The sequence below is a fragment of the Lolium perenne genome, chromosome 4 (genome assembly GCF_019359855.2).
Source record: "Lolium perenne isolate Kyuss_39 chromosome 4, Kyuss_2.0, whole genome shotgun sequence".
Lineage (NCBI taxonomy): Eukaryota > Viridiplantae > Streptophyta > Magnoliopsida > Poales > Poaceae > Lolium > Lolium perenne.
Genome location: NC_067247.2, coordinates 342,478,072 through 342,550,160, shown reverse-complemented (window position 1 = coordinate 342,550,160; position 72,089 = coordinate 342,478,072). Strand labels below are relative to the sequence as shown.

The 72,089-nt window shown below is 44.3% G+C and overlaps 1 protein-coding gene and 1 long non-coding RNA gene across 5 annotated transcripts; one reads left to right on the top strand and one right to left on the bottom strand.

Annotated features, from left to right (window-relative positions):
* The first annotated feature begins 27,625 nt into the window (after positions 1-27,625).
* LOC139830261 (uncharacterized) lies at positions 27,626-30,719 on the top strand. Its single transcript, XM_071818270.1, has 11 exons — positions 27,626-28,114; positions 28,200-28,334; positions 28,417-28,659; positions 28,751-29,318; positions 29,469-29,550; positions 29,592-29,682; positions 29,774-29,842; positions 30,056-30,184; positions 30,259-30,374; positions 30,449-30,524; positions 30,603-30,719. The coding sequence occupies exons 1-11, from the start codon at positions 27,626-27,628 to the stop codon at positions 30,717-30,719; spliced, it is 2,115 nt and encodes a 704-aa protein (XP_071674371.1).
* Positions 30,720-35,652: 4,933 nt separating this feature from the next.
* Positions 35,653-61,362, bottom strand: LOC139830700 (uncharacterized). Of its 4 annotated transcripts, none has more exons than XR_011743934.1 (6): positions 60,390-61,362; positions 59,003-59,087; positions 56,011-57,675; positions 55,800-55,920; positions 54,413-54,497; positions 52,850-53,085 (listed from the first exon to the last, which is right to left on the bottom strand). It is a non-coding gene; the product is annotated as an uncharacterized lncRNA (long non-coding RNA). The 4 variants fall into 4 exon arrangements; XR_011743933.1 differs by having other exon boundaries at positions 55,800-57,675; positions 60,390-60,510; positions 60,601-61,355; XR_011743932.1 differs by lacking the exon at positions 52,850-53,085 and adding an exon at positions 35,653-36,153 and having other exon boundaries at positions 55,800-57,675; positions 60,390-61,360.
* Positions 61,363-72,089: the final 10,727 nt, after the last annotated feature.

Here is a 72,089-nt window from a genome sequence, read left to right as displayed (position 1 = left end):
TTGACCAAGATTCAAATGGGCATAAAAAATTAGAAAAAATCAAAAGAATGAAAAACCAAAGCACATAGCCTTCTTATGTCATATAGTAAGTATTCAAATTGATAAACATGGTCTAGGCATATTCAAACCAGAAAAATCATGTATCTACCCCTAACCCTAAACTCTGTCTTATGAAGTCAAGCATGAACAGAAGTGGTTTTTAGTTTCAAACATGGTAAATTCAAGAACCTCCCAAAAGCTTCATTTTAGGGTTTCTAAGAGAAGGATCCAGACTTACCTTTTCATTTTCACATGTTAAACTTGTTTAAATCTTGCTCAAACCTAGGATTTACCAAGATTCAAATGGGCATAGAAATCAAAAAATGAAATACCAATGCACATAGTCCTCTTATGTCATATAGTAAGCATTCAAGTTGATAAACAAGGTCTAGACATATTCAAACCAAACAAATCATGTATCTACCCCTTATCGACCCTAAAATTCGTCTTATGAAGTCAAGCATGAAGAGAAGTGGTTTTGGGTTTCAAACATGGAAATTTCAAAAACCTCCCAAAAGCTTCATTTTAGAGCGACTAAACGATCGTTGCTTATCTTTTCATTTTCATGTTTTAAACTTATTTAAATCTTGGTCAAACCTAGGATTTGACCAAGATTCAAATGGGCATAAAAATTCAGACAAAAAATCTAAAGAATGAAAAACCAAAGCACATAGCCTTCTTAATTATGTCATATAGTAAACATTTAAGTTGATAAACAAGGTCTAGACATATTCAAACCAGAAAAATCATGTATCTACCCCTAACCCTAAACTCTGTCTTAGGAAGTCCAGCATGAAGAAAAGTGGTTTTGGGTTTCAAACATGCATGTAAATTTCAAGAACCTCCCAAAAGCTTCATTTTAGAGTGACTACGAAGGATCCATGCTTACACCTTTTCATTTTCATGTTTTAAACTTGTTTAAATCCTGGTCAAACTTGGGATTTGACCAAGATTCAAATGGGCATAAAATTCAAAAAATAAATAGATAAATGAAAAACCAAAGCACATAGTCTTCTTATGTCATATAGTAAGCATTCAAGTTGATAAACAAGGTCTAGACATATTGAAACCAGACAAATCATGTATGTACCCCTATCCCTAAACTATGTCTTATGAAGTCTAGCATGAAAGAAGTGGTTTTGGGTTTCAAACATGGAAATTTCAAAAACCTCCCAAAAGCTTCATTTTTGATTGACTAAGGAGGATCCATGCTTAGTTATTCATTTTCATGTTTTAAACTTGTTTAAATCTAGGTCAAACCTAAGATTTGACCAAGATTCAAATAGACATAAAAAATCAACTGTTTACAACAGCACACAAAATAAACATGAAATTACATCTAAATCCCTAACGTTTACATGGAGGACCCCTGGCCGAAAGCAAGAAATGCGATCGGGTCTTGAATCTTGATGCGTCTTCTCTTGACAAAGAAGATCGCTGGGAGTTTGCGTATGTACAGCACGTCACTTGTGCTCACTGAAGTGTGGGACCTGACGCATGGGCAACACACGTAAGTGACATGGATTCAAGGGTAGGAAAGCCAAGAGAAAAAAAAAACGAGAATTTGGACAAAAATAACCCAATCTTGCTAGTATGTTGAAAGTTTGTTTTTCCCAATCTTTTTGACTTTGGGTTATTTCTGTCTATTTTGCCGAAAAAACGAGGACAGAGACTAGAGACGAGTTGAGGATTTCTGGTGTCAGACTGGAAACAGTGATGCATCTAGCTTCAGAGTAAATCAGATTAAGACTTCCTGAGCAACACTAGTCTGACGTAAGTACAGTGTATACAGACAAGACAGGGACCCGACATTGCTACCCACGTCCCTCGGCGCCCCTTTAAAGAAATCATACTCCGTACCAGAATCTCGAATCGTAGGAATTAGTCTGACACGATTTCTGATTGTTTAATTCATAGGATAGAATTTTCAGAATTCATTGACAATACATTTTTATATAAAAACAAAAAATCCTTCATTGTGTAACCGTATGTTATTATTTCTTTTGGTTTTCACACGTAATCAAACATTATTGGATCCAAATACCGTTGTTTCTCAATCCTATATATTTGGAGATGATCATCACTCTCTAATCATACAATTTTCATATTCCCGCACTTTGAAAATCTTGCGAATAATCAAAGCAGCCAAAATTTATAGTGTGTATTGTATATGTTTATGGCATGCTTAGTTTCATCGAATATTGTTTGGTTGCATCGCGGGGAAACCACATGAATTTAGATTAATTGTTGCATGTTTGTTTGTGGTGTGACCAAGTGCTTTTGCAACGAAACAACCCCCCCACCATGCACGCATTGTTTGGGTCGCATGCATGATGTGTACAAAATGTTAAAATAGAAATAATGCAAGAATTGAATATGATTGCATGTTGAATTAATCCTATATGAAAGAAATCACACAAATTTGAATTCCATGTTTTTGGTTGTAGTGCTACACAAAAAACACGTGAATTAGTATGAATTATCATGTATTCAAGAATCTAAGGAGCCACTGAGATTTGAATCCCACAAAATTTCTATGAATTTCTTCGAACCAAACAAGCCCAACAAGATTCCTAAGGAATATAATACAATGAATCAAACGGCTTCCGTTGTTGGAATATTTCCTTAGGACATCAATCCTATAGACACTATATGATCCAGTTTCAGCGACAATCTGGTCGGTGTAGGCTCGAGGAGGCCAATTGTATATATATGTTTGGACCCGGTTGGTTGAGTGATCATGCTCGTGACATCTAGCCTGAAAGGTAAAATTCGGGCAAGGCCAACGTGACGCCACAATACTTTTGAAATATTCAAAAGCGCGTAATATTTGTGAAATTTTAATAATAGCTACTACTTATGTGATTTTTTTCGCTCATACGCTTATTGGGGGGTAGGCTAACCCTAATGGCCTCCTCAAGATCCCTACCTCTACCAAGGTTTCCCGAGTTCATCCACCTCGACGGGTTTCTTGCCACTTTCGACCATGTTGTGGGCCTCATTTCGGGTTCCCGTACCACGACCAGTCCTTATCAGGAGTCCCGAACCCGATGCCATAATATTTGTTTGAAAAAATTCAAGACCGCACAATATTTGTTGAAATAAATGAATACATATTTTTAAATAGCTAAATAAAAGAAGTATGAATTTTGAAAAATCTATTTTTTCTAAAACATTAATTGGAGCATTGACATGTTGAACCCACTTGTCGATTTTGCTATCAACATGACTAACTAGCTGATTAGATAACCAAGTGGTGCAACTTGCAACATTTTAGACCACCACATGGTGGAAACTGCAAAAAAAAATGTCCAAGTGGTGGTTTGTGCAACATATAGAGCAGTACAGTATATGGTAGTACAAGATGAATGTGCACTACCGTGGGCCCGTGGTAATATATCATGATGATGGCAAAGGATCTTTTCTCTGCTGAAACTGTCCAGAGCTGATTTGATGAGACAAAATACAGCTCCACGGTGTGCAAGGACAGCTATACAATACATTAGCTTCTTCTCGGGTCACACGCCTTCACGACAGGTGCAGTAAGTGCAGCAGAGACCAGAGAGAGAAGGCACGCCCGTAGTACTCGTATATTGATTTCAATTCAAATTGTTTTTTTGCCTGCCTCTCCGTCTTCTTCATCTCCATCTTCTCTGGTGACCCCGCCTACACCAGCAGCCCCTGCACCACCGCCGCCATGCCTTTTTCGGATCATCTCGAGCCACCTGTTTAATGGTACTAGTAGGAGTTGTGGACTTTTATCCATATCGCTCTACCAGCTGCCGCTCGCACTGTCCTCCAATACCTCATACCCAAACGCCAGCGTCCCACTCTCACACCCCCACACCCACTTGACCGCATCCTTCCAATGGCGAGATCGATCAATGAGAGTGGCAGTTCTTGGGTGTTTGCTGATGGCCCCTTTGAAGAAATCGCATCCCGATGCGATGTCATCACCGCCGCGAGCCTCGTCGGTTCATGCAAGTTTTATCATGATTCAGCAACACAAAGTGTAACTCTGCCTGCATCTCAGCCGTTTGGCTTGCCCTGTGTTCTTCATACTCACCAAACTCAGGTACCCTCCGCGCACAATCCCTTCTCCCGCGTCGTCAAGTTCAAGCAGCAGGGTGTGATACGCGTTCAACACGCGTCCGTTGGGAACCCCAAGAGGAAGGTGTGATGCGTACAGCGGCAAGTTTCCCTCAGTATGAAACCAAGGTTATCGAACCAGTAGGAGCCAAGAAGCACATTGAAGGTTGATGGCGGCGGGATGTAGTGCGGTGCAACACCAGGGATTCCGGCGCCAACGTGGAACCTGCACAACACAACCAAAGTACTTTGCCCCAACGAAACAGTGAGGTAGTCAATCTCACCGGCTTGCTGTAACAAAGGATTAACCGTATTGTGTGGAAGATGATTGTTTGCAGAAAACAGTAGAACAAGTATTGCAGTAGATTGTATTTCAGTAAAGAGAATTGGACCGGGGTCCACAGTTCACTAGAGGTGTCTCTCCCATAAGATAAACATCATGTTGGGTGAACAAATTACAGTTGGGCAATTGACAAATAAAGAGGGCATGACCATGCACATACATATCATGATGAGTATAGTGAGATTTAATTGGGCATTACGACAAAGTACATAGACCGCCATCCAACTGCATCTATGCCTAAAAAGTCCACCTTCAGGTTATCATCCGAACCCCCTCCAGTATTAAGGTGCAAAGCAACAGACAATTGCATTAAGTATGGTGCGTAATGTAATCAACAACTACATCCTTAGACATAGCATCAATGTTTTATCCCTAGTGGCAACAGCACAACACAACCTTAGAACTTTCATCACATCGTCCCGGTGTCAATGCAGGCATGAACCCACTATCGAGCATAAATACTCCCTCTTGGAGTTACAAGCATCTACTTGGCCAGAGCATCTACTAGTAACGGAGAGCATGCAAGATCATAAACAACACATAGATATAACTTTGATAATCAACATAACAAGTATTTTCTATTCATTGGATCCCAACAAACGCAACATATAGAATTACAGATAGATGATCTTGATCATGTTAGGCAGCTCACAAGATCCAACAATGATAGCACAATGGGGAGAAGACAACCATCTAGCTACTGCTATGGACCCATAGTCCAGGGGTAGACTACTCACACATCACTCCGGAGGTGACCATGGCGGCGTAGAGTCCTCCGGGAGATGATTCCCTTCTCCGGCAGGGTGCCGGAGGTGATCTCCTGGATCCCCCGAGATGGGATCGGCGGCGGCGGCGTCTCTGGAAGGTTTTCCGTATCGTGGCTCTCGGTACTGGGGTTTTCGCAACGGAGGCTATAAGTAGGCGGAAGGGCAGGTCAGGGGGCCACACGAGGGGCCCAGATGACAGGGCCGCGCGGCCAGGGCAGGGGCCGCGCCGCCCTGTAGTCTGGCCGCCTCGTGGCCCCACTTCGTCTCCTCTTCGGTCTTCTGGAAGCTTCGTGGCAAAATAGGACCCTGGGCGTTGATTTCGTCCAATTCCGAGAATATTTCGTTACTAGGATTTCTGAAACCAAAAACAGCAGAAAACAGAATCGGCACTTCGGCATCTTGTTAATAGGTTAGTTCCAGAAAATGCACGAATATGACATAAAGTGTGCATAAAACATGTAGATAACATCAATAATGTGGCATGGAACATAAGAAATTATCGATACGTCGGAGACGTATCAGCATCCCCAAGCTTAGTTCTGCTCGTCCCGAGCAGGTAAAACGATAACACAGATAATTTCTGGAGTGACATGCCATCATAATCTTGATCATACTATTTGTAAAGCATATGTAGTGAATGCAGCGATCAAAACAATGTATATGACATGAGTAAACAAGTGAATCATAAAGCAAAGACTTTTCATGAATAGCACTTCAAGACAAGCATCAATAAGTCTTGCATAAGAGTTAACTCATAAAGCAATTAATTCGAAGTAAAGGCATTGAAGCAACACAAAAGAAGATTAAGTTTCAGCGGTTGCTTTCAACTTGTAACATGTATATCTCATGGATATTTGTCAACATAGAGTAATATAATAAGTGCAATAAGCAAGTATGTAGGAATCAATGCACAGTTCACACAAGTGTTTGCTTCTTGAGGTGGAGAGAAATAGGTGAACTGACTCAACATTGAAAGTAAAAGAATGGTCCTCCATAGAGGAAAAGCATCGATTGCTATATTTGTGCTAGAGCTTTGATTTTGAAAACATGAAACAATTTTGTCAACGGTAGTAATAAAGCATATGTATCATGTAAATTATATCTTACAAGTTGCAAGCCTCATGCATAGTGTACTAATAGTGCCCGCACCTTGTCCTAATTAGCTTGGACTACCGGATCATCACAATGCACATGTTTTTACCAAGTGTCACAAAGGGGTACCTCTATGCCGCCTGTACAAAGGTCTAAGGAGAAAGCTCGCATTGGATTTGTCGCTATTGATTATTCTTCAACTTAGACATCCATACCGGGACAACATAGACAACAGATAATGGACTCCTCTTTTATGCATAAGCATGTAACAACAATTAATAATTTTCTCATTTGAGATTGAGGATATATGTCCAAAACTGAAACTTCCACCATGGATCATGGCTTTAGTTAGCGGCCCAATGTTCTTCTCTAACAATATGCATGCTTAACCATAAGGTGGTAGATCTCTCTTACTTCAGACAAGACGGACATGCATAGCAACTCACATGAAATTCAACAAAGAGTAGTTGATGGCGTCCCCAGTGAACATGGTTATCGCACAACAAGCAACTTAATAAGAGATAAAGTGCATAATTAGATATTCAATACCATAATAGTTTTTAAGCTATTTGTCCCATGAGCTATATATTGCAAAGGTGAATGATGGAATTTTAAAGGTAGCACTCAAGCAATTTACTTTGGAATGGCGGAAAATACCATGTAGTAGGTAGGTATGGTGGACACAAATGGCATAGTGGTTGGCTCAAGTATTTTGGATGCATGAGAAGTATTCCCTCTCGATACAAGGTTTAGGCTAGCAAGGCTTATTTGAAACAAACACAAGGATGAACCGGTGCAGCAAAACTCACATAAAAGACATATTGAAAACATTATAAGACTCTACACCGTCTTCCTTGTTGTTCAAACTCAATACTAGAAATTATCTAGACCTTAGAGAAACCAAATATGCAAACCAAATTTTAGCATGCTCTATGTATTTCTTCATTAATGGGTGCAAAGCATATGATGCAAGAGCTTAATCATGAGCACAACAATTGTCAAGTATCACATTACCCAAGACATTAATAGCAATTACTACATGTATCATTTTCCAATTCCAACCATATAACAATTTAACGAAGGAGAAACTTCGCCATGAATACTATGAGTAGAAACTAAGGACATACTTGTCCATATGCTACAGCGGAGCGTGTCTCTCTCCCATAAAGTGAATGCTAGGATCCATTTTATTCAAAAAAAAAAAAAAAAAAACAAACCGACGCTCCAAGAAAAGCACATAAGATGTGATGGAATAAAAATATAGTTTCAGGGGAGGAACCTGATAATGTTGTCGATGAAGAAGGGGATGCCTTGGGCATCCCCAAGCTTAGACGCTTGAGTCTTCTTGATATATGCAGGGGTGAACCACCGGGGCATCCCCAAGCTTAGAGCTTTCACTCTCCTTGATCATGTTGCATCATACTCCTCTCTTGATCCTTGAAAACTTCCTCCACACCAAACTCGAAACAACTCATTAGAGGGTTAGTGCACAATAAAAATTAACATATTCAGAGGTGACACAATCATTCTTAACACTTCTGGACATTGCATAAAGCTACTGGACATTAATGGATCAAAGAAATTCATCTAACATAGGAAAAGAGGCAATGCGAAATAAAAGGCAGAATCTGTCAAAACAGAACAGTTCGTATTGACGAATTTTAAAATGGCACCAGACTTGCTCAAATGAAAATGCTCAAATTGAATGAAAGTTGCATACATATCTGAGGATCACTCACGTAAATTGGAATAATTTTCTGAGTTACCTACAGGGAGGTAGACCCAGATTCGTGACAGCAAAGAAATCTGGAACTGTGCAGTAATCCAAATCTAGTACTTACTTTTCTATCAACGGCTTTACTTGGCACAATAAAACACTAAACTAAGATAAGGAGAGGTTGCTACAGTAGTAAACAACTTCCAAGACACAAAATAAAAACAAAGTACTGTAGGTAAAAACATGGGTTGTCTCCCATAAGCGCTTTTCTTTAACGCCTTTCAGCTAGGCGCAGAAAGTGTGTATCAAGTATTATCAAGAGACGAAGTGTCAACATCATAATTTGTTCTCATAATAGAATCAAAAGGTAACTTCATTCTCTTTCTAGGGAAGTGTTCCATACCTTTCTTGAGAGGAAATTGATATTTTATATTACCTTCCTTCATATCAATGATAGCACCAACAGTTCGTAGAAAAGGTCTTCCCAATATAATGGGACAAGATGCATTGCATTCAATATCTAAGACAACAAAATCAACAGGGACAAGGTTATTGTTAACGGTAATGCGAACATTATCAACTTTCCCCAAAGGTTTCTTTGTAGAATGATCAGCAAGATTAACATCCAAATAACAATTTTTCAGCGGTGGCAAGTCAAGCATATTATAGATTTTCTTAGGCATAACAGAAATACTTGCACCAAGATCACATAAAGCATTACAATCAAAATATTTAACCTTCATCTTAATGATGGGCTCCCAACCATCCTCTAGCTTTTTAGGAATAGAGGCTTCGCGCTCTAGTTTCTCTTCTCTAGCTTTTATGAGAGCATTTGTAATATGATGTGTGAAAGCCAAATTTATAGCACTAGCATTAGGACTTTTAGCAAGTTTTTGTAAGAACTTTATAACTTCAGAGATGTGGCAATCATCAAAATTCAAACCATTATAATCTAAAGCAATGGGATCATCATCCCCAATGTTGGAAAAAATTTCAGCAGCTTTATCACAGGCAGTTTCAGCAGTTTTAGCAGTTTCAGGCAGTTTCTCGCGCTTTGCATTAGAAGTGGAAACATTGCTAACACCAATCCTTTTATTATTAATAGTAGGAGGTGCAGTAACATGTGTAGCATTAGCATTACTAGTGGTGGTAATAGTCCAAACTTTAGCTACATTCTTCTCTTTAGCTAGTTTTTCATTTTCTTCTCTATCCCACCTAGCACGCAGTTCAGCCATTAATCTTATATTCTCATTAATTCTAACTTGGATGTCATTTGCTGTAGTAACAATTTTATTATGATGATTTTCATTAGGCAAAACTTTCGATTTCAAAAGATCAACATCAGCAGCAAGACTATCGACTTTAGAAGCAAGTATATCAATTTTCCCAAGCTTTTCTTCAACAGATTTGTTAAAAGCAGTTTGTGTACTAATAAATTCTTTAAGCATGGCTTCAAGTCCAGGGGGTGAACTCCTATTATTGTTGTAAGAATTCCCATAAGAATTACCATAGCCGTTGCTATTATTATAAGGATATGGCCTATAGTTGTTACTAGAATTGTTCCGGTAAGCATTGTTGTTGAAATTATTATTTTTAATGAAGTTTACATCAACATGTTCTTCTTGTGCAACCAATGAAGCTAATGGAACATTATTAGGATCAATATTAGCCCTATCATTCACAAGCATAGACATAATAGCATCAATCTTATCACTCAAGGAAGAGGTTTCTTTGACAGAATTTACCTTCTTACCTTGTGGAGCTCTTTCCGTGTGCCATTCAGAGTAGTTGATCATCATATTATCAAGAAGCTTTGTTGCTTCACCAAGAGTGATGGACATAAAGGTACCTCCAGCAGCTGAATCCAATAAATTCCGTGAAGAAAAATTTAGTCCTGCATAGAAGGTTTGGATGATCATCCAAGTAGTCAGTCCATGGGTTGGGCAATTTTTAACCAAAGATTTCATTCTTTCCCAAGCTTGAGCAACATGTTCAGTATCTAATTGTTTAAAATTCATTATGCTACTCCTCAAAGATATAATTTTAGCAGGGGGATAATATCTACCAATAAAAGCATCCTTGCATTTAGTCCATGAATCAATACTATTCTTAGGCAGAGATAGCAACCAATCTTTAGCTCTTCCTCTTAATGAGAAAGGGAACAATTTTAATTTTATAATATCACCATCTACATCTTTATATTTTTGCATTTCACATAATTCAACAAAATTATTGAGATGGGCAGCAGCATCATCAGAACTAACACCAGAAAATTGCTCTCGCATAACAAGATTCTGTAAAGCAGGTTTAATTTCAAAGAATTCTGCTGTAGTAGCAAGTGGAGCAATAGGTGTGCATAAGAAATCATTATTATTTGTGGTTGTGAAGTCACACAACTTAGTATTTTCAGGGTTGGCCATTTTAGCAACAGTAAATAAAGCAAACTAGATAAAGTAAATGCAAGTAAACTAATTTTTTTGTGTTTTTGATATAGCAAACAAGATAGCAAGTAAAGTAAAACTAGCAACTAATTTTTTTGTATTTTGATTTAGTGCAGCAAACAAAGTAGTAAATAAAACTAAGCAAGACAAAAACAAAGTAAAGAGATTGAGAAGTGGGGACTCCCCTTGCAGCGTGTCTTGATCTCCCCGGCAACGGCGCCAGAAAAAGCTGCTTCATACGCGTTCAACACGCGTCCGTTGGGAACCCCAAGAGGAAGGTGTGATGCGTACAGCGGCAAGTTTCCCTCAGTATGAAACCAAGGTTATCGAACCAGTAGGAGCCAAGAAGCACGTTGAAGGTTGATGGCGGCGGGATGTAGTGCGGCGCAACACCAGGGATTCCGGCGCCAATGTGGAACCTGCACAACACAACCAAAGTACTTTGCCCCAACGAAACAGTGAGGTTGTCAATCTCACCGGCTTGCTGTAACAAAGGATTAACCGTATTGTGTGGAAGATGATTGTTTGCAGAAAACAGTAGAACAAGTATTGAAGTAGATTGTATTTCAGTAAAGAGAATTGGACCGGGGTCCACAGTTCACTAGAGGTGTCTCTCCCATAAGATAAACAGCATGTTGGGTGAACAAATTACAGTTGGGCAATTGACAAATAAAGAGGGCATGACCATGCACATACATATCATGATGAGTATAGTGAGATTTAATTGGGCATTACGACAAAGTACATAGACCGCCATCCAACTGCATCTATGCCTAAAAAGTCCACCTTCAGGTTATCATCCGAACCCCCTCCAGTATTAAGTTGCAAAGCAACAGACAATTGCATTAAGTATGGTGCGTAATGTAATCAACAACTACATCCTTAGACATAGCATCAATGTTTTATCCCTAGTGGCAACAGCACAACACAACCTTAGAACTTTCTGTCACTGTCCCAGGTGTCAATGCAGGCATGAACCCACTATCGAGCATAAATACTCCCTCTTGGAGTTACAAGCATCTACTTGGCCAGAGCATCTACTAGTAACGGAGAGCATGCAAGATAATAAACAACACATAGATATAACTTTGATAATCAACATAACAAGTATTCTCTATTCATTGGATCCCAACAAACGCAACATATAGAATTACAGATAGATGATCTTGATCATGTTAGGCAGCTCACAAGATCCGACAATGATAGCACAATGGGGAGAAGACAACCATCTAGCTACTGCTAAGGACCCATAGTGCAGGGGTAGACTACTCACACATCACTCCGGAGGCGACCATGGCGGCGTAGAGTCCTCCGGGAGATGATTCCCCTCTCCGGCAGGGTGCCGGAGGTGATCTCCTGGATCCCCCGAGATGGGATCGGCGGCGGCGGCGTCTCTGGAAGGTTTTCCATATCGTGGCTCTCGGTACTGGGGTTTTCGCAACGGAGGCTATAAGTAGGCGGAAGGGCAGGTCAGGGGGCCACACGAGGGGCCCAGATGACAGGGCCGCGCGGCCAGGGCAGGGGCCGCGCCGCCCTGTAGTCTGGCCGCCTCGTGGCCCCACTTCGTCTCCTCTTCGGTCTTTTGGAAGCTTCGTGGCAAAATAGGACCCTGGGCGTTGATTTCGTCCAATTCCGAGAATATTTCGTTACTAGGATTTCTGAAACCAAAAACAGCAGAAAACAGCAACTGGCACTTTGGCATCTTGTTAATAGGTTAGTTCCAGAAAATGCACGAATATGACATAAAGTGTGCATAAAACATGTAGATAACATCAATAATGTGGCATGGAACATAAGAAATTATCGATACGTCGGAGACGTATCAGGGTGCGCAGAAGGGCGAGCAGCAGGATTCGAAAGAGCGCAAGGGTACATTGTGCCAACTGATGCCGCTGGACAGGATCTCTTCTGATGCCGTGATTCCAAATGGTGGTACGGGCATGTGGGCAGGCGCGAATGGAGATTGGATCGCTCTTCTTGGCTTTCCCTGGAATTGGGAGCTTGTCAATGTGTACACTGGTCGCCGGATTCCTCTACCAGCAATACGTGAGTTTAAATCCACCCCGGATAAACTTGTGTTCGAGTCTAATGATCAACATCTTCAACTGCTGAAGATAGCTATTTGCTGAGTTCCAACAGCTGCTTCAAATTATACTAGTTTCTGTTCTTGCCATCTTCAACGCGGCAATTGCAGTCCTTCACTGTGCTTCTAGCCGATGGACAGTTCTTGACAACCAGTTCTTAGCGTTCGGCTACTCCGATGCAATCATCCACAAGGGTATTGTATTTACTGTAACTCAGACAGGCGAAGTTTATGCATGGAATCAACTTTCTTGGGGTAATTTTTCTCATCTCATATGATGTGTTTTCGCTATTACCTGCTAGTTTCAGATATAGCTTTAGCCTTTTTCTTTTTGTTGTGCAGTTTTCGTGTCATGCCTGTACCTTTCCCCCTCTATATTCAATCAAAATCAGCAGCGATATGCCTTTGAGTCAAAATAAAGTACTCCCTCATATCCAAATCAAATTGACTCAGCTTTGTCTAGCGAGTGCATCTAGCTAGACAAACTTGAGTCAATTAATTTGTGCATATCTAGCTAGATACATCCAGTTGAGTCAATTAATTTGGATCGGAGGCAGTATTTTAGCTAGTATCATTATTCATGTATGTAATGAACTAATCAAGTTTTGCTGAACTGACTTCAAGCTGTGCTTTCCTTTGCAAGGTCCTTTGTTGATCAGCACGGCACCTATTCCTCCAGAACTTGATGAACAAGGTCGGTACAATCTTGGCTCCTGGTGGTTAGCACGATCTCCTGATGGTTCTAGACTTTTTCTGGTCCATACAGGCGTTGCGACGGGCGGGATTATCTTGGACTGGTTCGTATTTTACTGCTGCTGCTACCTCGGAGGGTCGTCATGGTCGCACTATTAGCGGGTATGGTAAGGGTTTACTTGGCTGCGAGGTGTACAGCATGGACACCAGTCAGTTGATGCCACCGAGGCCATGGAGGAGGATTATTTCCCTTGGATCATATTCTCTCTTCCTTGGAGTGAACTATCCGATTATCATTCCAGTAGAAGACGGGGCAGAACATGACCGTCCAAATATGGCGAGAAGCAACTCTGTTTACACATCGCACCATGCAGTAGGCCTTGCATATCCTCCTTCTCCAGAAATTTGCCGCTTCAGTTTGAATTCTGAAGACTGTACTGTTGGTTTCCAAACCAACATTAGATGGACATGGCGGCAGGTTCCGTTGTGGTTCATCCCAAGCTTCGCCAACGCCCGGCAATGGAACCTGCCTTCGCGTCACATGTCCAGAAAGAAGGGCTGATGTACTTTATGTAATACTCGTGTTGCAATGCAAGATTTGTATCTGTTGAACTATTCCATTTGCATGTTTATCTCTACCTAGGCTACTCCATTTCCGTAAGTAGTTGTGTTGTACTATCTGTTGAACTATTTCCTTTGCCTGTTATCTCTACCTAGGCTACTCCTCCGTAGTTGTTAAATTGATGTAATGCTCCTACAACGCAGGCTACACTGGGCGTGTGGCCTGTAATGTTATCAAACACCTTTTGTACTCGTTCTAGTAAGCATTTCACACGATAACTCACATAATTAAAGTACTCCTACAACGTATTAGTTGAAAGATATCTCTCATAATTAAGTACCCCTCTTTGAGCTTATGCGAAACATAAATGACTATTTTAGAAATATATACTCTCGTCACAAGATTATATTAAAAACAATGGTACGTAGTTCTATTAGAAAAAAAAGGTGTGAATAGTAGAATGATGTAGAAGTGTTTTTTGAGGTCTGTGCATAGCTAGTGTTCATTGTGCAAAAGCACTTAGACTAGTCACAATGGGAAGTATCATAGACTAGTATCATACATACTCCCTCCGTCCTCAAATAAGTGGACATCTAGCCTCAAACTTTGTCCATGAAAGAGTGTACTTCTATGTTCCCAATGTACTTTAAATTAGCAAAAGTTATTTCCCTCTCATCGCATGGAAATCAAACCCAATAATATTCAACACATGTTATCTTAATTTTGTACATGCACTTAGCCTATTGGAGATGAAATAATTAAAGAGGAGAGAGATATTGGTTGCATCTTCCCAATGCAATTTTTCTCTCTTTTTACTAATTTACCTTGAAAATCCCGCATGTCCACTTATTTATGGACGGAGGGAGCATGATACTAGTTTATGATACAACACCTACAATGCATAGTATCATGAATTAGTATCATAGTTCCATTCTATTTAATGTTTTGTAGAATCTCAATGCAAATATGTGTACATGATGTGTTTGCCTCTAAAATTTCTAGTTTTACGTGCTATGATACTATATCTACCTATGATACTAATTTCACCTCTCTCATCATTAATTGATGTGCCACATAAGATTTATACCTACATGACATGCATGATACTACTACTACATATGATACTCCCATTGTGGCTAGTCTTAGTTGAAGCAAAACCGAGCCGTGGCCCGCCCAACCTAGAAAAATTAAGCCTATGTTATTTGTAAAATTCAGCGTAATATTAGCTCATTTTACTTTCTCTTAGCTTGTTGTCCCTCCAACCTTTCTTGTCAAGCTTCACCGCTATGCAAAAGGCTAAGAGCATCCACTATGTTGTCCACAAGACCTATCTACAAGGAAAAAGTAGTTGATAAGGTTGTAGTGGAGGTTATCCACAAGTAATATTTCCTTGAGCTGCATGATTCGTAGGAATAGGAAAAAACATATGATTAGTATGGCATGCCTAGTCGAATCCTGTAGGAAGATGAGTTCTCTTTGATTCAGCCAAAGGAATTATCAATGAGATATGACCACATGTTTATTTTCTATAGGATTATTTCCTATAGGATATGTTCCCATGAATCAAACAACTAGCTGGTGTAGGAAAAAATCCCGTAGAATCAAACAACTAGCAATCAAAAATAATTTATCTCTCATTCCTCTGTCGTGCATGTGGGTACACCAATAGCATATACATGTTGGTCCCATCTTAATGCTAAGGTTCAGTTCATCATACATAGTGGGAAACTTCACAAAATAAATGGGACCCAAGTTATGGCGAAAGTTAATATTATTACTATATATATACACACATAGTTTCATTCGATTTGAATTATAGGTTTGTGAGCAAATATATATTTAGTTTGAACTAGTGCTCGAGTACGTAAGAAGCTATTTAATCACAAGCTTCATAGATTTTAAAACAAGGCATCTACATATTACTGGATTTTTTCAAAATTTTCAGAATAGTTTTTTTAGCTTCGAAATAAGAGATAGTTTGGAACGTTGGATCTCAAATGGATGGTAGATGGTGGCACATAGTCACAATGTATCTTGGAAGCATCAAGTCACTGAAGCTCTATCCGGTTTCCAAACCAAGCTAAGAAAGGCATTGAAAATGAAGTTCTACTCTAAAACATCTCTCATTCCATTTTGGTGCTCGCGCAGTTGCATGCTGCCCACGTGTTAAGGTACGTGTCTCTGGCATGTAGAGAACTACGATTATTGGCGAAAAATATATCGAAATGGAAACTGTAAAAAAAAACCTCTCTGGTCAACCTGATGTGACGAGACATCACTGCACCAAACGTCGTCGCAAATTTATAGATGGGTGGCGTGCTAGTATACCAACAGTCAAATCGGCGCCCAGTCGCAGCAGCAGCCTAGAGTACTACCTAGTTTTTGCCCCTTGCATGTCTATCATCTTCTTCTTCACCCTCCCAGAATCACGCGCCGCGCGATGTCTCGATCCCCACCACGCCGCATCGTTCCTTCCATAGCGCTCGCCCTCTCCTCCGAAATCCCCAAGCGCGGTTGCATCCGCCATCCACCTAAATCCATCTTCAGGTGATGAATTATTCTAGGCTTTGCCGGGCGGCGAGGAAGGCCAGGGAGGCTCTCACCGGCGACAACACCGACCTCATCGCTGCGCATCTGGACGTTACCTACACCGTCCGACTTGCCGCATGTTCCGGGGAGCTCTACGGACCGGATCAGCAAGGATGAAGGTAAGATGCACCATTGGGGTGAACCACACTGCTGATGCCTCCGCACGCTTATTGGTTCGATGAACACTGGGATTAGGCGACAGCATCTCGTCTGCATGATACCGTGTACGACCTGGTGCCCCTCGACCATCCTCGCCGTTCTGTCGCCCTGCCGTTCATGCACGACAAAAAATGGCTTGGCGCGAACGGCGACTGGATCGCCGCCGCCGATCATCATGGGTACCAGTGGTGCCTCGTGAACGTCTACACCGAGCGACATATCCCCCTTCCATCCCTACCTGCTTCGAAGATCGATCATAATAGTTTTTCATATCAACCTGCATACTCCTTTAACTGGGGTCCAGCAATGGATTTGTTGAAGATTGTAATCTGCCAAGTGCCCACAAAAGGTGGGAGGTACGCAGATTACAAGCTCATCGCCTTGTTCGACAAAATGATTTTCTACCTTGAAGGGGGTGGCGACTGGAGAATGCTGGAGGCCCTTACACCTGCACCTGATTATCCAAATTACTGTGATGCCATTGAACTCGGTGGCCACGTTTTTGCGGTGGACGAAACTGACGGCTCCACGTACTTTTGGGACACCGCAAATGGTATTTTTTCAGTCCTTTTGCATTGCATGATACACTGCCTTAACCAATGAAGTTATTAATGAACTACCTTGTTTATATTTTACCTTTCTTAAATGACTTAATGATCACACCCCCTTTTGCTGAATATGAATGAACCGTTGCTTGCAATGAATTGGTAGTACTAATTAGCCACCAACAAACATAGTATGCTCAGTATGTGATTGCATTCCTGAATTAGTAACTCTACGCCAATGCAGAATATGGATGTAATTAACCAGTATCTCAAAAGATAACGTAGCAATATGAAGGCACCCTTTTTGATAACCTTTTACACCCATTGTTTCATATATAACTAATTGATTTTGCCTCCAAAAGGAGGACGAGAGACCCCCGCCATCTGCATCAGAGAGATGCATAAGGACTTTCATAAGTATATGACTTAACGATCACATCCTTTATCTGAATATGAATGAACCGTTGCTTGCAATGAATTAGTACTAGTCAGTCATCAGCAAACATAGTATACTCCGTATGTGAATGCATTCCATAATTAGTAACTCTATGCAACTGCAGAATATGGATGTAATTAACAAGTATCTCAAATGTTAACGTAGAAACAGAAAAATAGAAGAAAATCGTTTGTAATTACATGCGTAGCTTATATTTTCTAGAGATCGGGGAAAAAGCGTTGATTGGATGTACCTACATGCAGATCAAACAGTTCTTTGTTTATATCGGTGAACAATCTGCAAAATGGTATAATTAATTTTGTTTTTGATACATTATTTCTCCCATTTTCTTGAATAGATTTCAGTTTCCCACAATTATCTTTGATTAGTGATTGTGACGTCCCCTCATTCAAAATAACTCAGGTTATCTTTTTCCTAATTCAGTGTTATTTAAGTTTGAGTAAGTTTACGACTAATATCTACAACCTCATATATATATAAGATTTAGCACATGCAGACCTAGCAAAGTTAGCTGCACCTGTAGTCCCTGTATAGTTCTTTCTTTTTGCTTTCTCAGTTTTTCGTAGCCTTGCTACAACCCTGTATGCTCTAATATATAATGATGCACGACTAAGCATGTGTTCGAGAAAAGAAAATCTAAATATCTTTTGTAATATATGAACCTATATTGATGTTTTAGATGTTGGTAGTATAACTTTCGATAAACTTGAACAGACTTAAATCAGTTTAACTTAGCACAACCATATGGCATACCTTTTTTAGAATGCAAAAATGAGGTAAACAAATACCATGTGTACCCTTTACTATCAATAGTAGAGAAGAGATTTTGAACCTTCAACTCTAAAATGCAAATTCTTCTACTGAATGGATAGCTGCATCTGATACCTATTTTGCAAATGTTACCAGACTTGGGGTTAGCTATAAAAAGGCATTTCTTTCTTGTGAAGCTTAATGCACTACCAACACAACCAAAAGTCCGAACTGATCGCAAGGGCAGCAATTTTAGGATAAATTACGAAAGCCAGGACTCGAACTCGAGACCCTGGCTCTGACACCATGTCAAGCTTCATCGACTAGCCAACGCAACCAAAAGTCCGAACTGATGGAAAGGTCTAGGCAATCCACTTATACAGTTAAACATTTCTTACCCTTCGGGTGGTCATAGGGAAGCTCTCTAATAGATCACTTAAGACAAAGGGAATTAACTACAGCACAGGACTTAAACTTAAGATGATATATATTTGTCAAAATTTGAATGTATCTATATGCTTTCACTGTCTAGATACATCTGAATTTGGACAAATCTCAGACACTTTCGGTGGGACAGAGGTAGTATATAACTGTGTATACACTAACTAGTGTCTAGTTTTGGCGAAGTTAAGACTAGTTTCGTGGGATGGATGCAGTATAACTGATATATTGGACACTCGATTTGAACACATGAATGACCAATGTCCTTAGCTTACATAGTCGTATTTATACTGTGAGCATGAACGATGAACAATGCTGCTGTTTGAATATGGTTGCCAGTAACACCCTATTCGTCTCCATTTCTAATATTGCAGAAAACCTGATGCTCCCGTTTGTAATCCCGCCACCGGTGGTGGATGATCAGCAGTACGCGTGGTTCCTCGCTCCATCTGCTGATGGAAAGCGATTGATGATCATCCTTACAGTAAACAACATTGGGATTGCCAATGCTGAAGTACCTCCTGACATTCCCTATGCTGCTAATGGGCTTCAGCTACGGCAGTATCCTCCTGTTGCCACCTACGTCTTTGAGCAGGATCCCTTATCTACTGCACGTGCAGGAGACTCTCTTTGGAGGCAGGTTAACAGCCTCGGCGACCACTCTCTGTTCCTCGGACTCAATTACCCGATCATTGCCAATCTGAAGAAGCGTGAATCCAAAGCTCCTGATGGCACATTGGTTCCATTCATGAGGAAAAACTGCGTCTACACAGCATACCGGAAGTTTCTTCATAATCAATACCCTAAAATTTTGCGCTGCAACCTCCAGCCAGATGAAGGTGAGACTGTGGGAGTTATCAGCCTTCCCAGAGATGGTTGGGGTAGTGTCCGACAAGCGGCTATGTGGTTTAAGCCTGCTTTAAACATTGCCCGTTCGGTGTTACCTTTAAAAAAACACTGACGCACTTTTTTATTATGCTTGAAGTGTTGAGAAGTAGTACACTATTTTTAGTACGTACTAGTTTGAATCAGTTTATTTGAACACTGCCCTGCTTTTGTATTTCGTGTTGCCTTCATATTATAACCCATGCATGGCTGTTTTAGGATTGACTTTATTTCAGCACTATAATTACAATGTGTGTACGTCCTTTATAATATAGCCACCTCTTGTTGTGCCAAAAAGAAGGCACATACCAACACATGACTTTGGTTGTGCATGTGCGGTCCGCACAATGTAGCTACCCAGTTGAAAACGTCAAATTAAGCTGGTCCGCACAATGTAGCTACCCAGTTGAAAACGTCAAAAAAAAATAGCCACCTCTTGTTGATCATACTCATGAGAGGACCATTCCTATTTTTTCGCCGCTAAAGGGTAAAGTACATCCCTGGGGGCAGTGATTCTTGCTGCAGGCCACTAAACATGCATCAACTACGAGCAAGGAAGAAGATGAGCGACCTAGGTGACTGTGCGGACCCCACTTGTGGACCAAAGAAAAAACATGTCAATACGGAACAGATGTACATACGACAACTCCTATATGATATGTGTATGTACGATTGAGCATCTGGAGGTGTGCTGCCACCTGCTACCTCACACGAAGGGTTTGGATCTTGTGTTTCGTACACGGATCGGACTGAAATTATCGTATGCATAACAAGGTTCATGTCAATAAGGCTGAGTTTGGCATCTAAGTCTAGGCAACAAATACTTTTGGGTTCCAACGGCCATCTACATGGTATTTGCTATTGGCCTACTTGCTCCGGCTTTCGAAGCCCAATAACTAGAAATGGGCCTTTCTGCTCATGCAATGTCGGCCCTTTTCTAAAGAACCACAGATCCTATGATTGGCAAAAAACAAAAACACGGAGATTCTACATAAAAGTTGTTTGTATTTATTTTGAATTATTGGGTTGCAATTTTTGAAACTGCTCATGGCCAATATGAAAATCCTTGATCGCTCCATACCCACATGGATCACGGTATTTTTAAAAAATCATAAAGTGGATTTGAAATTTAAAACATATCCTAATAATTCCATGATATATATTCTATTAACTTGCAAGATCTTGGAGCAAAAGAGCTTGTATTAGACTGCAAAAATAATACAGATAAACCTGTTATTAACAAGAAATGAAGGTTTATCGTCCAAAGAGGATGCCATGTGGGACCCATGAGCCAGCAGCGTCCTCAACATTTCAAATGCGGTAGGATATCCAAAAAAAAGAAGCAAGTATCCCGAAAATAGGGGTCAAAAATAAATCATAGAAAGGAAACATTTATAGTTCAGAGAGTCTGACATGTGGGACAGATCTGCCAGCAGCATCCTCATCATTTCAAAGTCGGCAGAGGATCAAAAGAAAAAAAAGGCAAATAGCTAGAAATTAGGGGTCAAAAGTAAATCCAACAAAGGAAACTTTTATTCTTCATAGAAGATGATATGTGGGACCGACCTGCCAGCATCGTCCTCATCGTTTCAAAGGCCGCAGGGGATCAAAAGAAAAAAAGGCAAATATCCAGAAATTAGGGGTAAAAAATAAATCCAACAAAGGAAAGGTTTATTGTTCATAGAGGCTGACATGTGGGACCCATGAGCCAGCAGCCTCCTCAATTTCAAAGGCGGCACAGGATCGAAAGAAAAAGGCAAGTGACCAAAAATCAGGGGGTAAAAAAAATCCAAGAAAAGAAACTTTATTGTACATAGATGATGAAATGCGGGTCCCATGAGGCAGCTACTTACTCAACGTTTCAGAGGCGGCATGAGATCGAAAGAAAAAGGAAAGTGACCAAATATCAGGAGCAAAAAATAATCCAAGAAAAGAAACTTTTATTGTACATAGAGGATGACATATGGGTCCCATTTTGCAGCAGCGGTCTCAACGTTTCTAAGGCGGCATGAGATCGAAAGGAAAATGCAAGTGCCAAAACATCAGTAGCAAAAAATAAACGAAGAAAAGAAACTTTATTGCACATAGAGTATGACATGCGGGTCCCATTTTTCAGCAGTGGTCTTAACGTTTCCAAGGGGCACGGGATCGAAAGAAAAAGGAAGTGACCAAATATCAGGAGCCAAAAATAATCCAAGAAAAGAAACTTTATTGTTCATAGAGGATGACATGCGGGTCCCATTTTGCAGCAGCGGTCTCAACGTTTCCAAGGCGGCACGGGATCAAAAGAAAAAGAAAGTAACCAGAAATCAGGGGTAAAAATAATTCCAAGAAAGGAAACTTTTATTCTACATAGAGGATGACTTGCGGGACCCACGAGCCAGCAGCTTCCTCAACGTTTCAGAAGCGGCATGATACCGAAAGAAAAAGGCAAGTGACAAATATCAGGTCCCAAAAATAATCCAAGAAAAAACGTTTATTGTACATAGAGGATGACATGCGGGTCCCATTTTGCACCAGCGTTCTCAACGTTTCAAAGTTGGCATGAGATCGAAAGAAAAAGGCAAGTGACAAATATCAGGAGCCAAAAATAATCCACGAAAGAAACTTTTATTGTGCATAGAGGATGACATGTGGGTCCCATCATGCAGCAGCGGTCTCGACGTTGCCAAGGCGGCATAGGACCAAAAGAAAAAGGAAGTAGGCAGAAATTAGGGGGTCAAAAATAAACTCCAAAAAAATAAAGTTGATTGTACATAGAGGATGACATGCGGGTCCCATGAGTCAGCAGCTTACTCAACGTTTCCAAGGCAGCAGGGGATCAAAAGAAAATCAGAGGGTGAAAAAAATCCAAGAAAAGAAAGTTTTATAGTACATAGAGGATGACATGCGGGTCTCATTAGCCAGCAGGTTCCTCAACGTTTCAAAGGTGGCATGAGATCGAAAGAAAAAGGCAAGTGACCAAATATGAGGAGCCAAAAATAATAATCCAAGAAAAGTAATTTTTATTGTACATAGAGGATGACATGTGGGTCCCATTTTGCCGCAGCGGTCTCAGCGTTTCGAAGTCGGCATAAGATGGAAAGAAAAAGGCAAGTGACAAATATCAGGAGCCAAAAATAATCCAAGAAAAGAAATTATTGTACATAGAGGATGACATGCGGGTCCCATTTAGCAGCAGAGATTCTCAACGTTTCCAATGTGGCACAGGACCAAAAAAAAAAGGAAGTAGCCAGAAATCAGGGGGTCAAAAAAATCCAAGAAAAGAAAGGTTTCAATTGGGCTGCATCTGGCCGTCTGGGCCTTCGAACTATCCTGCTGACGCCTTTGGACTCGTACAATTTCAGCCCACTCCAAAACAGGAAAGTCCTATGCTTCGCAAAAACAAAAAACAAGGAGATTCAACATATAAGTTTGTTTATTTAAAAATAAAGATTTATTTTTTCCGTTTGCAATAGCTCAGAGCGAAATACACTGTTTATTGTCTGCAAAATAATCAAGATATCACATGTTTTTGTACGGGGAGGCTGACATCGGGGACCCATGAGCCAGCAGCGTCGTCAACGTTTTAAAGACGGCAGAGGATCGAAAGAAAAAATAAACCAAAAATCAGTTGGTAAAAAAAAATAAAAATAAACATTTATCGTTCTGAGAGGATGACATGCGGGACCCATGAGGCAGCAGCATCCTCAACTATTCCAAGGCGGCAGGGGATCAAAAGAAAAAAAGAAAATATCCAGAAATTAATTAGGGGTTCAAAATAAATCCATCAAAGGAAAGTTTTATTGTTCATAGAGGATGACATGTGGGACCAACCTGCCAACAGCGTTCTCATCGTTTCAAAGGGGGCAGGAGATCAAAAGAAAAAGGCAAGTAGCCAGAAATTAGGGGTAAAAAATAACTCCAAGAAAGGAAACTTTTATTGTTCGTAGAGGATGACATGCGGGACCCATGAGCCAAACGGCTTACTTAAAGTTTCAAAGGCGGCATGAGATCGAAAGAAAAAGGCAAGTGACAAAATATCAGGAGCCAAAGATAATACAAGAAAAGAAACTTTATTTACATAGAGGATGACATGCGGGTCCCATTTTGCAGCAGCGGTCCCAACGTTTCAAATGCGGCTTGAGATCAAAAGAAAAAGAAAGTAGCCAGAAATTAGGGGGTCAAAAAAATCCAAGAAAATAAAGTTGATGGACATAGAGGATGACATGCGGGTCCCATGAGCTAGCAGGTTCCTCAACGTTTCAAACGTGGCATGAGATCGAAAGAAAAAGGCAAGTGACCAAATATGAGGAGCCAAAAATAATTCAAGAAAAGAAAGTTTTATAGTACATAGAGGATGACATGCGGGTCCCATGATCCTGCAGGTTCCTCAACGTTTCAAATGTGGCATGAGATCGAAAGAAAAAGGCAAGTGACCAAATATCAGGAGCCAAAAATAATTCAAGAAAAGAAACTTGATTGTACATAGAGGACGACATGCGGGTCCCATTTAGCAGCAGCGGTCTCACCGTTTGAGAGGCTGCGCGGGATCGAAAGAAAAAGGCAAGTGACCAAATATCAGCCAAAATAATCCAAGAAAAGAAATTTTATTGTACATAGAGGATGACATGCGGGTCCCATTTTGCAGCAGCGGTCTCAACATTTCCAAGGCGGCACAGGACCAAAAGAAAAATGAAGTAGCCAGAAATCAGGGGGTGAAAAAATCCAAGAAAAAAAGATTTCAATTGGGCTGCATCTGGACATCTGGGCCTTCGAACTATCCTGCTGGGCCTTTTGACTCGTACAATTTCAGCCCACTCCAAAACAGGAAAGTTCGGATTTTTCTAAAAAAACAGGAAAGTCCTATGCTTCGCAAAAACACAAAACAAGGAGATTCAACATATAAGTTTGTTTATGTAAAAATAAAAATTTAATTTATCCGTTTGCAATAGCTCAGAGCGAAATACAATGTTTATTGTCTGCAAAATAATCAAGATATCACATGTTTCTTGTACGGGGAGGCTGACATCGGGGACCCATGAGCCAGCAGCGTCGTCAACGTTTTAAAGGCGGCAGGGGATGGAAAGAAAAAATAAACCAAAAATCTGTTGGTAAAAAATCCAAGAAAAGAAACATTTTCGTTCTGAGAGGATGACATGCGGGACCCATGAGGCAGCAGCATCCTCAGCGTTTATTGTTCATAGAGGTTGACATGTGGGACCCGTGAGCCAGCAGCGCACTGAACGTTTTAAAGGCTGCAGGAGATCGAAAGAAAAAATAAGCCAAAAATCGTTTGGTCAACAAAATCCAAGAAAAGAAACATTTACCGTTATGAGAGGATGACATGCGGGACCCATGAGGCAGCAGCATCCTCAACGATTCCAAGGCGAGGGGATCAAAGGAAAAAAGGAAATATCCCGAAATTAATTAGGGGTTCAAAATAAATCCATCAAAGGAAACTTTTATTGTTCACAGAGGATGACATGTGGGACCGACCTGCCAACAGCGTCCTCATCGTTTCAAAAGGGGGAGGAGATCAAAAGAAAAAGGCAAATAGCCAGAAATTAGGGGTCAAAAATAACTCCAAGAAAGGAAACTTTTATTGTTCGTAGAGGATGACATGCGGGACCCATGAGCCAGCAGCTTACTCAACATTTCAAAGGCGGCATGAGATCGAAAGAAAAAAGGCAAGTGACAAAATATCAAGAGCCAAAGATAATCCAAGAAAAAAAACTTTATTGTACATAGAGGGGACATGCGGGTCCCAATTAGCAACAGCGGTCTCAACGTTTCAAATGCGGCTTGAGATCAAAAGAAAAAGAAAGTTGATTGTATATAGAGGATGACATGCGGGTCCCATGAGTCAGCAGCTTACTCAACGTTTCCAAGGCGGCAGGGGATCAAAAGAAAAAGGAAATAGCCAACAATCAGAGGGTGAAAAAAAACCCAAGAAAATAAACTTTTATAGCACATAGAGGATGACATGCGGGTCCCATGAGCCAGCAGGGTCCTCAATGTGGTATGAGATCGAAAGAAAAAGGCAAGTGACCAAATACCAGGAGCCAAAAATAATTCAAGAAAAGAAACTTGATTGTACATAGAGGATGACATGCGGGTCCCAATTAGCAGCAGCGGTATCACCGTTTGAGAAGCAGCAGGGGATCGAAAGAAAAAGGCAAGTGACCAAATATGAGGTGCCAAAAAGAATCCAAGAAAAGAAAGTTTTATAGTACATAGAGGATGACATGCGGGTCCCATGAGCCCGAGAATTCGAGATGCACCACGTCCCGGGCCACCATACGCAACGTTTTGGCCGTTTTCATCGTGCTAGGTGGCCTCAAAAACGAGAAAAAAAAACGTTTTGACATGCACAACGGACAGACCCAAAATCGTCGGCCATGGTACACCAGCAACCACGGCGCGACTTCAACTTCGTCGGCCATGGCAACTTTTCTTGTAGTGAAACATGTGATCCACAAACTAAGTAAAAAACAAACAATGCAGTACAAATTTGTAGCAATATATCTTGCTGAGAGTACACTACTTCTAAATCCTTTATTTCATATTACAAATTTAGTTCTTATAACCCAAGAGTACAATTACAATACCCAGAAGAATCGCTATAATCTGAAGCATTGACACAATTTCGTTCAGCTTTATTACAATTATTTTCTTCAGGTGCTTCATGTCCTTGTTTAGTGCATCTTGCTTCTGTAGTTCGCCATCTCCTCCGTTTTCTTCAACCACTTCTCCTTCTAGGGGAATCAGCATAGGTGAGTTTGGTGGAACAATACCCTTCTTCACGAGCAGATCTGCGTACTTTTCAATCCAATACCAGAAGTTGCATCCTCCTCTAACCAGCTAGAAATAACGAACATTAATCATACTTATAATTTTGGCATAAATCCTGATGACAATAGACGGATATTGAATAACAGTAAAAACATCTTACATTGTGATTATTGCACCTGACGAAATCGTCGGCGTTGGACGTTGTGGAGGCTGTTTTCCTCTCCACGACGCGCCACCGGCAGCTCGTGCACTTGATCATTGGGAGAGGACCATAACTTGGGTGCCGGATTATAGTGGCCGAGCTCGAGGAAGACATGACTTTGCCGGCGGCGGAGCTAGATAGTAGATGAAGTCGTAGATAGAGGCGTTGAAGGGGAATTGTAGGGTTTCTACCTTGCTCTCGTTCATAATAAAGCATCCTTTACTTCTGGGCCTGGGCCGCACGGCTAATCTAATGGCCCATCTGTTAATGGTCAACGCACCGCGCGCGCAATTACCCCACGTCCTTCGTGCGATGAAGGAAACTACCATAACTTGACGCACGATAATCACGAAGATTGGCAGGGTAAGCTCGTCTTCCACATTTTTTAGGCGCCAGCACTTTCGCCCAACGCCGCCGCCATCCGTGAGATCTGACTACCGCCGCCTCCCTCCCCATCCCTTATCGGCGAGAAAGCCTCCTCTAGCTGCTCACAAGACATGCAAACATCGAGGTATTGCCTTGCCTTATTGCATGTATGCAGTACGTGTTCTTTGTTTGGGATGTTTCGGTACGTATGATATCCTTATAGCTTTTGTGATTATGGTGAGATAATAGGCAGTGATCGATCTCAATATAATTGTTCTTTGAATTTTAGATCTTAACACTTGTTAGTGGAAATTTTTGTTCAACGAAAATCATCGCTTTGATAAAGATAGCGGATAGAATTATGATCTAAGAAAAAATATCCCTTCCATACGTAACATACATATGACTTTAGAAATTATGTTGCATGGCATTATACTTGCACACAAATTTTGACATTTATCTACTCCTTTTTATGAACAGTACGTTGAAAATTGGTGTGTGCGATGTGGATCGTTGGGTGGGCTTTTTAACAAGAATGACACGAGCTCAGCGATGTAAACTCGCTGAAGCTGATTTACAAAGCTTGATTCACATGAAGAGTATAAGTCCACGATCGTCTATACTTAGCCTCATGATTAAGGCATTTGACGCAGAATCAGAAACATTCAACTTGCAAAAAGATCAACCCTCGATTACTATAAAAGGAGTCGATGTGGAGGAAATTTTTGGTCTGAAGGACAAAGCAGCAGAAGGGCTGGATATTGACATCATCCTTTATGAGGATGGGGAATATGCACCAAATGAGATACCATCTCATTTTCTGAGCAAGTCCTCCGGCAGTCTGAGTATTGATGGATTGATCTCGGACGCAATCGAGAGCGGATTAGCCGACGATGACTTCCTTCGAAGAGCTGTTCTTGTGGCCCTTGGTACAGTTCTTGCACCACAGTCCAGCTCAACAGTTCCGTTGGAGTATTGGGCAATTGTTAAGTACGTGTCACGTTTGAAGAAATTGAACTTCAATGGTTTCACACGTGCTTATTTAATTAACAATATAAAGAAACTGCGTAGTGAACATGAGATGGTGCAATGGCCCCGCGGCAACCTAGCCCTGCTTTGGGTATATTTCTCCTCACCACGTCAATTCTCTTAAAAAAAATCCAACAATGTATAAAGGTGTTTAACTGTTGTGCCAACATATGCAGTATATTTACTATGAAAAAGTGCACCCAACTGGTTCACAATTGACGTCATCAAAGCCGTTGATGAGGAACTGGATAGAAGAAGAGGCGAGAAAGAGAGACAACATTGAATACAAAGATGGACGAGGAACAGGCTTGGTAAGTTTTCTCTTACTCATGTACTATTATCTTCATCATTTCATGTGGACTTACATCATCACTTCATGTGCATTCCTTCTAGATTGATGACGACATATCTGCTAACCATAGAAGGGAGGTGATCCACACACCTGACGTTCCTCCAAGATCAAAGAGGAAGCAAAGTAAAAGAGCTAAAGCTTCAGGTTCTAGCATGAAAACGCCAGGTTCAGTGGATGATTCAAGAATGGAGGTCATGGTTGAGCAGATTCTGATTAAACTGACCAATCACATAGACACATCAATAAGCAAACATATGGACAAATTTGCAGACGTATCTGCTCAGGTGACATGGACTATTTTTTGTATGCTTCTATCTGCTGAAATGCATCTCTACACAACATGACATTAATTACCTTCTGAATTTTGTTCTGCAGAAAGTCCTAAAAATGCTTAACGCGAAAGGAGTTGCGTACAGGGCAGGCAAGGCTGACATGTCTGATGACGAAGATCAGGAGGAGGAAGACAAAAAAGAAGGAGCGGCCTCCACACCTAGCCATGGCGGCCTTCCGCCTAAAGATTTCATGGACGTTGACAACATCAAGTCAGACGGCACTGCATCATTTTTGAATTCAGTTAAGGATCAACATGACGATGAATTGGAAGATGCAAGTAAGAAGAGTGAGCCGATGGATGATTCGAACTTCGTGACACCCACCGACAAGAAGAAGACTGCTAATGCTGGGTACACGACACCAGCGCCTAAGCACGGAGACACCCCTGAAGTACCCATAATCATCGACGACAAGGCTACACCTGAATCGTCCTGCTCGGCACCTATTGATTTAACTCTTCCAGATGCATTAGAAGAATTTGATAGCTTGAACACGATATGCCGTAAAGCGATAGAAAGTGGGAAGAAGGAGGAGAAAAAAGATGATGTATGTGGCAAAAAGGAGGAGAAAAAGGAAGATGTCTCTGGGAAGCGCAAACGCAAACCTCCTCGTAAATTAAGTTCCCCAAGCATTGTGATGACCGAGACATGTCCTAAACGGATTCCACGCGCAGTCAGAAAAGGTATATTTTCTGAAATATTTTGCACTATATCAAGGAATCATGTTCACATAATTAACTATATATGGTTGTTGTCGATAGGTCCTGATGCTTTGTTCAACAACGAATATGCCACGGACGGATCAAATCCGCTGACACCGGAGATAATTGACGCGGCTGCCAAGTATATTCGGATAATATGCAAAACTACAAAAAAAACCAAAGAAGTAAGACTGTGTACGAGAATGCAGACGGGGCTGTGGCGAGGGCTGAATTTCTTAAACCTATCCTTGACCGTGGATGGCTGTGCGGCGCTGTAAGTCCAACAACCGATGTCATCCTTCTATTTCTCCTAGGCTTGAATATATATGTGCTCTGGAGTGATCACCTGTTTGAATTATATGCAGGTCATTGAGTGTTACTTGGCTGATCTGAGATTAAAGTTGAAGGATAGGAGAATATGCCCTGCATGGAGGGCAAATTCTATAGTCGAAAATTGACCGAAAAGGCAGCGATGGAAAAAGAGAAACCTTGACGCGACGGATATTGCAGAAATGTCAAGTTGCTACGAAAGATGCGAGCTGGAATATTTTGGCACTAACAAGGTAATGATTGCTTGTACATTATTAAGTGAGAGGTTTCAAAATTAACTATTAATGCATTAATTATTAACTATGTATTTTTGGTAGGCTTATTTCTCGGTTAACATTGCCAAATGCCACTGGGTCACCGTTGTCATGCACAGTTACAAGAAGGAATTTCAGGTGCTAGACTCGCTATGGCGCCTTGAGCAGAGCAAGGAATTTGTGGAAAAGCTGGTATGACTTTTGATCACGGAATGTAAGACCACCTTGGTACTCAGTGCACTGTACTTAAATTTTATGCTTCACAGAGAGAAGAAATCTTGAAGGACGTCGAGTTTGCGAACAATGAGATATCAACGAAGAAGTATCCAGACGTTTCGAAATGGGAAATTAAAAGATACCCAATACCTATACAAAGTGATACGTGAGTCCACCGTTAATCTTACGCCATTACTATTGATGCCTATTGCAGATAGTTTACCTCTGATCTATATGCAGGAACTCATGTGGACTGTTCCTGTTAGCATGTATGGAGCACTGGGATGGAGATGAACTAACGGCCGAATTTTCGCAGGTTACCTCTTATCCATAGTATCTTTGTTACACACATGTTTATCTCCCGCTAATCTAAACTACATAATAATTTTTGCAGGAAACGATAAACAAGAACAGGAATATGACTGCCGCCAAAATTATAATGTCAGAATCAAACCTGCTCGAGAAGGCGAAGAAGGATGTCCTTGACATCGCGGCGAAAGCACGTGCGTAAAAAACATTATCAGATATTATTTCTACTAGTTGTAATGCTAAGGTGGATTTGTGTCCGGAAGGTCTCATAGACCTGTAGAACTTTTTTTACTTTGGGTGGTGAACTTATTTGGGGTTGATGATATTTGTTCCACAATGAGATAAGTACTTTTTTGCACGATAAAAAGTACAGATAAGTAATTCAACCTTTCGCACGTACATAATTCAAACGAGTAGCACACGACATGACATAGAAAAAGCGGGAAACATAACAAACACATGTTAAAACTAATGAAACTAAACATGACCATCCTCAACTAGCCCCGGCAGCTTCACCGCCATCGTGAACTTCACTCCTCCTCCTCCTCCTCCTCTTCGTCGAAGTTGTAGGGAAGGGTGTGCATCATGTTGCGCGTGGGAAAGTGGCACTCAAAGTTGATGTAGATGTTGAACATAGTGAATGCTATGAACTCGCAGCCGCACCAAAAGACTTTGCCAAGGAGCTCGTACGCGTCGTAGCGGTTGGTGAAGGTGATCGTGAGGAACAAGAGGAAGGCGCGCGTGTGGTCACGGGCCTCGTTGAGGCGAAACATCACCGGCGCGTCCGAAGGGAGGTGGGCAAAGCCGGCGGTGAGGAACGTGCGGGCGAGCTCGACCGGTCCCCTCCACCTGGAGATGGCCCACACGCGGAGTGTGTTCTCCACGACGACGCCCGCCGGGTAGCGTCGCTCGGGCATGGTAGGAGGCCGACGGAAGACCGGTGCGTTGAACTGCATCCTACCGGTGCGTTGCAAGGTCTTGGGTGGGGATTTGCTTCAAGTGGAGAATATATGGATTGTGTGTCGCGCCAGGTGGAGAGGAAAAGAGGAGGTATAAATAGGGCGCCAAATCGATCAATTACAATGAAACGTCGCGCTGTTTCCGTGTCCGTGGAATGGGTTGCGCGTGTGTATCCGTGTCAATGCGGTGCGCCTGAATCAGTCTTCCTTTATTGCTCTGAATCGGCGACCATAAATGGCTCTGCTGCGTCGTCTGCCTCGCTGAGCGCTCGAGTTTGAATGCACATCTGACTTGGTGCGGCGCATGCATGGAAACGTCTGCGACGGGAGCTAGCCTGCATGGTGCGGCGCATGCATGGCGAAGTCTGCGACGGACAAAACCATCGCCGTCGCTCAGCAGATCGCAGCCGTGCACGAGTATTTCCCTATAAAAGGCCTCCATCCAACGACGAAGAGCTAGGTATTGTAGGGCCCGCCTGGAGTCGCTTCGACCGCCACGTGAGAATGGCCATTCCTCGGCTCCCGAGCGCCCGCTGCCCACCTCTGCCAATGAAGTTATTGGCGACGCCACGCGTGCCCATCGGCCGCCGCCCACCTCTTCTAATGAATTAATTGGCGACGCCACGCGTGCACAGCGGCCGCCGCCCACCATGGTTGCCTGGGGCATTATATAGGAGCGCTTGTTCGGCTGCCTCATCTACTCCCGCACAAACCCTAGCCGCCACACAACCTGCACCGTAGCGCAGCCCACCCACAAGCCCGCGAAGGAATCCATGGCTGGTTCTGGTGGGCGGCGAGGCCGTCGAGGCCGAGGGCGCGGTCGCCGTGCTGGAGCAGCATCACCCAGCCGCTCGCTGTCGCCAGCTCCGTCGTCGTCTTCGGAGGAGGCGACGTGCTTCGAATTCATCCTACGCATCGACCAGGACCCTCTCGGCATCAAGCGGCTTCCGGACAAGTTCGCCGAGTTCGTCGATGGCGTCGAGCCGGCAGAGTTGCAGCTACCTTTCGTCGATGGCGTGTCGAGGTATTGTTCGACGGCCAGGGCAAGATGTACCTGCACACCGGGTGGGACAAGTTCGCCCGCTACCTCGATCTCGAGCCCGGCTGCCAGCTTATCTTCTGGTATGACGGGGATGGCGACATGGTCGTCAAGGTGTTCGACGGCACATCCTGCCGGAGACACTACCACATCAGCGAGTCAAGCTCGAGCACCGACAGATAGATATTTTCGAGTGTTCTTTCTTTGCAGCGAAAATGGCCACCGGCCAATAGAACCACTAGTGTACGTTTCCAGTCTGGGTGCCTGGGAGTGTTCTTTCTTGGCAGCGAACACAGGAAACACCCGAGGACGACACTAGTTAGGTTTCCTCATTTTTCAATGTTCTAATCTTGTTTTAAACTATGTAATGGTTTGTGTAATGTTCGTATCTATGTTTAAATGAAAAAGAGAAAAAAATTAGGTAAAAGTTATTGGTTTCCAAAAATTGTGAAGTTTTTTATTTATTTCAATTTTTGTGATAGTAAACCTATAAATTTCTGTTAAATTCAGGCGAAAAAAAGTTGACAGATAAAGCCATGGCCCATGAGTTCCCTCCCCGCGTCCAATATCCACAATGTCGCACGTTATTCGGCCTAGTACAAATCGGCCTATTACCATTCCGGAGTGTTCCCCGCGTGCATTGGCCCGTTACATGTCTGACAGCCTAGTTTTTTAATTTTTATTTAAATCTGCAGCACATCCGGTTAAATTCAAAAAATTCAAAAAAGTTCTAACCAACGGATTATGTTCACAAAAACGTGTGACATATTGGGTAAAAAAACTGGATTTTTTTTCGAAGGTCGAAAAATCGACTAGCTTAGAAAAACTGTTTTGATGTAACCCAAACGGTTCCGTTTCTAAATATGTGGATTTTTCGACCTTCGAGAAACGCTCCAGAAATTTTTGCACACACTCTGATATCCATCCTAAGACGAAGTGTTAAGTTTTTTTCATTTTTTGAATTTCTGTGAAAATAAACTATTAAATTTCAGTTAAATTCGAGTTGGGAAAAAAACAGAAGAAAACTAGATAACCCTGCTGGATGGGCCATGAGTATTCCTTCCCCGCGTTCATGCTCCACGTTAATGGGCTTAGTTTAAACCGCTACGGCCTAACTGAAAAGTTTTTTAGTTTTGATTTGAATAAATCAGCACCACATCTGGTTAAATTCAAAAAATTCAAAAAAAGTTTTAACCAACGGATTATGTTCACAAAAACGTGTGACATATTGGGTAAAAAAACTGAATTTTTTGTCAAAGGTCGAAAAATCGACTAGCTTAGAAAAAGTGGTTTGATGTAACCCAAACGGTTCCATTTCTAAGAATGTGGATTTTTCGACCTTCGAGAAATGCTCCAGAAATTTTTGCACACACTATCGTATCCATTCTAAGACGAAGTGTGAAGGTTTTTTCATTTTTTGAATTCCTGTAAAAATAAACTACTAAATTTCAGTTAAGTTCGAACTGGAAAAAAAGACAGAAGAAACTAGAGAACCCTGCTGGATGGGCCATGAGTGTTCCCTCCCCACGGTCATGCTCCACGTTAATGGGCTTAGTACAAACCGGCCTATTACCTGTCCGGAATGTTATCCAACTATCGCGCCTAGCTCTGCGTGCCGGCGTTAATGAGCGCCACCGCTCCATCGCCTCCCTCCGGACTATAAAAAGGGCCGCCTCTCATCATCCCTTTCACACACAAACCCTAGAGGCTCTCTCCCCAACCCTTGCCGCCACCGTCTCAACAAGAGTTGACGCCATGGCTGGGAGAGCCGGAGGCCGCCGTGGTCGTGGCCGTGGCCGCGGCAGAGCTGCACGCTCGCCGTCGCCTGCCACACCATCGGCTTCATCGCCGGAGATGGATGTGGAGGGGCCCGTGCTGTTCGAGTTCGTCCTCGTACTCAAGGGCGACCCACGCGGTATCTAGAGACTTCATGTCCCCTTCGCCGTCTATGTCGCCCGCGACGATCGCCCAGCACGCTGCATCTGCGGGAGGCTTCGTCCGGCTTCTACCGGTGGATCGTCGACGTGATATACGACGGGCGCGTCAAGATGTACCTCCACATCGGCTGGGAGAAGTTCGCGTGCCACCACAGACTCGAAGCCGGCTTCATCCTCCTGTTCTCCTACTATGGCGACAGGGACATGAGCGTCAAGGTCTTCGACGAGACGCGCTGCCGCCGGGACAACCACGACAACCACGGCGACAGCACCGACGAGGAGGACGACTGATGAAGAGTGTTGTTTCTTCGCAGCGAATACGTGCACGGAAGTTTCTGGGTGTTCGCCTCATCGGTAGAACCAACAAGGGCACCATCCTCCCGCTGGATTTTCCAGTTTGGGTGACTGGGTGTGCCCGAGTGTTCTTTCTTAGCAGTGAACACAGGAAACCTTCGATGCACGGTCTAGTTAGGTTTAGTTTTTTTGCAAAATTTTATATTTGTGTCCACCATGGTTCAAAATATGTAATAGTTTGTGGAAAACCATGTCCCAATTATGTATTAGTTTGTGGAAATTGAAATAAAAATACCAAAAAAAGTATTTTAAAGGTTTCGTGTGTTCACACGAAACCTTCGATGCCAAATCAAGTGGATGGATGTGGATGTGGATGTGGATGGGGTTGCCAGGGTGAGTCCAACTGAGTGCATGGTTATTTCATGTGAGAAACCTAGGAGACTTAACACGGAATGGTGCATGGTCTATTTAGTCAACGTCGAAATAATCACAAGTACACAAATACGTGACTATTTTTTGCCTCGAACTCATATGTGACTATTTTTTACTCCTTTCTTACCTGTACCTTCTATGGTAATCAAACTTGTTGATTTTAGCTAACATCTCTACGTGGCAATGACTTTGTTATCGAGGGATCGAACAAGTTTGGCTACGGAGACTGAGCAGTCTATGTGAGAAACAATCTATGCATGAGAATAACAAACAAGACATTCATGCATAACAGTTATAACTAGCATTTATCTAGATAAAAGAGTAATCAGTTATAACTAGCATTTATCTAAACAAGGCATTCATGCTTAACAGTTATAACTAGCATTTATCTAAACAAGGCATTCATGCATAACAGTCATAACTAGCATTTATCTAAACAAGCAGGCATTCATGCATAACAGTCATAACTAGCATTTATCTAAACAAGCAGACATTCATGCATAACACTGGAGATATAAGTTCTTAGCACTAAGAAATTTCATAAGTAGAACTTAAGGTTCTACGTACACACATTAAACCTAAAAGTTCTTAGTTATCCATTACAACCAGACAGAAATAAGCTCCAAGGACATAACATATATACGGCGGCGAGCATTGGGCTGAGGCATGCATGGTAGGTTCAGATGTTGCGACGCCTCTTGAGGATCCTGCCGGAACGGGGAAGGCGAGGACCCAGCAGAAACCTTGCAAGTGCCTCGTGGTCAGCCTTGCCCTGCCACTCGCGGCGCTATCGCGAGTGTCCATAGCATGCATCTCAAGGGAAGCCAGCGCGCCGTCCTTCACCTTGCAGGGACAGAAGGGGCAAGCATGCCTTTCCCTACGCACTGTCTTCAGAATCCGAGACTCGAATCCCTTGACCTGCCTCTTCACGTAGGACTCAAAGTTGTCCTCGTCAACGTCGTCATCTGTGTTGTACTGCAAATAAAGGGGCACATGTGAGGAAGCGGCTAAAGGATGTAGAACATGGTATGGTATTCACAAAGTTCATATCTTCTTAATATTAACTGCTAACTTTAATGAGTAATTCTTACAATTCATACCTGAGGAACATAGCGAGCAAACTTTAACCATGGGAGTTTGGATACACGATTTACAAACTGTTAAAGATAATGTATTTATGCTTTCTATCTTGGTACAAGATTTACATACCACCAAGAAAGGAATTTCCACACATTCGGCAAACCTGAAGAGTCACTACTAAGCATGAATAATTTCAAAAATAATAGCTTACTAAGAGTTTCTACGACATCCAAAAACAAATCAACTGTAGGTAGGCATTCTTCAACCACCTAAAATTTCTAGGTTTGCAGGTTGTCAAAAGGCAATCCATCTTTGGTTACCTTGTCACATATGTTGCTGATTTTGTTTCCTATAGTACTTTTTTCATGAAGAAAGCAGTAGCTTTCATTTGAACATATCTTTTATTTTTCTTAGTGGAAGTCCAATTACTATTTTTCTGTTCTGTTTATAATTTAAGCATAAGTTTGAATTTCCCTAGGACTTTATGTTCTTATGCAAGCGGCAGACATGAAGCAGTAGCTGATATAATAAATATTATTTCTGGTTTGTTTGATACATACATCAGGATGTAAATGATGAGTTTTCCATCTGACATACTCTTTATTTTCCATATGTTGGCACAGAACAATATAGTGTTGATCTACATAAAAAAGCTTTCCCATAATTCACTGAATCTACAGGGAAACGGGGCAAGGACCTGATCCACAATCAAGGTTTGAAATACCAATACTTTTTCCTTGTTTAACACTTGTCAGCACATATGTTTAGTATTTATGTCTGTAAAAATTTAGATGTGCAGAACATTGAAGACCATAAGAGGAGAAGGGGTGTAAGTTGTCGACCGCAAAGAAGAGGACTTGAAGGTGAGTAGAACAGCAGGAAGGAGAAGGGGGAGCGAGCGGGGCTGGCTGGCCAGCTGATGAAATCGGCATTGATTATCAACACAAACATCAAAGTTGACGACGGTGACAGACATCGAGGACATACCAGGTCCTTGACATGTAACAAGCCTCATAGCTACTTAAGTTCCATAAAAGGACATGAATCATGATCAATTGGTGGATTATATCATGGGGAAAACTACAAGTACCTTATATTGCTTTTCTACACGGTTCAACACTCTGTTAACTATGTTTTTCTTGTTTAAAAATTCAAATGAGAGGTCTGTATTAAAAAGTGATTCTCAAGTCGTTTATCATACATTCTTGCGTCTAAAATCATGGTAAACAGCAAACCTACAACTCTTGACCCATTTCAATCCCCGACGGCAAATAGGCTCATTTCTATATGAAGAAGCTGCAAACCAACTTAGTATGACTGCAACTTTCATTTATATTAGGCAAGTGACTTATTTAGTAGTTGTATCTTATTTGTTGTTTGAGAATAATTTAGCTGAATCCACAATAGTTTGAATGATATCGTCTTGTTATAGTGGTAGACAGTAATGATTTTAATACAAAGTTTATTGCTTTGGATACAAGATCACAATGGTAGAAGAAGTGCAAGAAAAATGAATGTTTGTTGCTTTGGATACAAGATCACAACGGGCATTCAACTAGTAATATTAACTCGCCAATGTTTGTTGCTGCTAGTCCATCATCTGAACCAAATAAATGTACCCATAGGATCACGAGGCAAGTCCCTAGATAAATGGTAAATTTGGAGAGAAGTTTTCCAGTCCATTGGACAAAGGATTCAGAAACATACAAGATGATTTTGTGAGTCCTACTTTTTCAAATAATGTAAATGGCTACCACCAAAGAAATAAAATGCTAGATGATGACACACAGAGCCTGAAATATCCAGGTGTGAACATGTCAAGATCAAGTTCCTATGTCTCTTCAAAACCACGCGCATCCACTTATTTCTGGACGGAGGGAGTAGATCTACCTCGCAGGGCTCGATGTACTCGAGGACATAGCTGCGGTTACCAGATCGACATAGCATCCACGCACATCTACTACATCTACTTTGCAGGGGTTACCAGATCTGAGAGGGGAGACATAGCTTTACCTCGCAGGGCTGGACGTACTGGATGGCCTCGTACATGGCGTCGATTTCCTTGTACGCCGCGTCTCTCTCGGCAGCGGCGCGAGCAGCAGCAGCAGCAGCCACCGCATCAGCGATGCCGCCCAGATCAGCACCAGCAGCTCCCGCACCGCTGTCCGCCACCGCACCAGCAGGCGCAGCCACTCCCGCTCCCGCTCCCGCAACCGCTCCCGCTCCCGCAACCTCTCCCGCGGCCGCCCCCGCAGCCGCAGCCGCTCCCTCTCCGCCCTCCAAACCAGCAGCAGCCGCGGCAAAGTTCATGTCCATTGCCGGATCTGTGCTTCGCCCAAGAAATGGGAGTGTAGGGAGAGAGGCTTTGTTCGCCGAAGAACTAGGGTTAGGGTTTTCTCTCCTCTGCTTTTTGCCAGAAATGGGGATGGTGGGGAGGGGATGCGGCCGACTGGGGATAAAGTAGTGGACTCTTTTGGACTGTGCGCGTGGGCGTGGACCCGTGTGTGGACCCGTGGGCATGGACGGGCGTGTACGCGGAAGGGGTATGTATGCGGAAGGGGTACGGGCATGTACGCGGAAGAGGTACGGGCGTGTATGTATTCTCGCGGTGATACGCGTACCTTCTCGGGCTAACGGGTCCTGCGGGTTTTGGAGCGGGCATTTCTATACCCAAATCAAAGTTGAAAAGACGATCCAGCCCCTCGCCGCGGAGTAATCTGGGTCGTCCTTGTGTTCCGCTCAACATACCCGTTCGACGTTGGGGGTCTATGGAAGCAGTCGCCACTAACTAATTGTGTGCTAAAGTGCTAGGAGCTTTCCCTGACTAATTATGTGCTAGTTCTGCATATTTATTTTTTTGAACAAATATAGGGCCTAGAAGGCCCAGGAAGTTTCATTCAACACACACGTGGCGGGTACAATTACATAGAGGCCCTTTAGCATCCCTCGCTCTGAGAAGCCAAGAATTTGAAGAAAGGTCCTCTAAAATTACAGAAAACACCCTGGAACAAATACTGGAAACGCAATCAGGTCCCTGGGCGTCTCCGCCACCCGCCGTCGGCATCCTCAAGGCGACGCCGCCAAGGAACTGGGCGCATAAGCTCGAACACCCGAATCCGACGAAGCTCCGTCGCCACTGGATGCCATGGAACCACCGGGGACAAACCACTGGGTGGAAGCCTATCGCCGAGCTCCAGCCGCTTGGAGGAAGGGCCTCCACACAGGAGGTTGGAGAGATGCCACCATGCTGGCAGAAGATCGCGAAGGCAAGCAGGCCATCCGCGTGATTGAGCTCGACGAAGAAGAACCACACATAGCACCATGCAGGCAGGGGTCGTCGATGCTGAGCTTGGACAGTAGCTAGATCGCCGCACCTTTCCACCTCGCCACCACGGCAGACCTGGAGAGCGTGCAGCCGAGACACCCACTACCTCGAATAGCTCCGGCGACAGGAGCCTCCACCTCCCAGCTCCAAAATCAGCAGATATTGGCTCCACTCCTTCAGGCCACCATGGCCAGCAAGGGGAGGAGCAGAAGATTGCTTCACCGCATCAGATCAACGCTCCCCCTCGCCACCACGGCCGGACAGGAGGGCAAGCCACCAAGTTATTGGGGAAGGCGGCGTTGCCGACACTCCTGCTTCCCTCCGGCCGCCGGAGCAGAAGAAAGAACAGCAACATCCCTAGAAGCTTCATGGATCCGGTGGCCGGGATCCAGAGCTCTGCCTCCATCTACGGGCAGAACGCCCAAAACGCCAGCAAAGGCCGGAACACACAAAGAAAACCTACAGATCTAAGACCTAGACTACTCCGGCGCCAACCTAAACCAACTCCGGCCAGCTATTCTGGATAATGGAGAATGGAACCGAAGCAGGTTATCACAGAGTGATGGAGCTGAATTGACATGCTTAATCTACCCTCCAGATTAACCGCACAGTGCCGTCTTTCGGCGACAAAGGATGCATGTACGCGTGCACTCGCTTCCCGGGTGAAGATGGTTGATCTTTGTGGTGAAAACTGCAAATGTCTTACTTATCAATGATGCAGATGGCCATACAGTAGGACGTAGGTGCAGCTCGTGCACAAAAACTTTGTTAAAAATGGAGAACTTCCCTCAGACATGGTGTTTTGGCACGTGGGTCCAAATGCACCTATAATAAAAATTGCATTATTAATAACTTTTAAAATGTTAAAAATTCTACAAAAAATCTGGACGTACATCCAGAAATGATATGTTCATGCACAATTTTTTGTGCAGAAATATTTTTTTGAGCTGTAAACGACAAAAAATTCCTTGTGAGAAGATAGTATATGAACCACGGAAAACTGTTTTTTACACAAGTCCCATAAGATGTTACTTTTTGCGACATTCTGTGTGCACACATAGAATGTTCGGATGTACAACTAGATTTTTTCCGGATTATTTCATCATTTAAATAAATATTTTTTGGGCAATGAGAACAACTAGACCTATGAACCAAAATAGATATCCGACTTTTAATTCTTTATTTTAGTAGGTATCATTGAGTACAAGACAACGAATTTTAATAGAATGTAACAAAATAGTGTTGCATTAGTCATAAAATAGGAAATCGATGGTTCTTATCAAGTATGCCCCAACTAAGGCTGGTGTCGAGGGTGCTCCTCGGCAATGCCCTCCGATAGGGGCTTAGGGTTGATGGAATCCTGCAAGCTGACACGAGACATCGGTTCACAGACAAGCGGGGAGAGCAATTTACCCAGGTTCGGGGCCCTCGATGAGGTAAAACCCTTACGTCCTGCCTGTCTGTTCTTGATTATGATGATAATGGGTTACAATGGGGTGCCGAATAGTTCGGCTGAGATCTCGTCGAGATGGCTAATTGCTAATGTGACCTAGCTCTAAGCTTTTGCTGGCTAAGATTGCTAAGATTGATCGTGTCCCTCGGCAGCCCCTCTCCTGGCCTTTATATAGGAGGTCAGGTCTCAAGAGGTCTAACCGAATACGACTAGGTTTACAGTAGTTTTAGATCCGATCTTTCCTTGTTCGACTGCTTCCTTGTCTTGCCCGTCAAGGAACCTTCTGGTGCACCGTCCTAGTGGCCCGCCTTGCTTCCGAGTGTCTTCATGTGCCTCCAACTAGATGGTACAGGATAGGGCAACATCGGTTACCCGAACGGTAGTGCCCACATCAGTAGCCCCCGAGTGTCTAGCCGAAGATAGTTCGGGTAGAGACTAAAACATGTCTCCTCCTGATATTCTTCTCCTTCATTGTCCTTATTCATCTTGAATCTGCTTCACCTTCTTCTATCGGGTGCGCGTCAGCGCTCCCGATGGGAGTAGCCCCCGAGTCTAGGTACGGATGCTTGCAATCCGTGCGTAGACTCAAGTTATACTACTCGAATATTTCGTTCTGCCAAAGTTTTTTCTGCAAATCTTCATAGGTCATCCGATATATTTTCTTTATGCAAGGGATAATGAGTAACGTGCCCAACTTTTGTTGGTTAACTGCCGATGGCAAAACAACGTTACCCTACACAGAATCAAGTCCCCGGGCATGATCCTGGAGTGCAAAAAACTTCTATCGGGTGCGCGTCACGTGCTCCCGATGGGAGTAGCAGCCGAGTCTGGGTGCGAATGCTTGTAACCGAGTGCAGACTCGAGCTATTCAAACAATTTTTCTTTAATCCCTTCTCCCTTCGACTGCTCATTCTGTCAGGTGCGTATCACGCACTCCCGATGGGAGTAGCCCCCGAGTCTGGGCGCGGGTGTTTGCAGCCGGGTGTAGACTTAAGTCGAGTAATTATCTCTTCCTCCAAAACATTTTTCCTTCGAGTCTTCATTTTATCGGGTGCGCGTCAGCGCTCCCGATGGGAGTAGCCTCCGAGTCTAGGTACGGATGCTTGCAATCCGTGCATAGACTCAAGTCCTTCATCCGATAACTTTTTCATTTTCCTTCGAATGTTTCTAGTTTTTTTCATGATGTCACTGATGACGCTATACTGAGACCTTGATTCTGACTGACAGGACGTATCCAGCTGGGCCTATTCTTTCTTTGTCTGGCCCTTTTCGCACAGTCACCAAGGCGTCTCCTTGATTCCTGCAATCTTTAATTGAAAAGATCCATTTAAAGGAACCGGTAGCAACAACACGTGCCTACACAGCTCTTAACTTCTCCTCAAAATCTCCAAAGGGCGAGAAATCCCTAATCTTCTCCACATTTTCCGTAGCATCTTCTCATTCTTCTCCTTCTTCCTTCCTTTGCCGTTGCTGCGCCGCCACCACTGCTTTTCCAATCTTCGTCAGATCTCACAATGGTGAAGAAGAAGAATCCTGCCGCCGCCGCCAGTTCCACCAGCGGAGGCGCCGCCGCCAAGTCCTCCTCTTTTCTTTCGAAGGGGAGCGCTTCGAACGCTCCTCCCCTAGCTCCGGCGCCGCCAGCGCCATCAAGTTCAATGGTCAAGCCCGGAGATTGGGTAGCATCAACCGTCACCAAGCGTGACGAGAAGAGATCCCGAAGCCTGGGATTAATATCTTCTGACGAGGGAAATGTGATCTTTCCAGGTGCGATTTCTCGGCCTAATCCCCCTACCGGCTTTACCGTGATGTTCTTATCTTTCCTATATCGAGGCCTTTCGCTTCCCACTCATGAATTCCTCCTCCATCTCTTGCGAACGTATGAAATTCAACTATGGCAACTTACCCACAACTCAATCCTCCACGTTGCTGTGTTCATCACCCTTTGCGAGGCGTTTCTGGGTATCGAACCTCATTTCGGGCTGTGGAAAAAGATCTTCTATGTGAAGAGATACAGCAGCAGTAATGGATATTTTGTCACCGGAGGAGTGGGGTTTGTAGCCCGTTCGGAGGTCAATTACTTCAATTTCCCAATGAGAGAATCCGTGCAAGGGTGGAGGCTGAAATGGTTTTACATCAAGGACTCCCTGTCACCTGAATCTCAGCTTCCTTGCTTTGCCGATGTCTCCGAAGCCAAGCCTAAGAATTCCTGGAAGAATATTCTCTCACCCGACGAAAGAGTAACAGCCGAAGAACTATTTGCCAAATTCCTCCGAATCAAAGAGGCCGACGGCCAAACTATGATCGGCACAGAGGTGGCAGCGGTATTCTTGAAACGCCGAGTCCAACCTGTCATGGCCAGAGTTCACCCGATGTGGTTGTACTCAGGTCCAGGAGTTGCTTGACGAAGTCCGTCGCCTTACTTCCTTTAGACAGGAAGATTCGATTCCGTTGATTTCTGCTTATGCTCCCCTTGACGCTGACCCACCATCAAAGGTATTTTTCTTTCTTCACGTTCCCATTATGCTGCTTTTACTTAGCCGACATAATTACCATTGTTCTTACTTGTTATTTTCTTTGACAGATCCCCATAGTTTCGGGAAATATGCATGATTCGCCGGATGATACTTCTGAGGGGAGAGGCTCCTCAATCCCCGTAGATTTTCAAACTGTCGAGCACACAGGCCCGGAGGACGAATATAATGGTCCGATAGATTTTGAAGTTGCTCACACCGACCTTCCTTCCTCAGCCGATGATGCTCGCGACGCAGATGGATCAGTGCGTAATGACGACGCTGATCGTGATGCCTTTGTTAATGCAGCTGCGGAGGAGGCTAGGGCTTCACCTGCGAAGAGATCAACCGGCGGCTTTGCCGATGAAGATGATCTCTTCGACATGTAAGCAGTTTCTTTTCTGAAGTTACATTTAGCCCTTTTATTTTTCATACTCCTTTTATAACCATTGTCAATCATTCATCTTTGCAGCGACGAAGGCTTTATCGAGCCTCCGTCTAAAAAAGCCAAATCTGACGCTGCCCCGCCGGTCGTAGTGGCTTCCGAAGCTTCGGCTCCTAAGGCAGCCCCTGTGGCTCAAGTATCGACAGCTTCTTCCCTTTCCAAGGGGAAAGATGTTCCTCCAACTGCTGCCGCCGTGACTCCTCCTTCCGTAAGTCCTTTTCTGATTGTGATGCAAATTTCTTGGAGCATGCTTTGTTTAAATTTTTTTGGTAAATCATCTTTCTTTCTTAAGGACCTGCGAGGCGTTATTTCCTCTTTGGAGGCCTTCGCCTCCCAATTCACTTCTCTAGAAGCTGACAAGGCTCGGCTACAAAAGGAAGTCAAATCTGCCTCCTCGAAATTGGATGGCGCAGTCAAGATAGCTGCTGAGGCTCGCCAAGAGGTCGACTCCTTGAAGGAGGAACTGGGCAAGCTGAAGGAGAAGTTGAAGGAGGAGGAAGCATCCAAGCTGGCTGCTGAAGCTCGGGCAGCCGAAAAGGATGAACTCTTTCATCAGTCTTCCTTGGCTTTACTTGGTAATCTTTTTTGTACACCTCTGTCGATTGATGCACTTATGGATTCGATCCTTTTGCCAATGTATTTTTTTTTGTTTCTTTCCCCTGCAGAAGCGGCGAACATCCCTGCTGATGCCCTGGACAGAGTTCCAAACAATTCTCCGGCAAATGCTATGTCGATGACTCTTGCCTCTCACCAGCTTACGCGGGAGCTTCTTGTAAAGGGAAAGGGTGCCCTGGCGCGGATGCACTTGATGATTTTCCCCAAGACCAAGCAGGACAAGACCCTGGGGCAGCTGATCGATGCCTTCGCGGTTGACACCAAGGAGGTTATCGAGGTATTCAAGCCTACATCACGCACTTATGGTGCCGTCCTTGCCTTCCATCTTATGATGGGTTACGGCTTTAAGGGTAATATCGAAGAGATGACTAAGGAGCCATCGAAAGAGCAAGAAGGGCAGCTTGTTGACTTAAGCGCCTTTAAAGAGTCTGCCCTTACTTGTGCTCGCCAGCTTCTTGAACTGGTTTCATCAAGGAAGTCGTCGGCTGGACCCAGTTTATCGACTCAGACCCATGCCCCTTGATTTTTGTAACAAACTTATGCTCGAGCTGATGTGAAACATTGTTCTGCTGCAAAACTTATGCTTGTAATAAACTCCGTGCTAGCAATGTTGTTAGCACACTTTTGTTATGATATTTCTTCTTGTATTTCTCCCGATGGGAGTTACTTCGGATGCTCAGCTGTACCATATCCATCATCCTTTGTAACGGTGTTTCCTGCAGTTCTTCCCAGTGTCCTCGTTTGTTGACGACTCTTCGGGTGCTCTTCGTCAAGGTGATCGGATCCAGCGTATGAAGGATCGGATTACGCAGATGGAAAAGGACCTGCGCAGCACTTATGCCTTAGCTGCTATTGTCAATAAGAAGAGCGAGATTGCAGCCGACGTGGAGCGGTACACTCTTACTGAGCTGCATAAAGCTACCGAGAGTTTGAACTGTAAGTTTCCTGATTCCTTTGCCCTTTTGTCAACAACGCCTTGTCTGATTCTTTATTGATTCATTTGCCAGTCATAGCTTTGAACCGTGCGGAAGAGAACAAGCGGATACACGAGCGAGTGCATGCTTTAACCCAGCTATCCTCATCCGAAGAGATTTTCTCAAGTGGAACACTCGAAGGCTTCGGCTGTCGCGAAATTTCAGGATCGGGTCCAACAAGTCCACCAATTCTTTGACAAGTGCTACAAAGCTATGAGGGTGGTTTGGAAGACGATGTTCCCTTTAAACGCAATTCCCCCTACACTTTTTACTTCGATGTCCGAGTTTAGGAACGCCAAGAAGATTCGGGACTTAGTGCGAGCTCAAGTTTTTGCAGGGGCCAGGTGTACACTTGCCCTTGTGCTTGCTCGTTATCCCTCAGCAAGTTTGCTGTCTATTGCCAAAGTAACTGGTGATTTGGAAGCACTGTATCCGAAGGTATTATTGCCCGCCAATATAATTGTCGACAGGCTTGAGGAGGAGTCAAAGGTACCTGAAGAAAGGGAAACTCCGCAAGGGTGATGTCAGGGTTTAAAGTTGTTTTTGTAAAATAAATTGCTTTGGCTAGTCCATCGAAGTGTTAGGATTGTTAAGCCGAAACTTTTTATTTGGTAAATACATGAATATGTACTTTTACCATGTTGATGCCGTTGGCAAATTTTTGAAGGAGCAAATCTTAATTGCCCGTTAGATGTATGTATACTGGTTGGTCAGCAAATCATTATGAGTGATCAGCTCGTGTTGCAGGTTTTGCTAAACCTGTTGTATGCGCAACTTTGCTTTCAACCGATTGTAAGTTTCGGATCACTCCCGAATATTTCGGGTGCAATGATTCTGCCGATGAGCCCATTGTTCTTTGATATTTCCATAAGTAAAATATCGAACGTGGGTTGTGTTTATATTTTCCAAACTCTTGCTTTGTACGGCACTCGTAGAGGCATCTGAAGCAGAGGGAAGGATTAATGTCCTTGTTTTTCTTTGCAGCACTCGTAGAGGCTTTTCCCTTGGGGCGCGATCTTCTGCCGCGCGTACGTTGTACCGTTGCTTGTAAGCAAGGTTCACGGTGGCGCGGTCATAGATGCTTTAAATTACTGCAATGCTCAACAAGGAATCTAAACTTAAGTTCTCATTAATAGGGTAAATACGAAACTAAAGGGCGAAAAAGGGAAGCCCTGTTTGGAAAGGAAAATGAAACTAAATGCTAGTAGATTGCTTAAGTATTGAAGGGGTTCTTCTCATCTTCTGGCTTGGTCACCGTGTTGGTGTTTTTTGAAGCGCCGTCGACTTCGCCAGGGATCTGGGCAGCGATTGTCAGTGTCTTGCTACCTCCTATATCTTCTGCATCGTCAACTGCCGAAGCTTTTGCTGCCGAAACTTGGGCTGCCGAAGTTTGTACTGCCAAAGCTTCAAGAGCGGGGTCGTCAGACTTCTTCTTTGCCCCTGTAACGCGTTCTTCTTCCTTAATACTGCGTGACGAGGTCTTCGGCGGAAGGTCAGCAATTTCCTGCCTCAGGCCAAACTTAGCAGCAATCTTCTGAAAGTCCCGATCACAATTGTCCGAGCGTGAGAAACTTCCATGGACTGTAATGTTTGTCCCATTGTTCCCAGGCATTTTCAGCTTGAGGTATGCGTAGTGCCGTACAGCCATGAACTTGGCATAAGCTGGTCTCCCGAGTATAGCGTGATACTGCGACTCCCAGTTCACGACTTCGAACTCGATCTTCTCCTTCCTGAAATTTTCGGGTTTGCCGAAGACGACGTTCAGGTACGCTTTGCCAAGAGAGTACGCTGGTGAAGTAGGGAGAATCCCATGGAAGCGGGTATCTGATTCTTCTAGCATTCTCATGGTGATCCCCATACTTTGGATTGTGTCAAGGAATATCAGGTTGAGTCCACTTCCTCCGTCCATGAAGACTTTGCTCATCTTGAACCCTCCTATCTGTGCTTTGACCACTAGGGCAGCGTGTCCTGGTTTGGTATAGTCATCGGGTGATCCGCTCGGCTGAACGTGATGTTCTGAGACGACCACTTGACATACTCAGGGATGTTCGCCATGATGCTTTCTGCCAGGTTGATTTCTCGGGTGAGCTTCTTCATTTCTCTCCTTGAAACGTCTGTCCTGTGGATCATACTCATCTGCCCACGTGGTGGTGGAAATGCCTCGTTGGGTTGATGAGGTTGAGCTTGCTGGACCTGGTGTTGCGGTGGGGGTGATGGTGGTGGTGGTGGTAGCTGTTGCTGGCTGCCTGCTGGATGAGTTTATGCATATCGATGAACTGCCGACAGTCCCTGAGCAGGTGGCTAGACTTTATTTTACCATCCTTGGAATCGGTATATGAATGCAGGTAGCAGGGGGCGTTGATCTGCTCAGCGTAGGGTAGTTCGGGGGTTCTCTGTTGTCGTGGTTTATAGTTGCCACGGTTCCCAGAGTTGTTCCGATTACCGTCCTGTCGATCATCTCGCTTGTCATCGTAGCAATCATCCTGCCGATCAGAGTAGCCTGCGGCCACCAAGTTGTTGTCATCGTAGCTGTGGTTCTTCCTTCTCTTGTTGTGATCCCTTCGACCACCCGAATCATGCTTCGGCTGGTCATCTTCTTAAATCGTCGGCTACTGTCGTGGCTTTCGAACGTTGTCTTCGCCATCGGCCCAGCTGTTGGCGATTTCCATTAACTTGGTTATGGTTTTCGGCTTCTTGCGTCCAAGTTCTTCTATATAGCTTTCACGTCGGATGCCATCACTGAAGGCGTCGATTGCTCTGTCGACAGATACGTCTTCCGCAGCGTTCAGGAGCTTGGTGAATCTCCCGATGTATGCGCGCATCAACTCCTTCTGCTTTTGCTGACAATGCCGTAACTCTTCAATCCCGACGGGCCTTTTGTAGGTTGCTTGGAAGTTGGCGACGAAGGCTTCTACTAGGTCGTCCCATGACTTGATGGAACCCTTCGGCAGACCCCTTAGCCAGGCTCGTGCTGAGTCCTTTAGGTAAAGCTGCAGGCACTGCATTGCTGCTATCTGGTTCCCTTTTTGCAGAATCACTGTCTGCAGATAATCCTCTATCCAGGATCTCGGCTCCTGCTTCCCATCGTACTTGGCGGCGTCGGTAGTGGTGGGTTTGAACTTCTTGGGTGGCATCGCCTCCCGAATTTTGTAGCTTAAACAATCGGCTCCCCTAAGCTCGCCGTCGTTCTCCTGGGTCTCATCCGAAGAATCGCTGTCGAGTTCCTCTCTGGCGGCGCGTCGCCGCCTTGCTTTGTCGATCCTACTCTGAGTAATTTCATCCCGAGCGTCTCTCGCGTGGTGTTTTGAGCCACTTGCTTGCAACGTAGTCTTGTCCTTTCTTGGGACCAGATTGTCTCCCAATATCGCGAGACTTTCTAGGGCACCTCGGTGGGCTTGAGCCATGGAACCTTCAGGGCGCTGATTGATGAGATATGCAGCGAGGTTGGCGGTCGCTCCCGCGACGGTCTTTGGTCGTGGCATGCCCGCGGTGTCTGTGGTCATGAAGGGCTTGGTCAAATTTGATGTTATTTCTCTAGCATCGTCTTCCGAGAGCCTGGACATTCTTGATCGATGTTTGCCTCCTCCGTGGGTACTTCGGGAGGCACTTCCCTGCGAGCCCCTTCGTCGCTCGCTGGATCGGTCTGCCGCAGATAGGCGTCTCTCGAGGGTGGCTTGCTCCTTAGATAGGCGCTCCCAATTTTTCTCCAATATGGAGCGGTAAGCATTGAGAGTGCCAACCGTGGTTCCCGCCGGAAGTGGTGTGTTGTTAAGCACGGCTGCCATGGCTGCTGCCCACTCCTCCTCTGCGATGGTGTGGTCGCTGTTGTTGTTGCTGGCGCTGTTCTCAAAACTAGCTCGCCTGCTGGAACGGGGGGTGCGATCTCCATCTCCCCTGTTAGCAACATAAACTTGGAGGGGCGCCACTCTTCGGATGTCTCCATGGGTGATGCTGTCGATGCTGTCCTCTCCCGACGAATAGTGGGCATTGCAGATGAACGGCATGTCGCTCGACCCTAGCCCGTGCCTGGTGTCTGATACATCTCCGACGTATCGATAATTTCCTATGTTCCATGCCACATTATTGATGATATCTACATGTTTTATGCATACTTTATGTCATATTTATGCATTTTCCGGCACTAACCTATTAACGAGATGCCGAAGAGCCAGTTGTTGTTTTCTGCTGTTTTTGGTTTCAGAAATCCTAGTAAGGAAATATTCTCGGAATTGGACGAAATCAACGCCCAGGGGCCTATTTTCACACGAAGCTTCCAGAAGACCGAAGATGATACGAAGTGGGGCCACGAGCTGGCGACACAGTAGGGTGGCGCGGCCCAAGCCCTGGCCGCGCCGGCCTAGCGTGTGGGGCCCTCATGCAGCCCCCTGACCTATCTCCTCCGCCTACTTAAAGCCTTCGTCGCGAAACCCCCAGTACCGAGAGCCACGATACGGAAAACCTTCCAGAGACGCCGCCGCCGCCAATCCCATCTTGGGGGATTCAGGAGATCGCCTCCGGCACCCTACCGGAGAGGGGAATCATCTCCCGGAGGACTCTTCACCGCCATGGTCGCCTCCGGAGTGATGAGTGAGTAGTTCACCCCTGGACTATGGGTCCATAGCAGTAGCTAGATGGTCGTCTTCTCCTAATTGTGCTTCATTGTCGGGTCTTGTGAGCAACCTAACATGATCAAGATCATCTATCTGTAATGCTATATGTTGTGTTTGTTGGGATCCGATGGATAGAGAATACTATGTTATGTTGATTATCAATCTATTATCTATGTGTTGTTTATGATCTTGCATGCTCTCCGTTATTAGTAGAGGCTCTGGCCAAGTTTATACTCTTAACTCCCAGAGGGAGTATTTATGCTCGATAGTGGGTTCATGTCTCCATTAAATCTGGGGGAGTGACAGAAACCTCTGAGGTTGTGGATGTGCTGTTGCCACTAGGGATAAAACATTGATGCTATGTCCGAGGATGTAGTTATTGATTACATTACGCACCATACTTAATGCAATTGTCTGTTGTTTTCAACTTAATACTGGAAGGGGTTCAGATGATAACCTGAAGGTGGACTTTTTAGGCATAGATGCATGCTGGATAGCGGTCTATGTACTTTGTCGTAATGCCCAATTAAATCTCACAATACTCATCATATCATGTATGTGCATGGTCATGCCCTCTCTATTTGTCAATTGCCCAACTGTAATTTGTTCACCCAACATGCTATTTATCTTATGGGAGAGACACCTCTAGTGAACTGTGGACCCCGGTCCATTCTTTTACATCAAATACAATCTACTGCAATACTTGTTCTACTGTTTTCTGCAAACAATCATCATCCACACTATACATCTAATCCTTTGTTACAGCAAGCCGGTGAGATTGACAACCTCACTGTTTCGTTGGGGCAAAGTACTTTGGTTGTGTTGTGCAGGTTCCACGTTGGCACTGGAATCCCTGGTGTTGCACCGCACTACATCTCGCCGCCATCAATCTGCAACGTGCTTCTTGACTCCTACTAGTTCGATAAACCTTGGTTTCTTAGTGAGGGAAACTTACTGCTATACGCATCACACCTTCCACTTGGGGTTCCCAACGGTCGCGTGATGTACGCGTGTCAGTGTCGCAGTTCATGCAGCAGTACGAGGTTAGCTCCGAGGACGCGGTATTATCGGATCCGACTGACGTGGGCACTATCCTTCGGGTAACCGATCTGCCCTATCCTGTACCATCTAATTGGAGGCCCATGAAGACACTCGGAAGCAAGGCGGGCCACTAGGACGGTGCACCAGAAGGTTCCTTGACGGGCAAGACAAGGAAGCAGCCGAACAAGGAAAGATCGGATCTAAAACTATTGTAAACCTAGTCATTTTCGGTTAGACCTCTTGGGACCTGGCCTCCTATATAAAGGCCTGGAGAGGGGCTGCCGAGGGACACGATCAATCTTAGCAATCTTAGCCAACAAAAGCTTAGAGCTAGGTCACCTTAGCGATTACCCATCTTGATGAGATCTCAGCCGAACTATTCGGCACCCCATTGTAACCCATTATCATCATAATCAAGAACAGACAGGCAGGACGTAAGGGTTTTACCTCATCGAGGGCCCCGAACCTGGGTAAATTGCTCTCCCCGCTTGTCTGTGAACCGATGTCTCGTGTCGGCTTGCAGGATTCCATCAACCCTAAGCCCCTATCGGAGGGCATTGGCGAGGAGTACCCTCAACAATTGGCGCCGTCTGTGGGAACCCTGTCGGCACAAGATCGGACATCGGCTGAACCCGTCATGTCATCGGCGGCTTCATCAACACCGTCATCGCCTCGTGTGGGAAGCCCGATTCGTTTCGGCTCCTACGAGTTCACCCCACATAGCGATTCGTCTCGCTCGACTTTCTCCGGTCTACAAGGCAACATGGAGATGACCTTCGGGAGCGTCCACTACAACATCAACTCAGAAGGAATTCTTCGGCTGCTGGAATCTCCGATCTCCAGGTCGACGAGTCCAAGCGCATCATCGTCACTTGACCTTTCGGCTGGTCTGACAAGCCCGTCGAGTTCGCCCGCGCCTTCAACTCCCCGTTCAGCGTCCTCCATGTCGGTTGGATCCGATGATCCCACGTCCTCGGAGCTAACCTCGTACTACTGCATGAACTGCGACACCAGGCACGGGCTAGGGTCGAGCGACACTCCGTTCATCTGCAATGCCCAGTATTCGTCGGGAGAGGACAACATCGACAGCATCACCCAAGGAGACACCCGAAGAGTGGCGTCCCTCCAAGTTTATGTTGCTAACAGGGGAGATGGAGATCGCACCCCCCGTTCCAGCAGGCGAGCTAGTTTTGAGAACAGCGCCAGCAACAACAACAACGACCACACCATCGCAGAGGAGGAGTGGGCAGCAGCCAAGGCAGCCGTGCTCAACAACACACCACTTCCGGCGGGAACCACGGTTGGCACTCTCAATGCTTACCGCTCCATATTGGAGAAAAATCGGGAGCGCCTATCTAAGGAGCAAGCCACCCTCGAGAGACGCCTATCTGCAGCAGACCGATCCAGCGAGCGACGAAGGGGCTCGCAGGGAAGTGCCTCTCGAAGTACCCACGGAGGAGTGTGACGCCCCAAAACCGGTACCATGAGGATCCCAGCGAATCCGCCGAAATCCGCACGATATCGATTTTAGGAGACGCACCACCAAGCGCCTCGTACACGCCGAAGCATGCACGCGATGCGGGTGGAATCATTCACGAGCGGTAACATTACAACAAGATTACAATAGAGCCCACAAGAAACATATATTACAACAACGACTCCAGCGAGTCAAGAATACAAATAGGTACATACAAAGATCCAAATCATACAGAAGATCAAATACGTCCGAGTACGGACAAGATACAAATTTGGACTAAGAGTCCTGAAGATAACCAGTGGCGTCCATAACCCTGCCCAGGCCAAGCCGGAAGGGTAACCTTGCTAACGTTGTCTTCATCGAACATATCTTCATACCTGCCCGGTTATATCCCGTAGAAGCAGCAATAAGTACGGGTTCGTACTTAACAAGACTTCAAGACGTATAAGCATTCGTCAACCAGTCGTCCTTTGTACTTGAGGCACGCAGGGGACTTAGAGGACGCAAGAGGAACGTCATAGGCAATATGGTGGGGTTAAGCGGCAGCGCGCAAGCACTAAAAACCTATAGAGACACTCTACAACATTCGTCTAATCAGAGAAGATGAGAGAGCGCACTGTAAACATAACACAGCCGATGTGTTCCCCCTTCGGAAAGAGGTACTTACAAAGGCACTCACACGGTTGTCAAGTTTTAACCATTTATTCTATTATTGAAGTTGTGCTAACTTACTACGCAAGTTATTATGATTGAAGCAACAGGTGTAAGTTGTCTATGGTCGAGTCATACAGCTCCAAGTTGTCCATAACCGCGGACGCGGCTTATCGATAAGATTGTAACCCTGCAGGGGTGCCCAAATGTGCCCACACGCACGATCAACCCACTTACGACAGGTGGATATCACGACACGCACTCTCCTTCACGACAACAATGTCCAGGAAGCCACCTAACTAAGTTGAACCCGTATCGAAGTTCGGCCGTATCTCCGAAGCGGACCTAGCTGTTTGCGACAGCGTACTAGGTGGTTTAAACACACACTGGGGCGATAAACCACTTCGCAGCGGCTCCGCGACCTATACGTGCATACCAGAAACAAGGGATACATGGCACCCAGGGGCTTCCCAAAGTAAATAAGTAACAGGCTGACATGCACGCAACAACAAATGGTAAAACATTGCAAACTAGTTGTGGCCACTGGACAAACCTGTAGATTCCGGTAGTGGTCGAGGGGAGACCCAGAAACATACCCACGTGTGGTTAGAGCGCTCAGTCTCAGAACAGATAACAAGAACTCGGGTCCTAGGGGACATTAGTGAGTCAAAGTTCCGATGCTTTCGCAAAGGGGCTCACAGATGCCTCTGCTTATCATTTTAGTTGTTAACAATAAGTAAAGCATGATTATCTCCAACAATATATCCATAGCCCATGTGTCATGATTCCCCAACAGATAACCCGATAAGATAGCGGTAACGGTAACGAGATATAAACAACACTAGCATGCACTACGACTCGCAAGGCAGACCCGATAACCAAACAACAGCTGTAGGAGGTTGGTGGTTGGTGGTGGCAATATGGGCTGCTTGAGGTAAGCAAGTGGAAGGGACACGTGACAAGAACGCAACCTAAGGATAGCATGAGGGAGAAGGCAAAATAAAATAGGTGAGCGACTTCTGCAGGGGCAGGAGTATAAGGGAAAATGCTTGCCTGTTAAAACTTGCCGAGGGACATCCGGAGAACTTGTTGTATCTCACCACACCACTTCGTGATCCTATCCGGGAAGAAGCAAATGCTGGACAAACAACGGATGCAAGTCTTACTACTACGGGTAAATAAGATCCAGCATGATTGAGATGATATGCATGACATGGCAACGACGATGCGATGCAACTTATCCATATTAATCGGAGTCGGAACCCCGGACAAACAAATTAGGTTAGAGTTGCATTTCTACCGGCAAATTTAAGTGTTTGTTAGCATGGCAAAGACAAGGCATGAGTGAGCTACTTCAATATTAAACGGAGCGGGGAAAACCCTAGTTGGACATCCGAAATACTCCGCATATATGTGAGGTGAATATGCATAACTATCATGTCTCGACATGATGCGGAATGCAAACAGATGAATGGATGACATATTCATATTCAGTGCATTTTTCTGATTAAAATTGATATATAACATGTTTGGTTTTCAGCTATAGAATAAAAGATATAAAATAACATGTTTTGCAGTTGAAAATAGAAGAAGCAGGCTAGATAGAAAGGAACTGGGAGGTGGTGCTTTGTCTCACGAAAAACTGAAGGGAAAAACAGAGTCATACCCTGGAAACAGCTAAGCATGCACACATGCAGCTGGATGAATTGATGTCGTGTCTAGCTAGCTAAACAAGCAGGCTAGCAGGTGAATGGATGGATGTGCATACGGTGAAGCTAAGCAACCAGGCAGCTAGCTGAAAATTGGAGTCTGTACTTGTGGATGGATAAAAGCATGTACTGCCCAGAAGCAAAACAGCGCTGGCCACGTATAGCAGCAGGGCCTGAGCATCTACAGAATTACAGACATGTAAAACAACAGAGCTTGTATCTGAAACCAAAACGGAGAGCAAAACTCGGCTGATACCTTGTTGATATGTATACTGTGACGTGTAGAGCTGGATTAGTTAATAAAAGACATAGGAAAGGGAATGGACTATATGGTAGCTGTAGGGATCGATATTTGTCCTGCTGCACCGATCGGAATAGAGCATGCCACTACGCTGCTGATCTACTCATGTAGAACTAGATACAGCAACAGCCGCGACTTTGGCATGCTGGGACGATGGTCGTAACTGACGAAACTGAAGAGAAGAGACTGAATTGTCGAACTGAACCAAGCGGAAACAGAGACACGCGCGGCTGAGACAACTGACTACGACGACCACGAAACGGAGGCGCCATAGGTGTTCAGGAGTTGCTGCAGGTGTGTGCGCGGTGCAGGAGGGAGCACGGCGTGCTGGTGCAACCAACTAGGAACCAGAGCTCGACTCTGTGCGGAAAACGGTGAGGCTACATGTCTACAGCGACGGTGAAGAAAAAGTATCAGGGACAGAGCTCACCATGGCGTCGACGGAGGCGCTAGCGTGGCGGAGGACGACCATGACGCCGGGAGACGAAGGAGGGCACGGGCGGATGAGGAGGAGCACGGTCTTGGACGGAGGCGATGGGCATGGTGGCGACCTCGGACAGAAGAGAAGCCGTCAGAAATTGGCGTCGCCGAACAGCGAGCAATCAGGACGGGGAAGAGGGGGAAAAGGGGCGCCGTCTCACCAGGAAACTGATGAACACCTCGGATGGGGCGGACGAGGTCGGAGGCGGCCGGAAACAGGGATTTCTTCGCCGTGGTCGGAGAGGAAACGACGAAGCTGGCGATGATATGGAGCACCCCGGCTCGATTTCTTGGCTTGAGGAGGACCGCGGCATCAAGGCGCAGCTATTGGTAGTCTCAGATCATCGGGGGATGGCCGGAGCTGGCGGATCGACGGCGAGAGGTTGGAGATGGTTTTCTGTGTCTGAAACTGGATTGGCTGATGGTGGTCTTTGATTGTTGGCGTGGAGAGGAGGAAAGAAAGGGAGCAGGTGGAGCTGGAGACTTGGCGTGGAGAAGAAGCGCACCACATCCAGAAGATAAGATGGAGGACCACACGCTAGGAGGAGAGAAAGAGAGATGGCGTGGAGGAGCGACTGTGAGAGGAGTAAGGTGACTTGGTCTGATCCTGTTGGCTCCCTGGCATATTTCTGCTTCTTCCGAATTTCTTGCAGAAAGAGGAGGATGAGAGGAGAATTTGCAAAACATTTGAAAAGCTTTGTTTTTATTGTAAAACAATTTTGCAAGGCTTTAAAATATTTATTTTTCTTTGGGATTTTAAATACAATAAGAACTAGAGGGTTTTGTTAAATAAGCAAAGATTAAAAGAGGGCTCTTATAGAACCATATGAGAGGAAAATAAGGAAATAGGGTTTACATTAAATATAATATTTATTTATCAAAACCATGTTTATGGTGTATGCATGATGATGCCTAAATGAAAACGAGCAAACAAATCTATTAGGGGTACTACCATGGGCCGTTACAATCGACACCACTAACAAGGAATCTCGCCCCGAGATTCCACGTCCAGGTACAGGGGAGAGAGGTGAGCTATCGGGTCTTCGCGCGACGTGTCGATCTTCTCGACACCACTAACAAGAGTTGTTGCTCCGTGTTGATCGGCGACACCACTAACAAGAAGTCGTTGTTCCGTTGTCGATGATGCGCTCTCGTCGAGGCCTCTGAAGATCGGACCTGATAGGTGAGGGGCAAAGATCGTCCAATCCACGTCGGAACCTAAGACTCGGAAAACTCAGATAAGAGAGAAGACTCAAAACTCGCATAGGTAAGAGGAGAAAGAATATAGGTAAGGAGAAAAATAGAGCTAATCAGAACTATCCAACGAATTTTGAAAAATAGTTTTGACACTCTAAACTCAACGACCGTTGGCAAGGTTATCCTAAAGGCTGGACTAGTGGGGTACCGTCAACCTGATGCTCTGATACCAACTTGTGACGCCCCAAAACCGGTACCATGAGGATCCCAGCGAATCCGCCGAAATCCGCACGATATCGATTTTAGGAGACGCACCACCAAGCGCCTCGTACACGCCGAAGCATGCACGCGATGCGGGTGGAATCATTCACGAGCGGTAACATTACAACAAGATTACAATAGAGCCCACAAGAAACATATATTACAACAACGACTCCAGCGAGTCAAGAATACAAATAGGTACATACAAAGATCCAAATCATACAGAAGATCAAATACGTCCGAGTACGGACAAGATACAAATTTGGACTAAGAGTCCTGAAGATAACCAGTGGCGTCCATAACCCTGCCCAGGCCAAGCCGGAAGGGTAACCTTGCTAACGTTGTCTTCATCGAACATATCTTCATACCTGCCCGGTTATATCCCGTAGAAGCAGCAATAAGTACGGGTTCGTACTTAACAAGACTTCAAGACGTATAAGCATTCGTCAACCAGTCGTCCTTTGTACTTGAGGCACGCAGGGGACTTAGAGGACGCAAGAGGAACGTCATAGGCAATATGGTGGGGTTAAGCGGCAGCGCGCAAGCACTAAAAACCTATAGAGACACTCTACAACATTCGTCTAATCAGAGAAGATGAGAGAGCGCACTGTAAACATAACACAGCCGATGTGTTCCCCCTTCGGAAAGAGGTACTTACAAAGGCACTCACACGGTTGTCAAGTTTTAACCATTTATTCTATTATTGAAGTTGTGCTAACTTACTACGCAAGTTATTATGATTGAAGCAACAGGTGTAAGTTGTCTATGGTCGAGTCATACAGCTCCAAGTTGTCCATAACCGCGGACGCGGCTTATCGATAAGATTGTAACCCTGCAGGGGTGCCCAAATGTGCCCACACGCACGATCAACCCACTTACGACAGGTGGATATCACGACACGCACTCTCCTTCACGACAACAATGTCCAGGAAGCCACCTAACTAAGTTGAACCCGTATCGAAGTTCGGCCGTATCTCCGAAGCGGACCTAGCTGTTTGCGACAGCGTACTAGGTGGTTTAAACACACACTGGGGCGATAAACCACTTCGCAGCGGCTCCGCGACCTATACGTGCATACCAGAAACAAGGGATACATGGCACCCAGGGGCTTCCCAAAGTAAATAAGTAACAGGCTGGCATGCACGCAACAACAAATGGTAAAACATTGCAAACTAGTTGTGGCCACTGGACAAAGCTGTAGATTCCGGTAGTGGTCGAGGGGAGACCCAGAAACATACCCACGTGTGGTTAGAGCGCTCAGTCTCAGAACAGATAACAAGAACTCGGGTCCTAGGGGACATTAGTGAGTCAAAGTTCCGATGCTTTCGCAAAGGGGCTCACAGATGCCTCTGCTTATCATTTTAGTTGTTAACAATAAGTAAAGCATGATTATCTCCAACAATATATCCATAGCCCATGTGTCATGATTCCCCAACAGATAACCCGATAAGATAGCGGTAACGGTAACGAGATATAAACAACACTAGCATGCACTACGACTCGCAAGGCAGACCCGATAACCAAACAACAGCTGTAGGAGGTTGGTGGTTGGTGGTGGCAATATGGGCTGCTTGAGGTAAGCAAGTGGAAGGGACACGTGACAAGAACGCAACCTAAGGATAGCATGAGGGAGAAGGCAAAATAAAATAGGTGAGCGACTTCTGCAGGGGCAGGAGTATAAGGGAAAATGCTTGCCTGTTAAAACTTGCCGAGGGACATCCGGAGAACTTGTTGTATCTCACCACACCACTTCGTGATCCTATCCGGGAAGAAGCAAATGCTGGACAAACAACGGATGCAAGTCTTACTACTACGGGTAAATAAGATCCAGCATGATTGAGATGATATGCATGACATGGCAACGACGATGCGATGCAACTTATCCATATTAATCGGAGTCGGAACCCCGGACAAACAAATTAGGTTAGAGTTGCATTTCTACCGGCAAATTTAAGTGTTTGTTAGCATGGCAAAGACAAGGCATGAGTGAGCTACTTCAATATTAAACGGAGCGGGGAAAACCCTAGTTGGACATCCGAAATACTCCGCATATATGTGAGGTGAATATGCATAACTATCATGTCTCGACATGATGCGGAATGCAAACAGATGAATGGATGACATATTCATATTCAGTGCATTTTTCTGATTAAAATTGATATATAACATGTTTGGTTTTCAGCTATAGAATAAAAGATATAAAATAACATGTTTTGCAGTTGAAAATAGAAGAAGCAGGCTAGATAGAAAGGAACTGGGAGGTGGTGCTTTGTCTCACGAAAAACTGAAGGGAAAAACAGAGTCATACCCTGGAAACAGCTAAGCATGCACACATGCAGCTGGATGAATTGATGTCGTGTCTAGCTAGCTAAACAAGCAGGCTAGCAGGTGAATGGATGGATGTGCATACGGTGAAGCTAAGCAACCAGGCAGCTAGCTGAAAATTGGAGTCTGCACTTGTGGATGGATAAAAGCATGTACTGCCCAGAAGCAAAACAGCGCTGGCCACGTATAGCAGCAGGGCCTGAGCATCTACAGAATTACAGACATGTAAAACAACAGAGCTTGTATCTGAAACCAAAACGGAGAGCAAAACTCGGCTGATACCTTGTTGATATGTATACTGTGACGTGTAGAGCTGGATTAGTTAATAAAAGACATAGGAAAGGGAAGGGACTATATGGTAGCTGTAGGGATCGATATTTGTCCTGCTGCACCGATCGGAATAGAGCATGCCACTACGCTGCTGATCTACTCATGTAGAACTAGATACAGCAACAGCCGCGACTTTGGCATGCTGGGACGATGGTCGTAACTGACGAAACTGAAGAGAAGAGACTGAATTGTCGAACTGAACCAAGCGGAAACAGAGACACGCGCGGCTGAGACAACTGACTACGACGACCACGAAACGGAGGCGCCATAGGTGTTCAGGAGTTGCTGCAGGTGTGTGCGCGGTGCAGGAGGGAGCACGGCGTGCTGGTGCAACCAACTAGGAACCAGAGCTCGACTCTGTGCGGAAAACGGTGAGGCTACATGTCTACAGCGACGGTGAAGAAAAAGTATCAGGGACAGAGCTCACCATGGCGTCGACGGAGGCGCTAGCGTGGCGGAGGACGACCATGACGCCGGGAGACGAAGGAGGGCACGGGCGGATGAGGAGGAGCACGGTCTTGGACGGAGGCGATGGGCATGGTGGCGACCTCGGACAGAAGAGAAGCCGTCAGAAATTGGCGTCGCCGAACAGCGAGCAATCAGGACGGGGAAGAGGGGGAAAAGGGGCGCCGTCTCACCAGGAAACTGATGAACACCTCGGATGGGGCGGACGAGGTCGGAGGCGGCCGGAAACAGGGATTTCTTCGCCGTGGTCGGAGAGGAAACGACGAAGCTGGCGATGATATGGAGCACCCCGGCTCGATTTCTTGGCTTGAGGAGGACCGCGGCATCAAGGCGCAGCTATTGGTAGTCTCAGATCATCGGGGGATGGCCGGAGCTGGCGGATCGACGGCGAGAGGTTGGAGATGGTTTTCTGTGTCTGAAACTGGATTGGCTGATGGTGGTCTTTGATTGTTGGCGTGGAGAGGAGGAAAGAAAGGGAGCAGGTGGAGCTGGAGACTTGGCGTGGAGAAGAAGCGCACCACATCCAGAAGATAAGATGGAGGACCACACGCTAGGAGGAGAGAAAGAGAGATGGCGTGGAGGAGCGACTGTGAGAGGAGTAAGGTGACTTGGTCTGATCCTGTTGGCTCCCTGGCATATTTCTGCTTCTTCCGAATTTCTTGCAGAAAGAGGAGGATGAGAGGAGAATTTGCAAAACATTTGAAAAGCTTTGTTTTTATTGTAAAACAATTTTGCAAGGCTTTAAAATATTTATTTTTCTTTGGGATTTTAAATACAATAAGAACTAGAGGGTTTTGTTAAATAAGCAAAGATTAAAAGAGGGCTCTTATAGAACCATATGAGAGGAAAATAAGGAAATAGGGTTTACATTAAATATAATATTTATTTATCAAAACCATGTTTATGGTGTATGCATGATGATGCCTAAATGAAAACGAGCAAACAAATCTATTAGGGGTACTACCATGGGCCGTTACAAGGAGGCAAGCATCGATCAAGAATGTCCAGGCTTTCGGAAGATGATGCAAGGGAGATAACATCAAACTTGACCAAGTCCTTTATGACTACGGACACCGCGGGCATGCCACGGCCAAAAACCGTTGCGGGAGCAACAGCCAACCTTGCGGCATACCTCATTAACCAGCGTCCTGAAGGATCCATGGCTCAGGCTCACCGTGGTGCCTTAGAAAGTCTCGCGATATTAGGAGATAATCTAGTTCCATGGAAGGAAAAGACCACGTTGCAGGCCAGCGGCTCAAAGCACCACGCAAGAGACGCTCGGGATGAAATTACTCAGAATAGGATCGACAAAGCAAGGCGGCGACGCGCCGCCAGAGAGGAACTCGACAGCGATTCTTCGGATGAGACCCAGGAGAACGACGGCGAGCTTAGGGGAGCCGATTGTTTAAGCTACAAAATTCGGGAGGCGATGCCACCCAAGAAGTTCAAACCCACCCCTACCGACGCCGCCAAGTACGATGGGCAACAGGAGCCGAGATCCTGGATAGAGGATTACCTGCAGACAGTGATTCTGCAAAAAGGGAACCAGACAGCAGCAATGCAGTGCCTGCAGCTTTACCTAAAGGACTCAGCGCGAGCCTGGCTAAGAGGTCTGCCGAAGGGTTCCATCAAGTCATGGGACGACCTAGTAGAAGCCTTCGTTGCCAACTTCCAAGCAACCTACAAAAGGCCCGGCGGGATTGAAGAGTTACGGCATTGTCAGCAAAAGCAGAAGGAGTCGATGCGCGCATACATCGGGAGATTCACCAATCTCCTGAATACTGCGGAAGACGTATCTGTCGACAGAGCAATCGACGCCTTCAGTGATGGCATCCGACGTGAAAGCTATATAGAAGAACTTGGACGCAAGAAGCCGAAAACCATAACCAAGTTAATGGAAATCGCCAACAGCTGGGCCGATTGCGAAGACAACGTTCGAAAGCCACGATAGCGCAACGACGATGAAGAAGATGACCAGTGATACGTCTCCGACGTATCGATAATTTCTTATGTTCCATGCCACATTATTGATGATATCTACATGTTTTATGCATACTTTATGTCATATTTATGCATTTTCCGGCACTAACCTATTAACGAGATGCCGATGAGCCAGTTGATATTTTCTGCTGTTTTTGGTTTCAGAAATCCTAGTAAGGAAATATTCTCAGAATTGGACGAAATCAACGCCCAGGGGCCTATTTTCACACGAAGCTTCCAGAAGACCGAAGATGATACGAAGTGGGGCCACGAGGTGGCCAAACACTAGGGCAGCACGGCCCAGCCCTTGGCCGCGCCGGCCTAGCGTGTGGGGCCCCCGTGACGCCTCCTGACCTATCTCCTCCGCCTACTTAAAGCCTTCGTCGCGAAACCCCCAGTACCGAGAGCCACGATACGGAAAACCTTCCAGAGACGCCGCCGCCGCCAATCCCATCTCGGGGGATTCAGGAGATCGCCACCGGCACCCTGCCGGAGAGGGGAATCATCTCCCGGAGGACTCTTCACCGCCATGGTCGCCTCCGGAGTGATGAGTGAGTAGTTCACCCCTGGACTATGGGTCCATAGCAGTAGCTAGATGGTCGTCTTCTCCTAATTATGCTTCATTGTCGGATCTTGTGAGCTGCCTAACATGATCAAGATCATCTATCTGTAATGCTATATGTTGTGTTTGTTGGGATCCAATGGATAGAGAATACTATGCTATGTTGATTATCAATCTATTACCTATGTGTTGTTTATGATCTTGCATGCTCTCCGTTATTAGTAGAGGCTCTGGCCAAGTTTTTACTCTTAACTCCAAGAGGGAGTATTTATGCTCGATAGTGGGTTCATGCCTCCATTAAATCTGGGACAGTGACAGAAAGTTCTAAGGTTGTGGATGTGCTGTTGCCACTAGGGATAAAACATTGATGCTATGTCCGAGGATGTAGTTATTGATTACATTACGCACCATACTAAATGCAATTGTCTGTTGTTTGCAACTTAATACTGGAAGGGGTTCGGATGATAACCTGAAGGTGGACTTTTTAGGCATAGATGCATGCTGGATAGCGGTCTATGTACTTTGTCGTAATGCCCAATTAAATCTCACAATACTCATCATATCATGTATGTGCATGGTCATGCCCTCTCTATTTGTCAATTGCCCAACTGTAATTTGTTCACCCAACATGCTATTTATCTTATGGGAGAGACACCACTAGTGAACTGTGGACCCCGGTCCATTCTTTTAATCGAATACAATCTACTGCAATACTTGTTCTACTGTTTTCTGCAAACAATCATCATCCACACTATACATCTAATCCTTTGTTACAGCAAGCCGGTGAGATTGACAACCTCACTGTTTCGTTGGGGCAAAGTACTTTGGTTGTGTTGTGCAGGTTCCACGTTGGCGCCGGAATCTCTGGTGTTGCGCCGCACTACATCTCGCCGCCATCAACCTTCAACGTGCTTCTTGGCTCCTACTGGTTCGATAAACCTTGGTTTCTTACTGAGGGAAAACTTGCCGCTGTACGCATCACACCTTCCACTTGGGGTTCCCAACGGACGCGTGCTGTACGCGTATCAAGCAGATTTTCTGGCGCCGTTGCCGGGGAGATCAAGACACGCTGCAAGGAGAGTCTCCACATTCCGATCTCTTTACTTTGTTTTTGTCTTGCTTTATTTTATTTACTACTTTGTTTGCTGCACTAAATCAAAACACAAAAAAATTAGTTGCTAGCTTTACTTTATTTACTGTCTTGTTTGCTATATTAAAAACACAAAAAAATTAGTTACTTGCATTACTTTATCTAGCTTGCTTTATTTACTGTTGCTAAAATGGGTACTCCTGAAAATACTAAGTTGTGTGACTTCACAACCACAAATAATAATGATTTCTTATGCACACCTATTGCTCCACCTGCTACTACAGCAGAATTCTTTGAAATTAAACCTGCTTTACTGAATCTTGTTATGTGAGAGCAATTTTCTGGTGTTAGTTCTGATGATGCTGCTGCCCATCTCAATAATTTTGTTGAATTATGTGAAATGCAAAAGTATAAAGATGTAGATGGTGACATTATAAAATTAAAATTGTTTCCTTTCTCATTAAGAGGAAGAGCTAAAGATTGGTTGTTATCTCTGCCTAAGAATAGTATTGATTCATGGACTAAATGCAAGGATGCTTTTATTGGTAGATATTATCCCCCTGCTAAAATTATATCTTTGAGGAGTAGCATAATGAATTTTAAACAATTGTATAATGAGCATGTTGCACAAGCATGGGAAAGAATGAAATCTTTGGTTAAAAATTGCCCAACCCATGGACTGACTACTTGGATGATCATCCAAACCTTTTATGCAGGACTGAATTTTTCTTCGCGGAACCTATTGGATTCAGCTGCTGGAGGTACCTTTATGTCCATCACTCTTGGCGAAGCAACAAAGCTTCTTGATAATATGATGATTAATTACTCTGAATGGCACACGGAAAGAGCTCCACAAGGTAAGAAGGTAAATTCTGTCGAAGAAACCTCTTCCTTGAGTGATAAGATTGATGCTATTATGTCTATGCTTGTGAATGATAGGACTAATGTTGATCCTAATAATGTTCCGTTAGCTTCATTGGTTGCTCAAAAAGAACATGTTGATGTGAATTTCATTAAAAATAACAATTATAATAATTCTAGGCCATATCCTGCTAATGGTAACTCTTATGGTAGATATGCTTCACCTAATGAGGAAAAGATGTTAGAAATTGAAAGATCCACCAAGAGCTTTATGCAATCACAATATGAGCAAAATAAATTGTTTACTAAAACTATGAATGAACAATCTACCTTGTTGAAGAATATAGGAAATCAACTTGAAAATCTGAATATGGAGATCTCTGGGTTGCAAACTAAACTTGCAAATGCTGAAAACCGAATCTCATACATGTCTGCGTCACAATCTTCTTTAATTAATAAAATGGCTGCTAAACCTAAGGATATAGATAATAAAATTGTTACTACAGCAAATGCCATCCAAGTTAGAATTAATGAGAATATAAGATTGATGGCCGAATTGCGTGCTAGGTGGGAGAAAGAAGAAAATGAAAAAGAAGATAATATAGCTAAAGTTTGGACTATTACCACCACTAGTAATGCTAATGCTACACATGTTGCTGCACCTCCTACTATTAATGGTAAAATAATTGGTGTTGGCAATGTTTCCACTTCTAATGCAAAGCGTGAAAACTGCCTGAAACTGCTAAAACTGCTGAAACTGCCTGTGATAAAACTGCTGAATTTTTTTCCAACATTGGGGATAATGATCCCATTGCTTTAGATCATAATGGTTTGGATTTTGATGATTGCCACATCTCTGAAATTATAAAGTTTTTACAAAAACTTGCTAAGAGTCCTAATGCTAGTGCTATAAATTTGGCTTTCACAAAACATATTACAAATGCTCTCATAAAAGCTAGAGAAGAGAAATTAAATCGCGAAACTTCTATTCCTAGGAAGCTAGAGGATGGTTGGGAGCCCATCATTAAGATGAAGGTCAATGACTTTGATTGTAATGCTTTATGTGATCTTGGTGCAAGTATTTCCGTTATGCCTAAGAAAATCTATAATATGCTTGACTTGCCACCATTGAAAAATTGTTATTTGGATGTTAATCTTGCTGATAATTCTACAAAGAAACCTTTGGGGAGAGTTGATAATGTTCGCATTACCGTTAACAATAACCTTATCCCCGTTGATTTTTTTGTCTTGGATATTGAATGCAATGCATCTTGTCCCATTATATTGGGAAGACCTTTTCTTCGAACTGTTGGTGCTATCATTGATATGAAGGAAGGTAATATTAAATATCAATTTCCTCTCAAGAAAGGTATGGAACACTTTCCTAGAAAGAGAATTAAGTTACTTTTTGATTCTATCATTAGAACAAATTATGATGTTGACACTTCGTCTCTTGATAATACTTGATATACACTTTCTGCGCCTAGCTGAAAGGCGTTAAAGAAAAGCGCTTATGGGAGACAACCCATGTTTTTACTACTGCACTTTTCTTTTATATTTGAGTCTTGGAAGTTGTTACTACTGTAGCAACCTCTCCTTATGTTAGTTTTGTGCATTGTTGTGCCAAGTAAAGTCGTTGATAGTAAGGTTCATACTAGATTTGGATTACTGCGCAGAAACAGACTTCTTTGCTGTCACGAATCTGGGCCTAATTCTCTGTAGGTAACTCAGAAAATTATGCCAATTTACGTGAGTGATCCCCAGATATGTACGCAACTTTCATTCAATTTGAGCGTTTTCATTTGAGTAAGTCTGGTGCCTCAATAAAATTCGTCTTTACGAACTGTTCTGTTTTGACAGATTCTACCTTTTATTTCGCATTGCCTGTTTTGCTATGCTTGATGGATTTTTCGATTCCATTGAATTTCAGTAGCTTTGTGCAATGTCCAGAAGTGTTAAGAATGATTGTGTCACCTCTGAACATGTAAATTTTGATTGTGCACTAACCCTCTAATGAGTTGTTTTGAGTTTGGTGTGGAGGAAGTTTTCAAGGATCAAGAGAGAGAGATGATACAATATGATCAAGGAGAGTGAAAGCTCTAAGCTTGGGGATGCCCCGGTGGTTCACCCCTGCATATTTCAAGAATACTCAAGCATCTAAGCTTGGGGATGCCCAAGGCATCCCCTTCTTCATCGACAACATTATCAGGTTCCTCTAGTGAAACTATATTTTTATTCCATCACATCTTATGCACTTTGCTTGGAGCGTCGGTTTGTTTTTGTTTTTGTTTTGTTTGAATAAAATGGATCCTAGCATTCATTGTGTGGGAGAGAGACACGCTCCACTGTTTCATATGGACAAATATGTCCTTAGGCTTTACTCATAATATTCATGGCGAAGGTTGAATCTTCTTCGTTAAATTGTTATATGGTTGGAAACGGAAAATGATACATGTAGTAATTTGCTATAATGTCTTGGATAATGTGATAATTGGCAATTGTTGTGCTCATGTTTAAGCTCTTGCATCATATACTTTGCACCTATTAATGAAGAAATACATAGAGCTTGCTAAATTTCGTTTGCATAATTGGTCTCTCTAAGGTCTAGATAATTTCTAGTATTGGGTTGGACAACAAGGAAGACGGTGTAGAGTCTTATAATGTTACAATATGTCTTTTATGTGAGTTTTGCTGCACCGCTTCATCCTTGTGTTTGTTTCAAATAGCCTTGCTAGCCTAAGCCTTGTATCGAGAGGGAATACTTCTCATGCATCCAAAATCCTTGAGCCAACCACTATGCCATTTGTGTCCACCATACCTACCTACTACATGGTATTTCTCCGCCATTCCAAAGTAAATTGCTTGAGTGCTACCTTTAAACAATTCAAAATTTATTACCTCTGATTTGTGTCAATGTTTTATAGCTCATGAGGAAGTATGTGGTGTTTATCTTTCAATCTTGTTGGGCAACTTTCACCAATGGACTAGTGGCTTCATCCGCTTATCCAATAATTTTGCAAAAAGAGCTGGCAATGGGATTCCCAGTCCCAAATTAATTAACAAAAAAATAGACACTCCTCCATGGTATGTGATTGATTGGACGGCACCCGAAGGATTCGGTTAGCCATGGCTTGAGACAGCAAAGGTCGGGAGGAGTGTCATCATAATAAAACTAAAATAAAAAGGCACTCCTTCATGGTATGAGATTGTTGGCAGGCACCCGATGATTCGGTTAGCCATGGTTTGTGAAAGAAAGGTTGGAAGGAGTGCCACCCAAAAATAAAAATAAAATGGGAGCCGCTCTTTGAAGGTTTGTCTGGCAAGGGGGTTAGAGTACCCGCTACCATTCGTTGACAACAACAAACACCTCTCAAAATTTTACTTTTATGCTCTCTATATGTTTTCAAAATCAAAGCTCTAGCACAAATATAGCAATCAATGCTTCCCTCTGCGAAGGGCCTTTCTTTTACTTTTATTGTTGAGTCAGTTCACCTATTTCTCTCCATCCCAAGAAGCAAACACTTGTGTGAACTGTGCATTGATTCCTACATACTTGCATATTGCACTTGTTATATTACTTTACATTGACAACTATCCATGAGATATACATGTTATGAGTTGAAAGCAACCGCTGAAACTTCATCTTCCTTTGTGTTGCTTCGATACCTTTACTTTGAATTATTGTTTTATGAGTTAACTCTTATGCAAGACTTATTGATGCTTGTCTTGAAAGTACTATTCATGAAAAGTCTTTGCTATATGATTCATTTGTTTACTCATGTCATTACCATTGTTTTGATCGCTGCATTCATTACATATGCTTACAATAGTATGATCAAGGTTATGATGGCATGTCACTCCAGAAATTATCTTTGTTATCGTTTACCTGCTCGGGACGAGCAGAAACTAAGCTTGGGGATGCTGATACGTCTCCGACGTATCGATAATTTCTTATGTTCCATGCCACATTATTGATGATATCTACATGTTTTATGCATACTGTATGTCATATTTATGCATTTTCCGGCACTAACCTATTAACGAGATGCCGAAGAGCCAGTTGCTGTTTTCTGCTGTTTTTGGTTTCAGAAATCCTAGTAAGGAAATATTCTCGGAATTGGACGAAATCAACGCCCAGGGGCCTATTTTCACACGAAGCTTACAGAAGACCGAAGATGATACGAAGTGGGGCCACGAGGTGGCCAAACACTAGGGCGGCGCGGCCCAGCCCTTGGCCGCGCCGGCCTAGCGTGTGGGGCCCCCGTGACGCCTCCTGACCTATCTCCTACGCCTACTTAAAGCCTTCGTCGCAAAACCCCCAGTACCGAGAGCCACGATACGGAAAACCTTCTAGAGACGCCGCCGCCGCCAATCCCATCTCGGGGGGTTCAGGAGATCGCCTCCGGCACCCTGCCGGAGAGGGGAATCATCTCCCGGAGGACTCTTCACCGCCATGGTCGCCTCCGGAGTGATGAGTGAGTAGTTCACCCCTGGACTATGGGTCCATAGAAGTAGCTAGATGGTCGTCTTCTCCTAATTATGCTTCATTGTCAGATCTTGTGAGCTGCCTAACATGATCAAGATCATCTATCTGTAATGCTATATGTTGTGTTTGTTGGGATCCGATGGATAGAGAATACTATGCTATGTTGATTGTCAATCTATTACCTATGTGTTGTTTATGATCTTGCATGCCCTCCGTTATTAGTAGAGGCTCTGGCCAAGTTTTTAATCTTAACTCCAAGAGGGAGTATTTATGCTCGATAGTGGGTTCATGCCTCCATTAAATCTGGGACAGTGACAGAAAGTTCTAAGGTTGTGGATGTGTTGTTGCCACTAGGGATAAAACATTGATGCTATGTCTGAGGATGTAGTTATTGATTACATTACGCACCATACTAAATGCAATTGTCTGTTGTTTGCAACTTAATACTGGAAGGGGTTCGGATGATAACTTGAAGGTGGACTTTTTAGGCATAGATGCATGCTGGATAGCGGTCTATGTACTTTGTCGTAATGCCCAATTAAATCTCACAATACTCATCATATCATGTATGTGCATGGTCATGCCCTCTCTATTTGTCAATTGCCCAACTGTAATTTGTTCACCCAACATGCTATTTATCTTATGGGAGAGACACCACTAGTGAACTGTGGACCCTGGTCCATTCTTTTAATCGAATACAATCTACTGCAATACTTGTTCTACTGTTTTCTGCAAACAATCATCATCCACACTATACATCTAATCCTTTGTTACAGCAAGCCGGTGAGATTGACAACCTCACTGTTTCGTTGGGGCAAAGTACTTTGGTTGTGTTGTGCAGGTTCCACATTGGCGCCGGAATCCCTGGTGTTGCACCGCACTACATCTCGCCGCCATCAACCTTCAACGTGCTTCTTGGCTCCTACTGGTTCGATAAACCTTGGTTTCTTACTGAGGGAAAACTTGCCGCTGTACGCATCACACCTTCCTCTTGGGGTTCCCAACGGACGCGTGCTGTACGCGTATCAACCAGCCGAAGCATGATTCGGGTGGTCGAAGGGATCACAACAAGAGAAGGAAGAACCACAGCTACGATGACAACAACTTGGTGGCCGCAGGCTACTCTGATCGGCAGGATGATCGGTATGATGACAGGCGAGATGATCGACAGGACGGTAATCGGAACAACTCTGGGAACCGTGGCAACTATAAACCACGACAACAGAGAACTCCCGAACTACCCTACGCTGAGCAGATCAACGCCCCCTGCTACCTGCATTCATATACCGATTCCAAGGATGGTAAAATAAAGTCTAGCCACCTGCTCAGGGACTGTCGGCAGTTCATCGATATGCATAAACTCATCCAGCAGGCAGGCCAGCAGCAGCTACCACCACCACCACCACCCCCACCGCAACATCAGGTCCAGCAAGCTCAACCTCATCAACCCAACGAGGCATTTCCACCACCACGTGGGCAGATGAGTATGATCCACAGGACAGGCATTTCAAGGAGAGAAATGAAGAAGCTCACCCGGGAAATCAACCTGGCAGAAAGCATCATGGCGAACATCCCTGAGTATGTCGAGTGGTCGTCTCAGAACATCACGTTCAGCCGAGCGGATCACCCGATGACTATACCAAAACCAGGACACGCTGCCCTAGTGGTCGAAGCACAGATAGGAGGGTTCAAGATGAGCAAAGTCTTCATGGACGGAGGAAGTGGACTCAACCTGATATTCCTTGACACAATCCAAAGTATGGGGATCACCATGAGAATGCTAGAAGAATCAGGCACCCGCTTCCATGTGATCCTAGCTACTTCACCAGCGTACTCTCTTGGCAAAGCGTACCTGAACGTCGTCTTCGGCAAAACCGACAATTTCAGGAAGGAGAAAATCGAGTTTGAGGTAGTGAACTGGGAATCACAGTATCACGCCATACTCGGGAGACCAGCTTATGCCAAGTTCATGGCTGTGCCGCACTATGCATACCTCAAGCTGAAAATGCATGGGAACAACGGGACGAACATCACAGTCCATGGAAGCTTCTCACGCTCGGACAATTGTGATCGGGACTTTCAGAGGATTGCTGCTAAGTTTGGCCTGAGGCAGGAAATTGCTGACCTTCCGCCGAAGACCTCATCACGCAGTATTAAAGAAGAAGAACGCGTTAGAGGGGCAAAGAAGAAGTTTGACGACCCCGCTCTTGAAGCTTTGGCAGTACAAACTCCGGCAGCCCAAGTTTCGGCAGCAAAAGCTTCGGCAGTTGACGATGCAGAAGGCACAGGAAACAGCAAGACGCTGGCAATCACTGCCCAGACCCCTGGCGAAATCAACAACGCTGCAGAAACCACTAGCATGATGAAGAAGTCAGAAGATGCTGTCGAAGATGAGAAGAACCCCTTCCTCGATTAAGCACTTCCTTAGCCTTTAAACTTTTCCCTTTACTTTACACAGGGCCCCCCTTTTTTCGCCCTCTAGTTTCGTATTTACCCTATTAATGAGAACTTCAGTTTCGATTCCTTGTTGAGCATTGCAGTAATTTAAAGCATCTATGACCGCGCCACCGTGAACCTTGCTTACAAGCAATGGTACAACGTAACGCGCGGCAGAAGATCACGCCCCAAGGGAAAAGCCTCTACCAGTGCTGCAAAGAAAAACAAGGACATTAATCCTTCCCTT

Bases quoted from the DNA above. Each gene is read 5' to 3' on its own strand.
- LOC139830261 (XM_071818270.1), top strand. From the start codon at position 27,626: ATGATTAAGGCATTTGACGCAGAATCAGAAACATTCAACTTGCAAAAA. The intron at 29,843-30,055 runs GCAAATTCTATA...TATTTTTGGTAG, and splicing joins GAATATGCCCTGCATGGAGG to GCTTATTTCTCGGTTAACAT. The intron at 30,375-30,448 runs GTGAGTCCACCG...ATCTATATGCAG, and splicing joins ATACCTATACAAAGTGATAC to GAACTCATGTGGACTGTTCC.